Source organism: Rhinolophus sinicus, chromosome 4 (assembly GCF_057876585.1).
Source record: "Rhinolophus sinicus isolate RSI-liver-muscle chromosome 4, RSI-T2T, whole genome shotgun sequence".
Classification (NCBI taxonomy): Eukaryota; Metazoa; Chordata; class Mammalia; order Chiroptera; family Rhinolophidae; genus Rhinolophus; species Rhinolophus sinicus.
The window spans coordinates 62747560-62819648 of NC_142504.1; the positions used below are offsets into that span (position 1 = coordinate 62747560).

The window sequence follows — 72089 nt, forward strand, 5'->3', positions numbered from 1 at the left end:
GTGTTTCTGAGAGAAAATAAACAATTAGGCTGCAGGCCCTTATCTTCCCAACACCAGGCCATCAGTTCCCATATGCCATCTTGTCATTCTGGCTGATGTGTTCCTACTCCTGTCCAGGGTCCCCTCCTGCCATCTCAGAAGGCTGTGTCTTGCAGTCTCTCTGGCATTGTCATCTGTCTCATCAGGTCCCACATCCCCACTGGATGTTTCCATCAATACATGAACATGCCCAGGAGATCCTTTCCTGAAAATAATGCTTCCCTGACCCATGCCAGCTCTTGCTCTGCACCTTCTCACATCAAAACTTCTGAGAGGACTTGTCCATACTTGCTGTTCCTACTTCCTCACTTTCAATTCCCTCATTAGACAACTCCAACTAGGCGCCCACCTATATAGCTGCTCCCATCTCCTCTTGCCCCTGAAATTTGTTCTCCACAGAGCAGACAGAAGGATCCTTTTAAAACCTGAGTCAGATCATGCCACTCCTATGCCTAAAATCCCAGTGACTTCTCGTCATTCTCAGAATAAAATCTTAAGTGCATATCATGCCTTTACCTAGTGACTGCCCTTGTCTGAACCTCATCTCTAAATGGAGTCAATAATGCTATCTCCCTTGTTTGTTGTGAAGATCGAATGTCAACATATGTAAGACACTTAGAACAACAATAGTGGCTGGCACAAAGGAAACACTATGTAAATTATTATTGCTTCGATAGCATATTTCGGCAAAAAAAAAAAAAAAGAATATATATGTATATATATATCTGTCCTCAGTTGCTGGCACAGAGCTATTAAAACCCTTGTAATTTCCTAAGTGATAAGAGCACTAGGAGTATCTTTTGTTCTAATATTTTGTCCATGACCCCGGTTCCTGACAATAAGCTCCTAAATCTCTTAGAATTTCCTGGGTGATAGGAGTGCCAGTTGTTCTAAAGAGGCAACTCTGCAATCATGCCTATGTAATTAAGCCTCCATAAAATCCTGAAAGTACAGGGTTTGGAGAGCGTCTGGATTAGTGAATACATCTACTTGCTGGTAAGGTAGTATATCCCAACTTCCATGAGGACAGAAGTTTCTGCACTTGGGACCGTCCCAGACCTCGCCCTGTGTACCTCTTCATCTGGCTGTTCATCTGTATCCTTTATAATAAACCAGCACACATAAGTGTTTCTTTAAGTTCTGTGAGCCACTCTAGCAAATTATACAACCCAAGGAGGAACCTAGATTTATAGCGCATCATTCAGAAGGGCAGGTGACAACTTGAGACAATTAATGTCTGAAGTGGAGCCAATCCTGTGGGACTGAGCCCTTATCCTGTGGGACCTGACGCTATCTCCAGGTAGCTTGTGTCAGAACTGAATTGAATTGTAGACCACCCAGCTGGTGTCGGATAATTGCTTGATCTGTGGACAACCACCCACACATCTGGTATTAGAAGTATTGTGAGTATGTGAGTAAAGGAGAAACCCAGGAGGAGTGTGTTTTTCCTCAGAGTTACTTTTCAAACCCCAGCATTTGATGTGTTGTTCCAATGACATTGGTCCTACATATCTGAAAGACAGATCCCTGCCCCTGTCTCTTCTTCTTGTTCCCCCATTCCATCTCCCTTCCCCAGCTCTGTCTCCTGACTCAGTCTCCCCCACCTTTCTCTCTCTCTCTCCCCTCCCCCTCACTTTTCCATAATGGAGGCATAATGCTGAATAGGGTGGTGGAGTTGCGAAGAACAGAATAAAAGGGGCTGAGCTGCTGTATAAGAAAATAAAAAAGAGTGCACACAGGAGCTCCTTGTATGCTCTCTAGATTCCTTTTTCCATCCACTCTCTTGAAGGAAAAGAGATGGGCTCAGAATGGAATGCATGGCAATTACAGCATCCATCACTGCATTTGCTCTACCAGATCTCAGCTCACAAGTTTTTTTTTAAATGTTCACAAGCTGAATGAAGTCTCCTCTGACTAAGATATCTTTAAAAAACTGGCCACTATTTCAATAACATTTTGGACCAGGCTATAAGAACTACAAGTACTGGTGTATGAATTTACAGTTCTCTAAGCATTTTTACAAACCCAATCTCATGTATCCTTGTAACAACTCACTTTACATGAAGAAATTAGAGACCCAGAGACCTGGCAGAGTTAGAACTTTTAACATGTGTCTTTGGTTCTAAATCTCATGTCCTTTCTACTCTGCTCCTTCCAAGAGATTTTTGCCCACATTCCTTGCATAATTGGAAGAAGAGGAGCACCCTTTGGCCTCAAGTAAAAAGGAAGAACTAAAACAGCAAATCCCACTCTCTTTTCTAGGGCTTAGCTTAGCCAAACCCTTAGGCCATCTTGTCCCTCCTTGAAATCTCTTTTATCTCCCCTAAATTGAGCTACTCAGGTCTTCACACAGAGGGAGTCTGCTGAAACTTGCCTTCTCCTAATAGCATCCCATCCATGCTCCAACACCCCCTCCATCTGTTAACCTGCTTGAGCCCTGCTCTCTGGGTCCTGGCACCTGTTTTCCCAACCAGCTAATCAGACCCACAGATCTTTGACAAAGTTTCTGTGACGCTACAAATCTGAGGGTTGAGGACAAGGTGTCTTCTGTTTCAGGTAACAATGTGGCTTTCTGGAGGCACTGTCCAGCTTTTATACACTGTCTCAACTGTGTGGCTCTGGTGGGGAAAATAGGCCTGTGGAATACCCTCGTTTGAACCTCAGGACATGTTGCCAGGCACACAGCTATTCACAAACAATCCTCAAACCTGGAATGACCCTGAGTCCAACAGTGCCCAGGGAGAACATGCTTTGCCTCAGGGACAGGCCAGAGGAAAGGCACTTTATAAAAAAAATGTGTTTCCCTGCCTGGGAAATCAAACTCAAACCTTTGTCCTCAGTTTTTTCCAGACCACCCACAGGGAAACATCTTTCTGTTAGGGCTGGAGGTGATATTTTCAGAATTGGCCACTGGTTTGGAATCAGCCACATATCCCCAATCCATCGCAAAACTTGGCCCCATACTGCATTTAAACATTCAGATTGATGACCCCAAGAGCTATTCTTCATATTTTTATTTCCCTAAGCTACCTTGAGGTAAGTTTAACACCCATCCTCCTCCCAAACACATGCTGTACACACATACACACATACATGTACACACACACATACACAAACGTACACATGCATATACATATACATACACACACCATAGACCTTCACTGCAAGCATTGGCAAACAGAAAACCAAAAATATTGTACCCTAAAACTAAACAATTTTGTTTTGAATTATGAAACTATTGATGGTGGTTTCTGTGAAATTTTATAACAGAGAAGAATTGGCAAAACATGAGGGTTTTCTTCTTGTCTTGGCCCATGTTCGGTTAGGTGCCCTTGAGCACACAAGTCTACTGTGTAGTCTTGTGAAATACGGATAATATGGTTATCCCCTTCTTCTTAATGAGATTAATGACCCAAATGTTTGCAAGATGTCTTGAGAAGTTTGCTGGAAATTTAAAACAAATTCTTTCAAAACCATTTCCTCAAAACCCCAATTTATTGAATTCCTTAGTTTGAAACTAAATGCAACTCTAAAATTATATTAAAAAGAAGCAGGGTCACAATTCTGTAATGTGCCATAAACCTTGTCATAAACTTTGGAAGTATCCTTGTCTAGCTGAGCCCATGGAAATTATGTCTTAATCTGTTCTTTCCATTTCTCTAACTTCACATTACCAGAAATATGTAGTTCATTTCATACGACATTTATCCAAGGTTATGATAACAAACTGTCTCTCAGTGATGCATATGTTCCGGCACTTCCTGGCCAAGGTCCTTGTGCTAGCTTTTCTTTCAAACCTCATTCGTTTTCAGTCATCTTGGTCAGAAAGTTCCTGCTTCAGAACTGAAGGTAAGTACATTTTCTACTAATTTCTCAGGTTCGTTAGTGCTCGTAGAACAGTTAGGAACAAATCTGAGAAAAAATAGTATTCAGAATTCTTTCCAATAGCTCATCCTTTCAGTTATGGTACTTCATCCTTCCTGAGGGAATATATCATTTTTCTAATTGAACTGTAACTACAACTCTATTACTTGTTTATTTAACTAAAGCAGTCTTCCTCACTAATGAATTTATTAGCTTCTCTATATTCTTAGTCTTTAAAGTATTATCAAGCTCTACTCAAGGACTATGGCCAGGTTTTTCCTAATGGAAATAGGGGAGAAAAAAACATGCTTCTTTTACCCTTTCATGAGAGTCACTCTTTTACCTGATTAACTTTTGTTTTAATGAGCGTGATAGTTTTGCTGTCGTGGTAATTAGGGAAGCTGTCATGTGGTTGGCTTCCCGCAACCCTGCCATCAATATATGCATGTGGATTATTTATGGTTCTGAGGAAATGTACATGCTCTCTGCCTTTCTTTTCCATTAGTTCTACAGTCCTCTGACTTCATTGGCAACAACTCGGGGTAGTATAAACAAGAATTAAAAATACAAACTCCTCCAAAATGGTTATCACTTGGAAAATCATGCAATCACTAAAGAATTGAGACACTCTGCTTGGTTGGCTTTGTCATGAGGGACAAAGAAGAGAGGTCCCAGTCTTTTTTTGAATACAGTTATTCTTCATATTTTTATTTCCCTAGTCTGCCTTGAGATAATTCTACCATCCTCCTCCCAAACACATGTATGTACACATGTACACACATATACACACATACACATGCATATACATGTACAGATATACACATATATGCACACATGCAAAGTCCTAATGGGATAGAAGTGGTAAAGGGATAGAGGGGGATGCTGAGAGTAAGGCATTGAGCAAGACTGTGAAGAGGATAGCTTCCTTCAGTGCACCCTGAGCAGAAGGCAGAAGAGATGGTGACAAGCTGTGCTCACTCATTCGTGTGTTTATCCAAAACATCCACTGGATAAGCCCCATCAGATTGCTTGCCACAAGTCCCTGGGAGAACTAGGGATGGAGTAGACAGCTACGGAACAATCTTAACCTTTCAGTACATCCTGTATCTCTTGTGGCAGAGGAAAAGTTTTTGCTCCAGCGGCAATGGCCCTCTCACTGCCTCAGAGCAATTTAAGGCAGTTTAGTTGCCTTTAAAAATTTTAAAGCCACTTTATTATTTACCTTGTTAATTTTTCCAGGTATGTTTCCCATTTGAAAACTTAATGGCTAACTAACATTTAATGATATCTTTCTGCTCGGTATAAGCAGCATTCATCTTCCATTGATTTTACAAATATTGCTACGGCCAGGTTCTCTGCTGGGCACTGGGCATACTGAGATGGCAAGGACAATTCTAATCATAGAGAACTCCGAGTCCATTTACAAGGGAAGACCATGTGTTTTAATGTGAGCAATGCCATCAGAGAAATAAAGACAAATAGTAAGAGGAACATAGATGGGAAGCTCTCTCATGCTCCTTTGGCACAAAATAACAGGATGAGCCTGGAACATCTTATTGTGCCAGAAAGTAGATAATTGTTACCAAAAATTGCAATGATGAGACTGTGTCTAAGTGACACAGGTGCCAACTAAAACAGCTCCCAATGGCCAAAGTTGGAACAATTTAGACAACAAAGTAAATAAAATTATGTTGAATTATAACCTAAAATATAAAATAAATATCCATGTATCCATACTGATAGAAACAAATGACTGAATAAATAAATGAAAGAGAATAGACAAATTCCCCTGCAGAATTCCAAAAAGTTTATGAAGTTAGATACTCCACTGTCAAGGAAGTGGGGCACAGCTCTTTAATCCTTAAGAGTGGGCTGTGCATAGTGACTTCCTTTCAAAGAATGCATTATGGAAGGTGGGTGGGGACGACTTAACAGTGGAGAAACTTGACAGACATTACTTCAGCCAGGTGATGGTGGTCAACACCAACAGCGGTAAGTAGTGTTGATAGTATGACCCTTGATATGATGTGTGTGATGAGAACGTTACTTTGCTTCTTGTGGTCTTCCTCCCCCAAAATCCATAACCCAGTCTGATCACGAGAAAAACACCAGACAAATACCAGTTGTACGACATTCTACAAAATACCTGACCAGTACTCCTTAAAGCTGTCAAGGTCATCCAAAACCAGAAAAGTCTGATAAACTGTCACAGCCAAGAGGACCATAAGGAGGCCTGCTAAATGTAATAATGACTAAATGTCACCCTAGGATTCTGGAACAGAAAATGTACATAAGGTAAAAACTAAAGAAATATGAATAAAGTATGACATTTAGCTAATAATAGTGTATCAATACTGGTCCATTAATTGTGGTTAATGTGAGATAATAATATGGGAAATTGGGTGTGCTTTGTATGGGAACTCTCTGTACTAGCTTTGTAACTTTCCAATGAATCTAAAACTGTTCTAAAACAAAGAAATATGTATTTTACAAATTAGTTCATAGTTCCACCACCCAACTAAAATTTGAGGTATATCTTTCAGTGATTTTTTCCATGCCTTTTCATGAATATATATATATATATATATATATATATATATATATATATATATATATATATACTTCTGCACCACTGAACCGTGATTTTAATCATAGAATAGTGTTCTATCTTATGGGCCTACCAGAATTTATTTACCCAAGACTCAATCACCAGTTATTTATGTTGCTTTCAGTTTTATTATAATAATTACTTTCATTATAATAATACTTTCATTATAATAATTAACAATTCAGTGAGCATCACTGTATATACATCTTTGTACATATCACTGATTATTTGTTTAGGGCCATCACTGATTATTTGTTTAGGGCCACTGAGTCACAGATCAGTCAGGTTTTTAGCTCCTAAAGGCAGACAATAGGATAGTAGAACTATATGTGTCACCTTCTGTTGGGTTAGAATGTGTGACTAGGATTTTCACTCTAGATTTCTGGTGATGATACACTTTCTAATTAGCAAGTTTGATACCTATGTTTAACAAAAATTGTACCTGGATTTTAAACAATCTATATTTATTGAAATTTAAATAAATAAGCTATAATTACACTCTTTCACAGCACCTTAGTTTATTTATAACTTTTTTTTTATCTTCTTTTCTTCACTTTTGATTTCTCTGAACTGTCATTAGTCAGATTAGGTTCCAATGTTAATAGGAAACTGCTTGCTTTAACCATTGTATTTCTCTTTCCCTCCTCCAACTTTCACCCAAAGCAGAGATTGATTACTTCTTACATATTTCAGCTAATTATTAGTATTTTACTCCCGGATGAAAAGAGTTGGTACAGAGTCAAGGAGGGGAACAATCAGCTTCTAGGAGACCCATTACCTTTTTCACTCACTACGAAGAGATCTGAAATTAGTGAACACTTTAACCCCTTTACATTGATAATATTAGGCTTATACTTTTTGACCATGGTATATACATATACATATATATATATATATATATATATATATATATATATATAACTTTTTGACCATGGTGTATATATATATATATATATATATATATATATATATATATATATAATGATACAGTGCTCTTTATCTTCAATATCTCATAGACTTCATATTTTAATATAGCCCTCATATAACCAGTATGGGTTACTCCACAAAGCAGTGGTAAAAATAGTCACATATCTTAATATTTGAATTAAATGTTCAAGCACCAATATGCTATGTTAGAAAAGAAAAAGAAAAGCCAGTATTTTCCCCTAAGCTGCCTCTGTACCCTGAATTTTCTAAAACCCTCGGGCTTTTGGACTCCAAAGCTGAGCAAGGACAGTCTGGCATTTTGTCAATCTACTACTGTCTTTACTTCACACTGCCACATGGTGTCGCTGTTGGGAGCTGCTCCAACTTCTGTTTGCTAGTCCAGGTGGCCACAGTTCCTTGGGACACCAAAGTGCAAGCCCTGCAAAGCATGCCTTATTGGGACTCTCAGACCAGAGTTCCTAATTCTCAGCACTTTCAATCCCATCAGCAGCTATGCCACCTCCACCCCCCAAGCTAACCATCCCTGGAGTTTTGGGCCAAAACTAGGTTTGACATTTACGTTTTCAGTCTTCCGAGAGGAGGACTGTATCCACTGTCTCCTTCTCTTCCAGACAATAAACATTCCCAGAGGTTGGACATTTTTTTTTCTTTTCAACATTCAAAAAATAAGACATCTAATTTCAACTCCTTGCTATTAACAGAAGGTACTCACTTGCCCCTTTCCTTCTAAGTAAGACCCTCTTTCTTTCTCTCTTGCTCAAAAGGTCTCATTATTCTGCTTTTACCACCCAGGAGACCTTTGGCCTTTTACATGCACCTGTAAATAAAGCTGTTTTCTGGAACTCTAGACAACTTGATGTTTTACCCTTTCTAAGACCATTTTACTGAGTGTTTTACTGACACTACTTCTAAAGAAGAGGAAAGCAAATGTAGCAAAAGCATACATTTTCCCACAAAATTTTACCTAAAACATTATCTACTAAAAGTTTTAAGCTCTGACATGTGAAAAATAAAATCACTAACTGCTTCTTATATATTTTATGTATTTCCCCTAAATCTATCTTTTTAGAAACACAAACTGTTGATTATTCAATTCAATATGGTCATATCAACAAATAGTTATTGGGCACATCAATAAGTTACTGAAATGGATTTAAAGAAAAGAGATGTAAAAAAAAAAAAAAAAAAAAAGAGATGTAGAATTTGTCAGCCCTCCAGGGTGTTATAGAAGATAAAACATCAAAGTTGAGCTTTCACATGAGCAAAGTGTGCCATATGTCAAATGCAAGAACAAACGATTCTCTCTGCAGGACATGAGAGCAGAGAAAGGTCACATAGGTTGAGATGGTGAGTGGTGACACTCAAGATATTCGATCTTGACTTTGAGCTTAAACAAAAGTAGAATTTAGATAGACAGAGGAGAAATTGGAGAATTCCAGAGGGAGGACAGTAGTAAAAATGTGGAAAGCAAAAATGTGCTAGGCTTCCTGGAGACACTAATAAACTTGGTCTCTCTCTCTCTCTCTCTCTCTCACACACACACACACACACACACACACACACACACACACTACTATTTCTCAGATTTCCCTTCCAAGAATATTAGAAAAATTTCAAGTATGTTACAAATTGTTTTAAAGAGGAAGAAATATGAGTAAGCAGAGATATAAAGATGTATCATCACTAAAAACATGAATTCCTCTAGAGGACAAATACCTCATCATTGTCAGGTGTTTGGGGAATAGATTTAATACCTTTTAGGTAATTCCTCGGGTTAGCATCCTCAACTGTATTCTTATGACCATATCTGGCTCCTATCTCAGAAAAGAGCATCATTTCTCAGGGATATAGTTTTAACTATATTTCTTAACTAAGACAGCAGACCTAATTGTTCTATAGACTCAGCCTTTCTACTTTAATGGCTGAATCTTTTATCTTCATTTGTATAATGCAATTTGAGAAAAAGAATATCCATTTAGTTGTGTGTATAAAACTCAAAATCTCCTATTTTGTTAATAATTTCAATTGAGTTTTCCCTTGCCTATAAGACTACCCATTGATACCAAACCCCAAAGTAAGTAAAAATGGCACAAATGACAGCTGAGAGTGGTGGAAATTATTATTACCTTGAGGGGGGATGTGAAAGTTATGATAATTGATATAAAGCCTTCCCCCACCACCCCAACTTGGTGGGAAAGACAGGTCAAAAAAAATCCCTTAGTGAAAAAATTTTCAGCAGCATTCTGATGAGCTTAGGTGCCCCCAAGGATCATCTACTATAGCAACTTGATTCTGCTGCTCATGTAAATATTAATAGGCCTATAAAGTTAACAAATCAATAGCTTCACATTAGAAGTTCTCTGGGCTTCAGTTGATTCTAAGGGAACAAAGGGCCCAGTGGTAGAAAATTACTTCTCTGATTTTTAATATCAATATTAGCATTTTTCCAAATTAGATTCTTCACTACCCCATAAACCACAATGGATTACAATCTATAAAGTTGACTTTAGGCTACCTGTCAATCATGCAAAAATCTTAATTTTAGAAGGTCAACAGAATTAAACCAAGTAAGAAATCAGGTGGGAGTCTTCACAAATCATCCCCCAGCAATCAATAGTATTCATGTCTAAAAAGCATCAGTTCAATGCCAGTAGTAGACTTGGGCATCCAATGGGAGTTACTGATGGTGGTGGTAGTGATGGGGTGGGGGGCATATTTCACTAGATGGATTGAAGAGTAACATCACTTATAAAGTTCTTCACAACAAGCACAGAATCTTTTCAATTTGTTCACTTATTCTATCACATTTATGAGAAGCCCTTCAAGAATATCTGAGAATGAAGGTCTGAACTGGAAAAAGCTCAGGTCCTCCTGCAGGGGGATCACCATGTGAAAGCTATGGCAAGGTGGGCCAGTTGGTTGCACACACTGTGCCCACTACACAGACTCCTTGCAGGAACTGCCAGTGCTGAATGGTGTTGGGTGCTGGGCAGGAAAGAAGATTGGGGAGCTATCCACGGGAAGCTAGCAAACTTATTGACCAACTTACATCCTGCACTCTGCTTATATTCTTCACCCTCTATTGTTTTTCTTAACAAAATACTTTTTTTATAGGTAATATTACAGCTTCAATCTTTATTTGATTAATATGCTTTTACATTTCTTTTTGAGAAGTTAGGATGTATGTGTTCTTTTTTAAAAAACTTATTGGGTGACATTCATTAATAAGATTATATGTTACAAGTGTATAATTCTATAATACATCATCTGTATATTGCATTGTGTGATTACCACCTGAAATGTAGTCTCCTCTGTCACCACATATTTGATCCTCTTTACCATCTTCAACCTCTGCCCACTCCCCTTCCCCTCTGGTAACCACCATATTGTTGTCTGTTTCAATTAGTTTTTTTGTTTGTTCGTGTTTTGCTTTCTGTTTTATATCCCACATGAGTGAAGTCATGTGGTTCTTGTCCTTTTCTGTCTGACTTAGTCCTCTTAGCATGATACTCTCAAGATCCATTCATGTTATTGCAAATGGCAGTACTTTATTTTTTCTTATGGCTGAATAGTATTCTATTATATATACGAGGACAGACAATTAAGTTCACAAACTCATCCTAGAAAAAGTGCTACATACCTCATTGCTGAAATTCACGATGGTCATCTTCAAAGTGCTCCCCTTGGGAAGCTATACATTGACGCCAGCGCCTAGTCTACTCTTCAAACCAATTTGGGAACTCTTTCGGGAAGGGCCTTCAGAGCTGTTATCGTATTATCCTTGATGTCCTGAATGTCATCAAAATGTCTTTCTTTCAATATTTCCTTTATCTTCAAGTAAAGAAAGAAGTCATTGGAGACCAGATCAGGTGAGTAGGGAGGGTGTTACAATACAGTTATTTGTTTATTGACTAAAAACTTCCTCACAGACAGTGCCGTGTCAGCTGGTACATTGTCATGAATTGTTGGTGAAACATTCAGGTCGTTTAACTTTTTCATGCAGCCTTTTCAGCACTTCCAAATAGTAAACTTGGTTAACTGTTTGTCCAGTTGGCACAATTTGATAATGAATAATCATTCTGATATCAAAAAGATTAGCGTCATTGCAACACGTTTACGAACTTAATTGTCAGACCTCGTATGTACCACCTCTTCTGTAGCCAATCATCCATCAAAGGACACTTGGGTTATTTCCATGTCTTGGCTATTATAAATAATGCTGCAATGAACATAGGTGTACATATATCTTTACGAATAAGTGTTTTCAAAATTTTCTTCATCTTCCATTTTTCAAGTTTCATTCAGAGCCATTAAACTCTGGTAAAAGTCTAAGTAACTTTTTTGCTTCCAAACAGTGGCTTCCAATATTTTGGTGACCTTCATCTTGACTTACAATCAGAATAATATTCAAAATACTTAGAAGATGCCAGAGGGACACTGACCTATCAGAACAGGAGATACCCTTTTACAGCTCTACACTAAGGTAAAGAGCCCCTGAACTGAACTAACACTGGTCCATTCAGATAAAAGTCTACAATTTGGCTACTTTTAATTTATGTAAAACCTAACCTGTCCCTGCATGTTGATTTCTAAGATTTTACTGTTGTTTTTTTCCTTTTTTCCCTATTTTTCATCTCTTCTTTTTTTACTAGATCATTTTAGCTTATTTTACTACTCAGTTTTTCCACTCTTTTTCTTCTCTCTTTGAATTCAAGACTAAGAAACAGAAGCAAAGATCAGTTATAAGGACAGTTTGTACCCAAACAGGAAATGCTGGGTGTCTTTCTCAGACAAATATTGAGGCATGATAGATCTGGTGTGTTTGTAGCACCGAGATAGAAGTAGGAAGCTAAAACTGGAAAGGTCAAAATGCCATCAGACTGTAGGAATGGTGGAGAGAGTGTTCTAATTGTGATATCAAAATAACACAAAGGGAGATAACAAAATTCATGTCAAGTATGTAGACAAAAATCTACCAGGTATTTCATTGGCAATAATCACAAGTTTGATAACTCTGTATTGAGCAGGCAATGGGGCGGGGGAATGGTTGGGGTGGGGAATGCACTCTTATGTATTGCTGGTGAGGATATAAATTGGAACAACCCCTCTGGAAGACAATTTGACAATATATATGAAAACCACTGATGCATATACACTTTCATCAACAATTCCATTTCTGTGAACTTATCCTACTCATGGGAAATTGTATACTTACATGATTATTCATTACAGAACGTTGTGTACAACAAAATATTTGAAACAACCCAAGTGACTTTCACTACAGACAGATTAAATAATTTAGGACGTATCCACACAATTGAATACCATGCAGTGGCCAAAGAAATTAATTTAATTAAAAAAAGAAGAAGAAAAAAAGAATAAGAATGTGATCCATTTACTCTGTGAAAAGTCTCCTAGATAAAACAAGGTACAGAACACTACGTATAATATGCTGTTTTTTAAATACAAAGGGCATGGGGTATAGTGGCCATTGAAATGTGCCATTCAGACTCCCACTATAGAGTTGACTGAAAGCCCAGAGCTCCACTGTCCAGATCCAGACCCCCCCATCACCGGAGAGGGGGGACCCTTCTTGGAGCAGTGCTTAGGCTTGGTTCCCACACTAGGGGTCTAACCCAGGCCTCCTGGGTGAGAGGCAGGAATCCTAACTGCTACATTCCTGGAGGATGGGCTCTCCTTGGTGTGGTGTCCAGGTTCTTGGCATCTCGAGCAAACAATTGAATGAGACACAGAGATAAAGTGGAGAAAGAGCAGTTTATTAGAAGAGAAAGTACACTCCAAAGAGTTAGGAGAGGGCCCAACCACAAAGAAAAGCTACTCGCCTCCAACCCCCCTAACCCGCAGGAGTTTGGTGGTTTTATTCTTTCTTCTCTAGGACGGGCTGTTCCCCTCCAGGTGTGGGACCACCTGATTTATATCTGTGATTGACAGGGAGCTATTACTTCATCTTTTTATTTTGACTGGATGAGTTGTTGTTTTTTTACTAGTTCCAGGTAAACAAAACAATGTAATAGTTAGATATTTATACTCCTCACAGAATGATAACCCCCTCCCCCAATCTACTACTCCTCTGACATTGCACACAGTTGTTACATTTCCACTGTCTCTATTCCTTACGCTATGCTCCACTTCCTGTGACCATATATATATATATATATATATATATATATATATATATATATATATATAATTATACTTGACATTCATTATTATTCAGCTTCAGGTGTACACTGCAGAGGACAGGCACCTACACTGTCCATGAAGTGGTCTCCCTAATAGGACAAGTATCCATCGGATACCCTACAAAATCTTTATATTATTGATTATACTCCCCAAACTGTCTTTCGTATCCCTGTGGCAATCTTGTGGTTACCGATTGTGCTTTTAAATCCCTTCATCTTCTCCCTCATCAGCATCCCCCCTCCTATCTAGCAACCCTCAGTTTTTCCTCTATATCTCTGAGACTGTTTCTGATTAGTTTGTTTGTTTATTCTATTCTTTAGATTCCACACATAAGTGAGATCATATGGTATTTGTCTTTCTCCATCTGACTTATTTCACTTACTGTAATGTTCTCTAGGTTCATCCATATCGTTGCATAGGGTAAGATTTCATTCTTCTTTACGGCCAAGTAATACTCCCTTGTATAAATGTACCACACTTTCTTAACCTAGTTATCTACCAATGCGCATTTTGGTTGTTTCCAGGTCTTGGCTATTGTGAATAGTGCTGCAATAGACATAGGGGTGCATACATTTTTTCAAATTAGTGTTTTGGATTTCTCTGGATAGATACCTAAGAATGGAATTGCAGGGTCATAAGGTAGTTCCATTTCCAGTTTTCTGAGATATCTCCATACTGATTTCCATAGTGGCTGCACCAATCTGCAATACCACCAGGAGTACAGAGGGATCCCTTTTCTCCACATCCTTGCTAGCACTTGTTGGTTGATTTATTGATGATAGCCATTTTGTCTGGGGTGAGGAGGCATCACATTTTGCATTTCTCTAATTATTAGTGAGGTTGAGCATTTTTTCATCTGTCTGTTTCCATCTGTATGTCCTGTTTAAAAAAATGTCTCTTCGTGTCCTCTGCCCATTTTTTAATTGGGTTGTTTTTTTGGTGTTGAGTTGAATGAGTTTTTTTTGCATTTTGGATATTAACCCCTTATCTGATGTACCATTGACAATGTCTTCTCCCATTCAGTAGGATGCCTTTTTGTTTTATTGATGGTTTCCTTTGCTGTTAAAAAGCTTTTTAGTTTGACGTACTCCCATATGTTTATTTTTCTCTTACTTCCCTTGCCCGAGGGCATATATCAGTAAAAATATTATTAAGGGTACCGTGTGAAAACTTTCTTCCTATATTTTCTTCTATGGTGTTTCCCGAAAATAAGACTTAGCTGGACCATCAGCTCTAATGCATCTTTTGGTGCAAAAATTAATATAAGACCTGGTATTATATTATATTAATTATATTATATTTATTATATTTATTATATTATATTATATTAATTAAAGACCCGATCTTATATTAAAATAAGACTGGGTCTTATATTAATTTTTGCTCCAAAAGACACACTAGAGCTGATGGTCCGGCCAGCTCTTATTTTTAGGGAAACACAGTAGGAGTTTGATGGTTTCAGATCTTAAATTTAAGCCTTTAATCCATTTTGAATTTATCCTTCTATATGGTATAAGGAGGTAGTCCAGCTTCAATTATTTGCATGTGTCTGTCCAGGTTTCCCAGCACCATTTATTGAATAGACTGTCTTTACCCCAACGTACATTCTTGCTTCCATTGTCATAGATTAAATGGTCACATAGGCATGGATTTTTTCTGGTCTCTCTATTCTATTCCATTGATCTACGTGTCTGTTTTTATGCCAGTACCATGCTGTTTTGATTACTGTCGCCTTGTAGTATAATTTGATGTCAGGTATCATTATACCTCCTACTTTGTTCTTATTTCTCAAGATTGCCGAGGCTATCCGGGGTCTTTTATGGTTCCGTATAAATTTTAGGATTATATGTTCTATTTCTGTGAAAAACGTCCTTGGTAGTTTGATAGGAATTGCATTGAATATGTATATTGCCTTAGGCAGTATGGACATTTTAACTATAATAATTCTTCCTATCCATGAGCATGGTATGTGTTTCCATCTATATGTATCTACTTTAATTTCTCTCTTCAGTGCCTTACAATTTTCTGAGTACAGATCTTTTACTTCTTTTATTTATTCCTAAGAATTTTATAGTCTTTGAAGCAACTGTAAATGGAACTGTTTCTTAATTTCTCTTTCTGATAGTTTATTATTGGTATATATGAATGCAACTGATTTCTGAATATAATTTTGTATCCTGCTTGTGGGGGCAGAGCCCCAGAAAGTAGTTTACAGGCTCTCGGCCTCACGTGGAGGAGTGCTGGCTCGGGTAGTAGATGGCCGTCAGCTGTGGCTGATTGGCCGTCAGCTGTAGCCAGTTAGCCAATTAGCTGCCAATATAACTGCTGCGGCTACGGAGGAAAGAGGAGAGAAGAATGGGGGCTAGCAAGAAGATGGCGGCTGGGCTGGCGAGCGTGGATGGTGGTTTACGGACAGTGTGGATCCAGCCTCCAGTGAGAGTATAGTGCCGCCAGAAAGAATATAGTGGTATGACTCCCCTACCTATGGCTCCGTGGGTGTTCTTTTTTGGCCTCACCATGTCCTGCGTTCTTGTATGGGGAGCGGGAGCAGAGACCCCGCAGGCCGCCCCGCACGACAAATGGCGCAGCGAGCAGGGTCTCCTGCACGACACTGCTACTTTACTAAATTCATTTATCAGTTTCAATAGATTTTTGGAGGAGTCTTCAGGGTTCTCTAGATATAGTATCATGTCATCTGAATATGATGACAATTTTACTCCCTTCTTATTAATTTGGATGTCTTTCATTTCTTTTTCTGTCTGGTTGCTATGGCTAGAACTTCCAGAACTATGTTGAATAAAAATGGAGAAAGTGGGCACCCTTGCCTTGTTCCTGATAAGGGGAATGGTTTTAGCTTTTCCCCATTGAGTATGATGTTACCTGTGGGTTTCTCATATATGGCCTTTATTATGTTGAGATATGGTCTCTCTATTCCCATTTTCTTAAGACTTTTTATCATAAATGGCTGCTGGATTTTGTCAAATGCTCTTTCTGCATCTATTGATATGATCATGTGATTTTTATTTTTCATTTTGTTAATGTGGTGTATCACATTAATTGATTTGCAGATGTTGAACCAACCTCGCATACTGGGAATGAATCCCACTTGATCGTGGTGTATGATTTTTTTAATGCATTGTTGAATTCTGCTTGCTAATATTTTGTTGAGGATTTTTGATTTATGTTCATTAGGGATATAGGCTTGTAGTTTTCTTTTTTTGTAATGTCTCTCTTTTATTTGGGGATCAGGGTGATAGTGGCCTTGTATTTCTGTTGCATCCGTTGTAGTTTCCTCTTTTTCACTTCTGATTTTGTTTATTAGTGTCTTCTCTCTTTATATCTTAGTGAGTCTAGCTTAGGGTTTGTCAATTTTGTTAATCTTTTCAAAGAACCAGCTCTTTGTCACATTACTTTTTCTATTGTCCTTTTGTTCTCTATTTTATTTAGTTCTGCTCTGATTTTTATTATTTCGTATCTTCTGCTGAACTTGGGTTTCATTTGTTCTTCTTTTTCTAGTTCTTTAAGGTGTAACATGAGGTTATTTATTTGTGATTTTTCTTGTTTCTTGAGATAAGCCTGTTATGATATAAATTTCCCTCTTAAAACTTCTTTCGCTGCATCCCCAAAATTTTGGTAAGATATATTTTCATTCTCATTTGTTTCTATGAATCTTTTGATCTCTCCTCTAATTTCTTCTTTGACCCGGTCGTTCTTTAAGAGTATGTTGTTTATCATAGACACAAACAATAGTTTAGTGGTTACCAGAGGGTAAAGGGGAGGGGTGGTAGATGAGAGTAAAGGGGTTCAAATATATAGTGACGGAAGGAGAACTGACTCTGGGTGGTGAACACACAATCGGATTTATAGAAGATGTAATACAAAATTGTGCACCTGAAATCTACGTAAATTTATTAATTGTCACCCCAATAAACTTCAATTAAAAAAAAAGAGTATGTTGTTTAATCTCCAAGTACCTGTGGTGTTTCCTGCTTTCTTTTTGTAGTTGATATCCAATTTCAAAACCTTGTGATCAGAGAATATGCTTGGTATGATTTCAATCTTCTTAAATTTGCTGAGGCTAGTTTTATATCCAATACATGGTGTATCCTTGAGAATGTTCCATGTACACTAGTAAAAAATGTATAGTCTGATGTTTTAGGATGAAGTGTTCTATAAATGTCAGTTATGTCCATTTCATCTAATGTGTCATTTAGGGCTGCTATTTCGTTATTTATTTTCTGTTTGGATGATCTCTCCATAGCTGTCAATAATGTATTTGAGTCCCCAAGTATAATTGTGTTTTGGTCAATTTCTCCCTTTAGTTCTGTTAGTAGTTGCATGGTATATTTCCGTGCTCCCCGATTGTGGGCATAAACATTGATGACTGTTATGTCTTCTTGTTGTATAGTCCCCTTTACCATTAAGAAATGTCCATCTTTTTCTTTTGTTATGTTTTTCACCCTGAAGTCTGTTTCATCTGATATCATTATGGCTACACCTGATTTTCTCTAGTTACCATTTGCTTGCAGTGTCAATTTCCACCCTTTCACTTTCAGTCTACACTTGTCCTTGTAGCTGAGATGTGTCTCTTGGAGACAGCATATGGTTGGGTTTAGTTGTTTGATCCAATGTGCTACTCTGTGCCTTTTTATTGGTGAGTTCAGTCCATTTACATTGAGGGTGATTATTGATATGTGAGGATTTCCTATCATTCTATCTTTAGTTTTCTGTTAAGATTGTGTCTCCATTGTTTCTTTGCCTTTTTGTTGTTGCCTATTATTTCTGTGTGGTGGCATTCTATGATTTTTCCCTCTGTTTCTTTTTTTATTGCAGTATATATTTCAGTTCTGGATTTTTTTTCAGTAGTTACCCTTAAGTTTATGTAAAAGAAAATTTGATATTTAGAGTATTCCATTTTCTTCAGCATGCTTACTTTCTCCATTCCCGTATTCTGGTTTAGGCCTTTACTCTCCTTCTTTTTATGTTTTGATTGTCACAAATTGTCCCTGTTGATGGTGGTCGAATAGCCTCCTTTAGTATTTCTTGTAGTGCAGGTCGTGTATTAGAAAATTCCCTCAGCTTCTGTATGTCTGGAAAGGTCTTTATTCCTCCTTTATATCTAAAGGGTATCTTTCCTGGATATATTATTCTTGGCTCATAATTTCTCTCTTTCAATAGTTCGAATATTTGGTTCCACTTCCTCCTGGCTTGTAGAGTTTCTGCTCAAAAATCAAATGATAATATAATGGGCTTTCCTTTGTAGGTTACCATCTTCTTTTCCCTGGCTGTCTTGAGGATTCTTTCTTTGTCACTGATTTTTCACAGCTTCAATACAATGTGCCTTGGAGAAGGCCTGTTGGGGTTGAGGTAATTAGGTGTTCTATTTGCTTGTTGGATTGGAGGATCCAGTTCTTTCCACAGGTTTGGTAAGTTCTCATCAACAATTTGTTTGAAAATACTCTCTGTTCCCTTCTCCCTTTCATCCTCTTCTGGTACACCCATTATTCTTATATTGCTTTTTCTGATGGCGTCAGAAAGTTCTTGTAGAATTCTTTCATTTCTTTTAAGTCTCAAGTCTCTTTCTTCTTCCATCCCTGTCATTTCCAGGTTTCTATCTTCGATGTCACTGAGTCTTTCCTCCCTCTGATCAACTCTACTACCTAAGCTGGCTATTTCATTCTTAATTTCTTCTATTGAGTTCTTAATCTCCAGAAATTCTATTTGGTTCTTTTTTAAAATTTCAATCTCTTTGTAAATGTTCCTGTTGTTCTTTGATTGTGTTTCTGAGTTCATTAAAGTGCCTTTCTGTGTTTTCTTGCATCTTGTTGAGTTTTTTCAGAACTGCAATCTTCAGTTCTCTGTCATTTAAGTCACATATTTCCATATTTTTAAGTTCATTTCCTTGAGACTTTTCATTTTCTTTCTGAGCTGTCTTTTTGCCTTGGTTATTCATGGAAATTAATGATTTATTGTTGCTCTTCCTAGACATCTACACGAGTGAGTTCTGCAACAGGTTGATAGGGATAGGTCTTTCTTTTGTTTTCCAGTACTTGTTGGTAGAATGTTTTATTTTCTCTCCAACTACAGCCTTTTATTTTCTCTCACACTGTAGTGTTATGTTTTCTCTGCACTATTCCAGCTTCTCACACAATGGGTTTATTTCCTGGAAGGCGGGCTTCTCCTCTGTTAACAGTTCATCTGGGTCATAGGGCCCCATGTCCATGTGGGTATGCGGAGAGCTTTTGAAGTTCCAAACCTCTTCCTGCACCAGATTCAGAGCCCGTGTGTTTTAGCAGTTCTGTTTACTCCTGCCAGGATCCGCCCAGATAGGTGGGAACAGGGGTGGGGTGGGTTGTGAGAGGTGGCCCATTGCAATGGCAGTGACCACCACCACATCTGGTCCTATTTCCACAGCTCCCTCCCCTTTGCTGGAATTAGTTGAGCTGCGAATGTTTATCTGTGGACCACAGTTCTCAGAATAGCAAATATTCTGTTATTTTGATCTGACACTGCTACTCTTCTGCTTCTAGCACTGGACAGGTGAGTGTGCGGTGAGCTCTGGGAGGGTAGAGCGGGGGCTGCTAGCCTCAGTGCCTAAGGCTCTGTTCTCTGTGGCAGTGAGGGTTTAAATCATTGTTTTTGGCCTTCTTCCCTTAGTCTTTGCTCTGAGGTCTCTGCTCTGAGCGTTGGGTTCAACCATGTTATATGCTGTCTCCTCAGCCCTGTGGGCCATAAACGGAGCCTTAGCAGTCCAAGTTCTTCCCTCTCCCACAGCTGCAGTAGTTCTGGGATGCCGCAACCTCAGAGCACTGAGCTAGGTCTGTGTCCTGCGCCTGTGCAGCCCAGTCTCCACAGTTCTCCCCACCTCCCCTGCTCTCGCAATTTGCCCACCTTTAGGTGAATTCAGTAGTTAGCCTTTTCGTCTTGCCTGTCTGCTGTGCAGGGAGTCCTTTGTGGAGTTATAGTTGTTCAATTTGTTGTAAATTCCAGGGGAGATTTGCAGAGGCTCACATCATGCCACCATTTTGATGACATCACTCGAGATTTGTGTTGTTTCTTTAGGTAGGCCTGCATTGCTATTAATTTCCCTCTTAGGAGTGCTTTTGCCACATCCCATAGATTTTTGGTTGTTGTGTTTTCATTTCTGTTTGTCTCGAGATATCTTTTGATTTCTTCCTTGATCTCATTGTTGACCCATTCATTATTTAGTACCATGCTATTCAACCTCCATATGTTTGTATATCTTCCAGTTTTTTCTTGTAATTGATTTCTAATTTCATAGCACTGTCGTCAGAGAAGACACTTGATATGATTTCCATTTTCTTAAATTTATTGAGACTTGATTTGTGTCCTAACATGTGTTCTACCTTGGAAAATGTTCCATGTGCATTAGAGAAGAATGTGTATTCTGCAGCTTTGGGGGGAAATGCTCTAAAAATATTGGTTAAATCCAACTGATCCAATGTATCATTTAAGGCTGCTGTTTCCATATTGATTTTTCTGTCTGGAAGACCTGTCCCTTGTCAGAGGTGCGTTGAAGTCCCCTACTATGATAGTGCTATTGTTGATCTCTGTCTTTACGTCAGTTAATATCTGTTTCATGTATTTAGGTGCTCCTATGTTGGGTGCATAGATGTTTATTAGGGTTATGTCCTCTTGTCGAATCGATACTTTTATTATTACATAGTGCCCATCTTTGTCTTTTAATATATTCTTCATTTTAAAGTCTATTTTGTCAGATATAAGTATTGCTACTCCAACTTTATTCTCATTTCCATTTGCATGAAATATCTTATTGCAATCCCTCACTTTCAGCCTGTGTGTGTCTTTTGATCTGAGGTGAAGTCTCTTTTATACAGCAAATGCAAAGGTCTTGTTTTCTTATCCACTCAGCCATCCTATGTCTTTTGATTGGAGCATTTCATCCATTTACATTTAAAGTGATTACTGATAAGTACATAGTTATTTCCATTTTGTTATTTGTACTTCTGGTCTTCATTAGTTAGATTGTTTTCATCTTTCTTCTGCTTAAAGGAGCCATTTTAACATTTTTTGCAATACTGGCTTGGTGGTAATGAATTCCTTTAGTTTATTCTTTTCTGGGAAGCTCTTTATCCCCTTCAATTTTAAATGATAGCCTTGCTGGATAAAGCAATCTAGGTTGTAGGCCTTTGTTTTTCATCACTTTGAATACTCTCTGCCACTTCCTTCTGGCCGGAAAAGTTTCTGTGGAAAAGTCAGTTGATGTCTTATAGGATTTCCCTTGTATGTACTCCATTGTCTTTCTCTTGCTGCTTTTAGGATTCTCTCTTTGACTTTAACCTTTGTCATTTTAACTATAATGTGTCTTGGTGTGGACCTGTTTGGGTTCATCTTGGTTGAAACTCTCTGCACTTCCTGGGCTTGTATGTCGATTTCCTTCTACAGGTTAGGGAAGTTTTCGGTCATTATTACTTCAAATATGTTTTCGATCCCTTGTTCCCTCTCTTCACCTTGTGGTATTCCTATGATGTGTATGATATTGCACTTGATGTTATCCCACAGGTCTCTTAAACTATTTTCATGTTTTTATTATTTTTTCTTTTTGTTGTTCCACTTCAGTGATCTCTGCTAACTTGTCTTCTAAGTCACTGATTCAATTCTGTGCCTCATCTAACCTGCTGGTCATTCCTTCAATTGTGTTCTTTATTTCAGTTATTGTATTCTTTAGTTCTAACTGCTTGTTCTTTATGATTTCTCTATCTTTATTTCGTCACTAAGCTCCTTAAACATTTTTGTTATCAGTATTCTAAACTTTGTCTCTGATAAGTTGGTTACCTCTATTTCATTTAGTTCCAATTCTGGAGATTTCTTCTGTTGTTTTATTTGGGAGATGTTTCTTTGTTTCCCCATTCTGGCTGACTCTCTGTATTTGCTTCAATGTATTAGGCAGTTCCCCTAGTGTTCTCAGTCTTTGCTGGTGGTCTTATGTAGTATGTGTCCTTTATATTTGAATTGCACTGCTTCCCTATTCTCCTGTGTGTGTGCTCCAGAGGTGACCCTTGTGTCGTGTCTATTATTTTGTTAAAGTTGAGCTTTAATTGCTTTTGGCTTGTCAGTAGGTGGGACTGACTCCTAGGCTGACTAGTGAGAATTCACTATGCCCACAATGGATTAGCTGCTGTGTGAGCATTAGCCCTTCAGATGAGGCTTGGCCCCTATGTGCTCTTGTGCCTATAGAGAATTCCCTGTGGGTGTGTCACTTGTAGGTCAAACCCAGTAATACTCTGGTTTGGTCTGGAGTTGGACTCTGGGTGTGTTGAATCTGGTGCCTCTTGGTCTGGGCCCTGGTCTAGGGCAATTTCAGAACAAAACAAATCAACAAACACAACAACAACAACAACAAAGAAAAAACCAAATACACTCACATGTAAGAACAACTGATAACCAACATTCAACATGGGCAAAAATATCAAAAATACAAAAAAAAAAATCAAGAGAGAAAAATGAAAAGAGAGTAGGAAAAGTAGGGCAAGGAAAAGAAAAGAAAAAAGAGAGAGAGAAAAGGGAAAAGGTGTTGATTATATATATATATATATATATATATATATATATATATATATATATATATATGCTAAAAATGATAATACTAAAAAGAAACAAACAAAAAAAGCATCGCCGGTCTTGGCTTAAGCCCACCAAGATATCTCCATGTTGTCCTCTGCTGTACAAAGATTCCTCTGCATCTTGTGGATGCAGAGCTAGCCACCTGGTGTCCAGAGTGACTCTGGCACTGCAGTTCTAGATGAGTGGGGCTATGGGGTGTGGTTGGTAGTTTATACAAAGTCAGTGCAATGTCTGCTCTTGCCTGCACAACCACACGCTTACAGCACCACAGCCAGCCACTGGGAAGTGGGCTTATTCCCTGTGCCCAGGTCTCCTGAGTTTTAGGGCACTTCTTCCATCAGGGGTGTGGGGGCGTGAGATTTCTGTGCTGCTGAAAGCCCAGAGCTGCCTCTGCCACACTCTGCTGACCCCTGCATGTGTCTCCACAGCTGTAATTACCCTGTAAGCAACCCAGAAAATGTTGGGGCTGAAAAGACCTGTTTTTTCCGTGTCCCTGCCCAGTTTCTTCCCTAGGTCACAGCTCCAAAACTGGCTTTTTCCAGATCCTGAGTGCTATAGCAGCTCTGTAATCTGACACTACTCCTCAGTTCAGGGACCAGCTTAAGACTCTGGAAGGGCTGGGTAGGATTTCTGTGGGAGAGTGGGGGGAAGGGCGCAGGTATGGCATTTGTTTTTTGTCTGACCTAGGGCCCAGCTGGAGATCTCAGCTGAGGTTACTGCCTCAAATGCTGGATAGCTACTCTCTAGGCAGGTGAGATCAGCTATGGGTCACTGGGAGAGAGCCCAGAGCCAGGGTGCTGCAGTATCTAGTCTGTGTCCTGAGGCTCCATGTCCCTGCAGCCGCGGATGTGGGCTGGGTCTCCACACCACTCCCTTCCCTCTTCCCCTGCTTGCCTGGTTTGCCCAGTGTGGGGACAGAGTCCCAGAGAGCAGTTTGCAGGCTCTCAGCCTCATGTCGAAAGGTGCTGGCTCAGTTATTAGATGGCCATCAGCTGTAATCAGATGGCCATCTGCTGTGTCTGGGTGGCCATCAGCTGTTACTGGTTAGCCATTAGACACTAATATAACTGTCGTGGCTATGCTAGGGTTGGTTGGCAGAGAAGCGGATGGTGGATTTGCGGATCATGTGGATCTCGCTTCCTATATCTCCAACCCAGCTGCCAACGAGAATATAGTGGTATAAACCCCCCAGCTATGGCTCCATTGGTGTTCCTTTTTGGCCTCACCATATCCTGCATTCTTGTGTGGGGAGCGAGAGCTGAGACCCTGCATGACACCCACCTTCAAGTAATCCTTATGCATGTCACTTAGCTGTTCTGTGTGATGAGCAGAGAGTCCTTTGATGTGTTATAGATGTTCAATTTGTGGTAAGTTCCGGAGGAAAACTCATGAAGCCCATCTCACTGCCACCATTCCTATGACGTCCTCTTTTTACCTCATCTTTTTAGATTGCGTATGTTCCTTCCCAGAATTCAGTCTGTTATAGTGATATTAATGAACTTCTGGGCATGTATGATATTATAATGATGGTATAATGAGGCTAAGGTGAGATGGAGGTCGTTGTAGCCTCTACTAAGCAGGTGTGAGTGAATGGTCTAATCTAGTTAGGTAGTGTAGGGATGGAGTCCCAGAGAGCAGTTTCCAGGCTCTGGACCACATGTGGAAAGCTGCTGGCTCGGGTAGTAGATGGCCGTTAGCTGTGATCAGATGGCCATCAGCTGTTACTAGCTGGCCATCAGCTGTAACCAGTTAGCCATTAGCCACTAATATAACTGTTGTGGCTACACTGGCAAGGCAGTTGGCAGAGAAGCGGACAGCGGATTGCTGCTAGCAAGTGAGGTTCGCAAGCGGATTGTGGGTTGTGGATCGTGTTGATCCTACTTCCTGTGTCCCACCAGTGAGACTGGGGTGTAGGAAGACCCTCGTTGTGGTACTGGCGGATGTTTGCTTTTGTGTCTCGACCAGCCACCATAGAGACTCCCCCATCTATGGCTCTATTGTTCCTTTTTGGCCTCATCATATCCTGCGTTCTTGTGCGGGGAGTGGGAGCTGAGACCCTGCATTACAGGTAGTTGTTGTCTTTTAGTGTCCTCACAGTGATTAATGGTTAGGGCAGACAAGGGAAGAATTTGAGAGGTCTCTAGGCGATGCGCCCCATAGATTGTGTTGGACATTGTGGGGACAGAGCCCCAGAGAGTAGTTTACAGGCTCTTGGCCTCACGTGGAAGGGTGCTGGCTCGGGTGGTGAATGGCCGTCGGCTGTGGCTGATTGCCTGTCGGCTGTGGCCGGTTAGCCGATTGGCCACTGGTATAACTGCTGCGGCTACGAAGGATTGCCAAGGATTGCCGAGGAGCCGAGCAGAGCCTAGCAGAGCCGAAGAGAGCGGAAGAGGAGGGCCGAGGAGAGCGGAAGAGGAGAGCCGAGAGAGAGGAACAGAGTCGAGAGAGTGGAGAAGAGTTGTCGGTCGGTCGGTTGGCGGAAAAGCGGTCGGCAGGTCGGCGTCCGGTGGGCCCAGCCTCCAGTGAGACCGTGGTGGTATGGCTCCCCTACCTACGGCTCCGTGGGTGTTCCTTTTCGGCCTCACCATATCCTGCGTTCTTGTGTGGGGAGCGGGAGCAGAGACCCCGCAGGCCGCCCCGCCTGAAAGATGGCGCGGCGAGAAGGCCTCCGCGCATGACAAATGGCGCAGCGAGCAGGGTATGGTGTTGGCTGAAACTCTCCGGAATATACTGGAGAAGTTTACACGTATAAAAGCTCACCTTCCTAAGCAGAATATGGTGCCGGCCAACACCTACCGAAGCATGGTGGAGCGGTTTGTGTGTGTGAGAGTCCAGCTTTGGAACGCCCATGGGGAGCGAGACCAGGAACGGGAGGCACGGTCTGCCTGGGAGACTCAAGCCTCCAGCTGGCATATCACCCTCTTGGCCATGGACGGCATTGCCTGCATTTTGGTGATCTGCTGCGGACTTAAGCTCCGAGAGTTGTGGACATCTGCCGCGGAGGACTCCACCCACTCAGACACCTGGCACGGTGAGCAAGATTCCAACCAGATAGGAATGGAGTCTGACTCTGGGCAGGAGGATGTGTGGCCCCCACACAGTGCATGGTGTTCGGTGGCCACTGTTCTCAGGAGTTGGACCCCCAAGGAGGGGTGAGAGGACATGGACAGCTCTCCGGCCAGTGTGGAGAGGGCCCTGCAGGCTCTGGCTGAGCGGTTGCTGGAGGAGGAGAAGGCTACAGCCGGCTGCGTGGGCTGGATGTTCCTCACGGCCTTGAGTCTCAACACGGAAAATGCACTTAATGAAATGGTCCAGGTGCCTGACCAGGTGTCCTGGTTGGAAGCGCTGGAAGCCCGGGTCCGCCTGTTAGAACAGGGGCCCCACAGTGGAGACTCTGAGGCAGAGGCAGAGGAAGCAAGTGGAGACAATGTAGCTCCCAACCCCCAAGCCCGACCAATCTTAAAGCAAAGGGTAAAACGTGAGCAACCTTTGGGCCCTGAGGGCATTGCTGCCGGCAACCCAGCTGTGACTGAGTTCACAATCTACACCCCTTACACTCCCACTGAGTTGCAGGAGCTGGGGAGGCGGTACAGACAGCGCCCTGGAGAGCCAGTCTCGGCTTGGCTATTACGTTTATGGGATGAGGGAGCAGACAGCATTCTCTGCTCCCCAGGCGAGATGGAAAAGCTAGCCTTCGTGACAGTGCATCCGTCCCTGCGACAAAGGTTACAAAACTGCCATAGATTGGCCAACAACCAGGGCAACCATTCTCTAATGGCATGGCTCACTGCTGCGGTACGCACAGTATGGGAACAGGCTGGCGAGCTGCCAGACACTGTGAGTCAATGGCAGTCATATACAGAACTTACACAAATAATCTGTGAAATGGGTATGAGACATGCTATTTTTAACCTAAACATGCAGGGCCCAGATGACGAGCTTTTTACTGCCAGCATGAGAGATCTGGTTTTGGACACTGCACCTGCGAGTGCTTTTGGATCCTTGGTTGCTATTCTTACACCGTATGTAGGGCGACGGATCCATGAAGTTACAACTGCCATGGCCACTCTAGGGGATGTTGAAAGCCGGAGGCAAAGGAAGTTAAGACAGGAGGTCTGCGCAGTTGAGACCTGGAAGCCCAAACCAAAGGTAAAGGGGCGAGGTCGCGGGCCTTAGAGAGTAACACGCGCACAGATGTGGCGTGATCTCGTGGCAGCAGGGGTCGATAGGAAGAAAATAGACTGACAACCCAATGCACTCCTGCTGGAACTTTGGAAACAGTTGCGTCCGGAACAACAATTCCGGAGAAGCATAAAAGAGGAGTCTGGGAAAGCGTGACCTGTGTCCCTCCAGGACTTCATGCAGCCGCTTGAGGCCAACCCCTTTCAGCTTGATTAGTGGTGGGGCCACGGTACCCGGTCAGAGGGGATGAGCAGGGACGGGAGGCCCCACGTGGAACTGTCCATACATTGGTCCCCTTCAAATGTACAGAGGGTTTTGGCTTTAATTGACACTGGTGCAGACTGCAGTCTTGTTTATGGGAACCCAGAACTGTTCCCCGGACAAGCAATCTGTATTGATGGCTACGGGAGAAAGACTGTGACTGTGAAAGCCGTTTCCTTACCACTGGGTATAGGAAGGCTTCCTCCTCGTACCTACAAGGTTTATGTCTCCCCCGTTCCGGAATATATTCTAGGGGTGGACGTGCTACATGGCCTCAGCTTACAGACATCGGTAGGAGAGTTCCGTCTCCGGATCCGGGTGGTGAAAGCGGTGACACGTGGGCATGCTCACCTCCCTCCTCAAGTGTTGCCACAGCCCTGGCGTGTGGTTACAGTGCGACAGTACCGCCTGCCAGGAGGACAGGAGGAGATTGGTCGTACAATATTGGAATTGGAAAAGGCACATATAGTGAGGCCAACGCACAGTCCCTTTAACTCCCCAGTATGGCCTGTCAAGAAGCCAGATGGGACCTGGCGAATGACTGTGGACTATAGGGAGTTAAATAAGGTGACGCCACCCTTACACGCTGCAGTGCCTTCAATTCATGATTTAATGGATCGTCTGTCCGCCTGGGGACATATCACTATGTAGTGGACTTGGCCAATGCTTTTTTCTCCATTGACATTGCACCCGAGTGTCAAGAGCAGTTTGCTTTTACGTGGGATGGGCGTCAGTGGACTTTTCAAGTCCTTCTGCAAGGATACTTGCACAGCCCCACTATCTGCCATGGGCTTGTGGCCCAGGATTTGGCACAGTGGGATCACCCATCCTCTGTGGCCTTGTTTCATTATGTTGATGACATTCTGTTAACTTCAGATTCTCTTTCTGATTTAGAGCAAGCAGCTCCCTCTCTTCTCCGCCACCTGAAGTCAAGTGGCTGGGCGGTGAACGAGGAAAAGGTCCAAGGCCCTGGCTTATCCGTCAAGTTTTTGGGTGTTGTGTGGTCGGGTAAGACAAAGGTTATACCTGAGGCAATCATTGATAAGATACAAGCTTTTCCCCGGCCGACCAAGGTCTCTCAACTGCAGATGTATTTAGGTCTGCTAGGATATTGGCAGGCGTTTGTACCCCATTTAGCACAAATGGCAAGGCCCTTGTACAATATGATAAAAAAGGGGGCCTCATGGGATTGGACTGAGGCTATAGAGCAAGACTTCATTGCCACGAAATGGGCAGTGCAGCAGGCACAGGCTCTGCAAGTAGTGGACCCCGGCCGCCCATTTCACTTGATGTTCACGTAACCCAAGAGGGGTACGGATGGGGCCTCTGGCAATGGCAGGAGCGTCTCCGGTTGCCAGTGGGATTTTGGTCCCAATTATGGAAAGGAGCGGAGGTTCGCTACTCTCTAATAGAGAAACAGCTGGCTGCTGTGTATGCAGCCCTAGTGGCCACAGAAGCCATCACAGGAACAGCACGCGTGTTGGTTCGAACAACGTATCCTGTCCAGGGGTAGGTCCGTACATGGACCCAGGGACCCAAAACGGGGGTGGCACAGACCACCACCCTCGCCAAGTGGGGTGCCTACTTGGAGCAACGTAGCACCCTTAGTTCAAGCCCTTTGAGCACAGAGCTACAACAGGTCCTGGGGCCTGTGGAGCTTGTAGCCCAGGCTGAGCCAAGTACTCTGCCTAGAGGGGAGGACTTGGAGCCCTCGCCCTACAAAGAAGGACAGTCCCCAGTACCTGAGCATGCCTGGTTTACCGATGGTTCTAGCCGAGGGGCTGCAGCTGTTTGGACGGCTATTGGTGTGCAGCCCAAAACAGACACCATTTGGTTTGATACTGGGACGGGCCAGAGTAGCCAGTGGGCTGAATTACGGGCTGTGTGGATGGTGATCAGCCACGAGCCTGGGCCCCTAGTTATTTGCACTGACAGCTGGGCGGTGTTCCGGGGCCTAACGTTGTGGCTCCCTACATGGAAACACCAAAACTGGTTGGTGGGACACCGTCCACTGTGGGGTCAAGCCATGTGGTAGGACCTCTGGGACCTAGGGCAGAGAAAGGAGGTGACCTTAATGCATATCACAGGTCACTCCCCCTTAGTGTCCCCAGGTAATGATGAAGCAGACACCCTAGCACGGGTACGATGGTTAGAGCGGGCTCCTGCCACTGATGTGGCCCACTGGCTGCATAGGAAATTGCAGCACGCTGGAAGCCGAACCATGTGGCAGGTGAGCAGACGCTGGGGCCTGCCTTTGAAATGGCAGGAGATAGCAGATGCCTGCTATGACTGTGCCGTCTGTGCCCAGGACAGCCCCCAAAGGCGGAGGCTCCCCTGGGAGACACAGCAGATTACACGAGGGAGAGTGCCCCTCACTCGCTGGCAAGTGGATTACATTGGACCCCTGCCTAAGGCCCGCAATGCGATATATGCATTTACAGCAGTGGACACTGCTACAGGGTTGATGTTTGCTTGGCCCTGTCCGGCTGTGGATCAGCGGCATACAGTGGTCGCCCTTACACAGCTGTGCACCCTCTATGGGCGCCCCCAAGTCATTGAAAGTGACAGGGGTACCCATTTTACGGGGCAAGAAGTGCAGCGCTGGGCTGCCAGGATGGACGTGCAATGGTTGTTTCACACCCCGTATAACCCACAAGCAGCTGGCATGATTGAACGCTATAATGGCCTTTTGAAGCAAGGTCTCCGGGTGTCAAAACACCTCCCACGATGCGTGACTGGGCCTCTTGTCTATGGGACGTCCTGAGAGTCCTGAATGAGAGACCACGGAAGGGAGGGCCTGCACCAGTAGAAGCTCTGCTACATCGAACGGCCACTCCCATTCAATTACAAGTTACCACCAGGGAGACTCTGTTAAAGCCAGGCTACGGCAGAAATGGGAACATTTTGCTGCCAGCACCCACATGCTTGAAAGCAGGGGAACGGCAGCAATGGACTTGGCCCTGGCAGGTCAAAAGCCCCCACTGTCGGTGATTAGGTCTGATAGCCCCATGGGGGGCCGGTTTGACTCATGATTTGCAAGTGACGCCAGGGGTGGTGGCTGAGTGGCCACCGCAAGTGACTGTAGTATACAGAAGTCCCGATACTGGGATGATTTTGCGAGGAAACTATGTGCTCTCACTATGGCCTATTATGGGGTCCCCTGTTCTGTTACATGTTGAAACTATGCAAGGGACCCCAAGTACTGCCATAAAGATCTGGTACCACAAACCGGGAAAGGCCAGTGGCAGCGACCCTCCTTTCCCAGGACAAAAAGCTAGCATGTATCCTCCGAGATGGAAGGGATTTGCCGTTGTTGGTTCCTAAGACTACTGTTTCTTTTCATCCGTAGGTGTCAGTAGGCTAATACGGCACAGGGACCCTCGTCGAAGACGCTTGTCGCGTAGATTGTGAGGCGAGAACCTGTAGGGGTGGAGTGTGGGGACAGAGCCCCAGAGAGTAGTTTACAGGCTCTCAGCCTCACGTGGAAAGGTGCTGGCTCGGGTGGTGAATGGCCATCGGCTGTGGCTGATTGGCCGTCGGCTGTGGCCGGTTAGCCGATTGGCCGCTGGTATAACTGCTGCGGCTACGAAAAATTGCCGAGGATTGCCGAGGAGCCGAGCAGAGCCGAGCAGAGCTGAAGAGAGCGGAAGAGGAGGGCCGAGGAGAGCGAAAGAGGAGAGCCGAGAGTAGAGGAGCAGAGTCGAGGAGAGTGGAGGAGAGTCGTCGGTCGGTTGGCAGAAAAATGGACAACAGGTTGCATGTCTGGTGAACCCAGCCTCCAGTGAGACCATAGTGGTATGACTCCCCTACCTATGGCTCCGTGGGTGTTCCGTTTTGGCCTCACCATATCCTGCGTTCTTGTGTGGGGAGCGGGAGCAGAGGCCCTGCAGCTGCCCCGTACGACAGACATGCAGGAATGCAGAGACCCAATTACCTGTTTCTAACTGCCTGCCTTATTTCCCCTGAGAGACGTGATCCCCATAAATCTCTGTGGGCAGTTGAGGGACGGGATGTCTCTCTTCTGTATTTGCTTCCTGCTAGACAGAGGTGATCTGTTCCTACCTATTGGGGATTCAGAGAACTCTCATGCTATCTGATCTTAAATAAAAAAGAGTAGTCTCATATCTGCTCTGATCAGGGTGCACTGGAAGTCTTGCTGGGACATTATTCATATCCCAAGGCCCCTAGACAAGGAGAGACAGATTTTAGTTAATCAATTAAAAGCGATGGCCCCAGAAACAGGACTCAAGTCCATTTATCTTAATTTCAAGTGGCAATTATTCACCCAGGGGTTAGGTCTGGAATGGCCTGGAAGAGTGTTAAAGTCCATTTAGCTTTATTTCAGATGGCGTTTATTTATCCAAGAGTTAGGTCTGTGATGGCCTTGGGAGAATGTTGGGCTACAATCATTACAGTTAAAAAGCTTAAGTCACAGGCTTTTAAGTAGTTATTTGAAGCAGGGGTGAGAGACATCTGTGATTTAGGGTAGGAGCAATCTTTAGGGTTAAGAAACTGATTTGCAAAGTGATTAAGACCAGGGCTAGGGAGCTAAGAAATTCGGGAAAAGGAGACTTAAAATTCTTATAGTGGAGGGGCTTACAATTTCTATAGCGAGGGGGCTCTCCCATATCACCTCCACCTTGTTCATGCTAAGGTCATATTTTCCCAGACTGCCTCCAGCCTAAGATTGAGCACAGTGGCAGTACTGGCGCTGACCTATTTCTAGAGGACCCAGGATTCCTCTAACTGACAACTTTGGCTTCAGGACTCCCCATTGGCCAGGTCAAAATCTTCTTAGAGCTGTGCCACAGTCTGAGGTTCTTCCTACTCCATCCTCCTTTCTTCCCACTCTCCATCCCCAGGAGTCAAAACTGCCTCACAATTTGAAGCCTCCCCTGCCTGCTTCTGCTGCCTCTCCCCTTCATCCTTCATAGGTATTTCTAATCCCATCTTGTTATCTGCTTCTCAGAGACCCTAAGTCACAATGGGGAGAAGATATACACACTCATATTTGCTTGTACATGCATACAGAAACTCCAGAAGAAGAATAGTAATGGGGCATATGAAATAAATAGTTGGGAGGGAGACTTTTTACTACTCAAACATATCTACACATATACATATATAAATACATATGACTGTATATAAATATATATTGATATAGGATTCTGATGTCTGGTGCCCAGGGTTCGTGGCCTCACGTACTCGAAGAATGAGAACGCGGACCCAGAGAGGTAAATTGAAGCAGTAAACAGTTTTACTGCAAAAGCAAAAAGTGCAAGGGTACAGCTCTCTGAAGAGAGGGGGGATCCGGACGGAATACCCCACAGACTAAACTAAGCTGGAGACTGTATGTCCTTGGGACCCCTGATCTTTAAGTTGTTTACCAGGAGCCAGTTGGGCTCCCCCACCCACTTCCCCTTCCAGCTCCTGGGCTGGTATCTTGGCTGACTCTGCAGTCTGACGCAGTAGACCCTCCCATCTAGCTTCCTTTTTTACATTTTTTTTTTTGTGTTAGCTGCTGTTCTCTTTGGCCTTGATGCCCTCCTCTTCATGTCCCAGACTGCCCATGATTTTCCCATCTCACTCTGAGACTGTTTGTCTGGGCTTTGATGTCCTCTACTGCAGTCCTGTCCCTAACTGCCTATGACTTTTCGATCTCAAAATGACTGATTCAAAGAATGAAATAAAAATGTTGAATGCACCTCATGAAAACAAACCAGCACAGAAGCTGGGATGCTAAAAGCAGCTCTGTGATACTGTGATTTATAATAAGAAAATTGTAGTTGGTCTTCCTCCTCTTTTCTGGCACGGAGCTCCTAAAACCATTGGAATTTTGTAAGTGATGAGAGCAATTAAGGCGTCTTTTGTTATGTTAATGAGGTAACTTTCGGAAAGCCCCTCGGTAACCTAAGGAGGGGGGCTTGTTGCCAGGGGGCCCAATCATGTGCCCATCCAGTTGGAACTTTTAGTCCCACCCCACTGACCTCCAGGGCAGGGAGAGGGGCTGGAGGTTGAATCAACCACCAAGGGCTAATTATTCAATCAACCATACCTGTGTACTGAAGCCTCAATAAAAACCGAAAAAGATAAAGTTTGAAAAGCTTCCGGGTTGGTGAAGATGTGGAGATTAAGGGTAGAGTGGTGTACTCAGAGAGCACGGAAGCTTTGTGCCCTTTCCCTATACCTTGCCCTCTGCATCTCTTCCATATCACAGTTACTGAGTTACATCCTTTTATAATAAACTGGTAATCTAGTAAGTAAATTGTTTTCCTGAGTTCTGTGAGCCACTCTATCAAATTAATCAAACCCAGTGAGGGGGGTTTTGGAATCTTCAATCTATAGCTGGTCAGTCAGAAGCATGGTGACAATTTAGACTTGCAGACTAATCTGAAGTGGTGTAGGACTTAAGCCCTTAACCTGTGGGATCTGATGCTATCTCCAGGTAGATTGTCAGAAATGAGTTGAATTGCAGGACAGCTAGCTGGTGTCTGAGAATTGCTTGGTGTGGAGGAAAAACCACACATTGGAATCAAAAGCTTTTAATTCATTCAGAAGTAACCCAGAACTCCACACCATGCATACACCTCCACCCAGGCCAGTCCCAGCCACACCCAACAGCTCACATAGACCACCTCAGAACCCAGAGTTCAGTTCCTATGCTAGCTCTCTATAAAGCATAGGTTGCAATAATCTATCACCTGGAAAAGCCTGATAACCCTATAATAAAACTCACTCACCCATTCAGTAAGAAAATAAGCCATGGTATACTCCTTCCCAGCTGCTCTCCAGAAAAGCATTACAAGAAACCCCCAATAGCATAGAGAACATGCTGCTAACATTTTCAGAAAGATTCAGGGGAGCCCCCAAAATACAGCCCTCTGTCTCCAGGATGCCTGCAGCCTTTCTACTCAAGGCCTCCAATGGCCTTTTTCAACCAAAAGTAGGGATTGTAGGGCCTTTCTCTTCTCTGAATTTCTTTAATAATCTTTGAGAGACAGAAAGTGATTTAGTTTTCATTTTCTACTAAAGGCAATAAAATTTCCTTATCAGAATAATATTTACAGAGGTGCTTAGATTAACTGATTTCTTATAACAGATATTCATTTGTGTCATCAAACAGACCTTGATTTAAATCCCAACTCCGCAATTTAAAGCCTACAGAACTTCAGATTAGTATCTTGGCCTCCACCTCAATTTCTCAGATGCAAACTGGGGAGAATACAACAATCTCATACTGTTAACAAGAGGATTAAAATGAGATGTTGCATGCACAGCATGTGGCATAGTAGCAGTTGGCACATAGAAAGAATTTAATAAATACTAGAGCCTTGTCCTTTCTCTTAGATCCCTTCAAAACATAAAAATTGTATTTCTACATTTTCTGCTCAAAGACAATAATGAATATAAAAATCTCATTTTACAGTTGTCATGCTCCCTTTCCTCTTTCAAAGAGTACCTACCAAGTTGAGCTGCCTTACAGTTGTTGGGGCCACATTCATTTGTCCCATGATGCCATTATCTCTGATGATTCATGATCCCCTCAACCTAGCCAAAAAACAAAAGTTGGTTTTGTTTTTCTGTGGAGTTTTATGTGATTATAATTGCCCCAGTTCTCTGCTTTATACCCAAACATACCCCTTCAGGACAAATAAATCTGCAAAGGTGGTTTCTGGATACAGACGCTTCAGTTATGAAAGACTTCCCTCATTTTCTTCATCATTCACTCTCCCATCTCTGGCAACACCACAGAGTTGGTGTCTTCTAAGTTCTTGGTTACTGAAGCTCAAAATGGAGGGGCTTGGTCTTTAGGCAAGAAATTAATCCCAGAGATAAAACAATATCAGAAGGGCTGAAATTTAAAAATCACTCTGTAAACCAAGATTTAGCCATAGTCTAGCTTGATTACTCGGGCTGAATGTGACCTCCATTAGGGGGTGTACGCAAAAGCTGGTCAAGCAATAACCTTACGCTCATAGTGAGAAGCAAATGCCTGACTCAGGTGGATAAGGCCAGAATCCACAGGAAGCAAAAAAACAAAACACCTGCCAGTTTAAGTATAAATTCACTCTTTATTATTGGATAATTCTTGGTGTCATTTGTTAAAATGCTTTGTTTGGCCATCATTTTAGCAACTATTTCAGCTGACAGAAAGCATTCTGAAGAGCACTGATGGTTATTTAACAACCCTCCCTGGAGGAGTGATATAGGAAGTCACTATTTAGTGCACATTTATGTCCAGATCTCCAATGGTCTAAAAGGCACTTTCAAATACAAGTGTAAAAAACAGAGTGTTTGCAAAGAAAACTGTTGTCTCAAAGAATTTGAGAGTTCAATATAAACTTGGAAAAGAATCTCACATTTGGTACTTTTCTCCATAGAGGCTGGAAAATGAACTAATAACATTTGTCAGGTGATAATGAGCACAAATTGGCTCATTTTAATTTTCTACTAAATATCCTATGAATTAGTTAATGTTGTTTTAATCTTTACCAAACACATTTTTAAAAAAGAAACAGCTAAAATGTTTTAAACACCCATTAGATTCTCCTACAATGATGAGTAATTTAACTTTACCTCTTATTTTGAAAGACTATCAAACTGGGGTAGTTTCTTATCAGTATTTGAACATCCATAGTAGTTTATGGCTCTGCCAAATTAAAAGAAAACAAATTTATAAACCTAGTTCTCCCAAATAAAAAATAATTTCTTTACCCTAAAATATAGATATGATGTTAATTTATGAATGCTAGCTAGTTGTGCTAATGCAATGTTCTGTACCAAAAGAGATCATAGTGGAAGAGATGAGGAGATTATCTGAGGCTGGGATCCTGACACATGCATGTAGTTTGGCCAGAAGCAGGTTTCAGTAGAATATTGGATTGAGAGAAGCAGCATGTATTTGAAGGATGGGCATTTATTGCCCAGCACACTGCAAGCCCAGAAAAAAGTGAAAGTACTCTAGAACTGTGTTGCTTGGAGTAAAGAAATCAAGACACAAAAAAGCAGACAGGAGAGAAGCAGGGCTTTGAATTAGTGAGACCAGACACACAGTAAGTAGGGATCATTATCCCGGCTCCTTAAGCCAAAGAACACTTTTGCCTGAAATATTTGGATCATTGAAGTCAGTGAACAGAGGGTCATTGTGAGGTGTTAATGAAGTGTTTTGTTTCTTCTGATTGTCACTTAATGTGTTTTACAACCAATTCCTGAAAAAAAGGGGCCTAGTAATATAATATAACTTATGATATAACCCCAACTGGGCTCTGAGAAGAGAGCTGAGTCAAGAAAATAATAGATGTCACTTTTTGTTGCAATTTGGGTTGGGGTATGGGATGATTTATCTGGTTACTTGCATATATTGTTACCTTTGCTACTTTGAGAAAGGGATGCAGTGTGGCAGTTCAGTGATGGCTCCAGTCCACACCTGCCCAGGATGTAGTACTCATCAGTTACCTAACCTTTCTGGATGGTTTCCCCAATTGTCAAATGGGGAAATAACGTAATCTACCTCATGGGTTTGTTGTGAAAATTAAATGAGTTAGTGCATGTGGAGTATTTAGAATGGTGTCCAGTACACAGTAAGCATTCATAAATACTTATTAGTGTCATCACCCTCTTCAACCAAGAAAGGGGTTACACAGCCCCTGTAGTCCCCACCCACCAGATTGGTGGCAACTCATGAATCCACACTAACAATGGCTGATTGATAGCCTGTTGAAGGTTGCCCCATAGACTACACTACATTTTTCTTCAAATTCAGGACCTTCCTGTCGATTTACAGGATTGGCAGCAGCAGATCAGTAATGCACATTGACTGAAGATGGGTTTCAGAACCACCTCTTTCCAAGAAGTGCCAGAATCTCTGTCAGCACTTTCTTTTTTTATCAATTCTCCTATCAAATGCAGCCAAGATTGACAATACCGGGGGTGCCAAAGAAATGTACACAAGTGGACACTTTGGTCAACGTTGCTCAAGCAGTAGTTTGCCGTAATCAGAAGTATCTGGACACTGATGGTAACCACTTTGAGTACTTCTTGTAGTAGCAGAAGTCAAATGTGACTTGTATTCATCTTTTGTTATCAGTATTTATTGAATATTACAATTTTAATATATTTTTCCTTTCTTAAAATGTGTATACATTTTTTTTGGCATCCTCTGTATATACCAAATATGAGGACATTTCATAGACTCAGGTATAAGAGTCTATAGGTGGTTCATGCTGGGCACAGACGTTGGGATATAGGAGATTAGATACAGATATAGGTATAGGTATAGATATAGATATAGATGTAGATATAGATATAGATACAGATATATATAGATATGTTATAAGGAATTGGTTCACATGATTATGGAGGCTGAGAAGTACTCTCCTGGGTCTCCTGGGTCTTCAGTCTGTAGGCTGGAGACTCAGGAGAGCCAATGGTGTAGCTCTAGTCAGGAAGCCAGCAGGCTCAAGACCCAAGAAGAGCTGATGTTTCTATTCAAGTCCAGAGGCAGCAAAAAACCAATGCCCAGGTCAACAGTCAGACAGTACGTGTTCCCCCTTACTCATTGGTGCCTTCTTGTTCTTTTTAGGCGTCCAACAGATTGGATGAGGCCGTCTACATTGGGAAGGGCAATCTACTTTACTCAGCCAACTGATTCAAATTTAATCTCCTCCATAAACACCCTCACGGCACATCCAGACTGTTTGAACAAATATGGGGCACCCCAGGGACCAGTCAAGTTGACACATAAAATTAACCATCACAGGCTCCATACTTTTCAGTATGTGTGGACACATGAGTGGATGCTGCTAGCATACAGACTTCCCAGGGCTTAAACAGTTAGAACTAGAGTAACAAATTATCCTTGTTTGCCTGGAACTAAGGGGGTGCCTAGGATGCAGAACTCTCAGTCCTAGGCAAACAGGGACAAATTGGTCAGCCTAGGTAGAACCCTATCAGCAGCTACCACCTACCACTCCACTCTTTTCTTAATCATCTACCTACCTAACTCACAAATTTCTACTTTAACACTTAACCTCTGACCCCAGTCTTTGTAAGAAAATTATTAGGTTGGTGCAAAAGTAATTGCAGTTTAAAAAGTTAAAAACAATTGCAAAAACCACAATTACTTTTGCATCAACCTAATAATTCCTTTCCAGGAAAAACCTTAGTTTAAGACAGTAATGAGGACCCTGTGGACTTTGGATCAAAAGCTACACTCCTAGATTCACTCTCCCAAGGGCTGCCTTACAACATGGCAGCTGGCTTCCTGCAATTGGATGCTTGAAAGGAGGGGAATTAAGCTCCATTTCTTGAGGGGTAGAGTATAAAGAATTTGTGGTCAAGTCTTTAAAACCACCATAACGGCAAAGGCAAATTTGATACATTTCATAAAACTACCTGTGTCCAGCCATCTGTAAACTGAATCAGTAAAAATCCCACATGCTCTCACCAGAAACAGACTCCTCAAAGTCACTCAGCTATGATCTAGTCAGTCTTCTGTTTAAGGGAAACCAGGCCCTTTTGCTGCCATAATTCAACTCCAATCTAGAGATACCTTGAAAACATTGGAAATCTCCATAAATACCAGAACTGTGAGTTCTACCTTTGAAACAGAAGTAATAACATGTATTGCATAGCCAACTTTGGGAATGGTACAGCAATACCTTTGCGTTTATCCTATATGCTATGGGGTCAAGCAGTGACCCAGAAAGAAAAGCAGTGAAAGAGAAGGGACCCAAAAATCTCATTAATCCACTAAACCCAGCTACCCCCTCCAAGTCAAAAAAGGGTAGCTGTGTGCTTTCTTGTTTCTACACGTGCCTTTAATTTCTTTTACTTCTTTTCTCATTCTAATCTATCCCACATACAATTGGATTTATGAGAAGAACGGGGGAGGAAAAGGAGAGAGGACAAAAGATAATCTTTATTTTTATCTCTGGACTCAAAATTGTACTAAAGATATTTGTCACCGAGCAGTTAAGATGAGGGTCCAGTAAATTGTTTGATTTAAATGATTATACCATTATATTATATTTCATTGAGGCAATAGAGCTTTCTTAAAGCTAACATGGCTTGTTTTTATTTTGTAGTCTATTTTGCAACTGATGTTCATATATATTCTTTCTTAGGTGACAGTGTGGTTTTTACCTCAGATTTCCCATAAGTACTACAAAGAAGAAAAGATTCTGAAGAATTAGTCAAGTTTACTATCAAGTCCGAGTAACATTTCTGACTTCACCACAAGGAGGAAAAATGAAGCACATAATCAATCTGTATGAAAACATCAACAACACAGCAAGAAATAATTCAGACTGTCCTCATGTGGTTTTGCCAGAAGAGATATTTTTCATAATATCCATCGTCGGTGTTTTGGAGAATCTGATTGTCCTCCTGGCTGTGATTAAAAATAAGAATCTCCAGGCACCCATGTACTTTTTCATTTGCAGCTTGGCCATTTCTGATATGTTGGGCAGCCTGTATAAGATTTTGGAAAATATTCTGATCATGTTCAGAAACATGGGTTATCTCAAGCCTCGTGGCAATTTTGAAACCACAGCTGATGATATTATCGACTCCCTATTCATCCTTTCCCTACTTGGCTCCATTTTCAGTCTGTCTGTGATCGCTGCTGACCGCTACATCACAATCTTCCATGCTTTGCAGTACCACAGCATTGTGACCATGCGCCGCGCCATTGTGGTCCTGATGGTCATCTGGATATGCTGCACATGCAGTGGCATCACCATGGTGATCTTCTCCCATCACATCCCCACAGTGATCACCTTCACATCGCTGTTCCCTCTGATGTTGGTCTTCATCCTGTGCCTCTATGTGCACATGTTCTTGCTGGCACGTTCCCATGCCAGAAAGATATCGACACTTCCCAGAGCCAACATGAAAGGGGCCATCACATTGACGATCCTGCTCGGGGTCTTCATCATCTGTTGGGCCCCCTTTGTCCTTCATGTCCTCTTAATGACATTCTGCCCAAGTAACCCTTACTGTGCCTGCTACATGTCCCTCTTCCAAGTGAATGGCATGTTAATCATGTGCAATGCAGTCATTGACCCCTTTATATATGCCTTCCGGAGCCCAGAGCTCAGGGAAGCATTCAAAAAGATGATCTCCTGCAACAGCTACCACTAGAATTATTGGTCCTTGATTTTAGGAGCCATAGTGATAATATTGTCAAGTGACAGAATAACATGACATACCAACAAATACCAATGTTCCCAACTACTCTTTTCTTTCCCTAGTATGCATGAGGATTATCCCATTTACTAGTATTTGCAATAGTTTAGTTCTATGTAAACAGTCATGCTGTAGTATAACTTTTATAACTAGAGAGACAAAATAATGTATTGAAAGAAAGACAGAATACAAAGCACATACAGCAATATAAATTTGAAAGCTTTAGTCTAAAGCAATAACTTGTTCTTCTATAGATATCTAGCAAGCCTATAGATCTCTACTGGCCTTTCCAGGCTGGACATCACTATAACTGCTTTCTAGAAGTTAATGTACTAGCATAAGTACTCAAGCCAGAAACTTTGTAAGTCAAAGATGCCAATAAATTACTGCAGCTGAATTTGCCTGTCCCACACTTCCATACAGAATCCCTGCGCTCCCTCCTTCTCACCTGCCTGGCTCATTGTATGCCATCCCAAATCTTTTTGGAGGCAAGCAGGGTATAAATTATAAATGTCAAACAACTCTTTGAGATTTCAAGAATAAAGAAACCTTCTCATTTAGTCTTCTTCGCTCACTCAGTATCCCACTGGCTTTAAACTCCTTTCCTGGTTAAAACTCCTCATGCTTTAGAAGCATAATTTCAAAGGAGGAAAAAAAATGTAATCCATTTGATTCTTATGTGGGAATAAAGACCAGAGGAAAATTGTGACTACCTGAAGAAGGTATAACCAATCTTTGTGAATTTGTCCAAATATAGAAGTAAAGGAAAAGAGACCCCAAATTCCAATATGTACTTTGTGGAATAATGTGAGAGAGGAGAAAGGAGAGAGGGAGAGAGAAATAGAGAGAGATTTAGCTCATTCACCATGCTTTTGGACTGTGGGGAAAACTAAGACCAAAATAACACGTCAGGAACAGTGCTATTTTTGGGACCCAAGCCATAGACTGCTGAGAAACATTTTACCTCCTTCCACAGATGAATCTGAGAGGCAGATCCAATCACTAGAAAATTTCATCCTACCATCAGCCACAGGACAGATGCCAGCTATTGAAAAGTGGCATTGCCAATGGGAATAAATGACACATAATTTATAAATTCATCCATTTTCAATAGCTGAAAATAAAGCTTAAAGAAAAAGCAACTTCTTTCCATCCATAGTGTCTGCACCAATCTGCAATCCCACCATCAGTGCACGAGGGATCCCTTTTCTCCATATCCTCGCCAACACTTCTTGTTTGTTGATTTATTGATGATGGCCATTCTGACAGGAGTGAGGTGGTATCTCATTGTGGTTTTTATTTGCCTTTCTCTAATGATTAGTGAGATTATTACCCAGCAATTCCACTCTTAGGTATCTATCCAGAGAAATCCAAAACACTAATTCAAAAAAGTTTATGTACCCCTATGTTTATTGCAGCACTATTCACAATAGCCAGGATATGGAAACAACCAAAATGCCCATCGGTAGACGACTGGATTAAGAAACTGTGGTACATTTATACAATGGAGTATTACTCGGCGATAAGGAAGAATTAAATATTACCATTTGCAATGATACGGATGGACCTAGAGAACATTATGCTAAATGAAATAAGTCAGACGGAGAAAGACAAATATCATATGATCTCACTTTTATGTGGAATCTGAAGAATAGAATAAATGAACAAACTAATCAGAAACAGTCTCAGAGATATAGAGGAAAAACTGAGGGTTGCTAGATGGGCGGGGGTGGGGATGAGGGAGAAAGTGAGGGGATTAGAAAGCACAATCGGTAAGGACAAGACAGCCACAGGGATACAAAAGACAGTTTGGGGAATATAATAAATAATGCTGTAAAGATTTTATAAGGTATCTAATGGGCACTTGTCTTATTAGGGGGACCACTTCATGGACAGTGTAGGGGCCTGACCACTGCAGTGTACACCTGAAGGTGAATAACAATGAATGTCAACTATAATTTAATACACATCTAATCACAGGATGTGGAGTACAGCTTAAGGAATAGTGTCAGTGGAACTGTAACATATATACGATGTCAGAGGGCTAGTAGATTGGGGGAAGAGGGTTATCACTTTGTGAGGGGTATTAATGTCAAACTATTACAATGTTTTGTACACCTGAAACTAATAAGAAAAAAAAAAAAAACAAAAGAAAAGAAATAGGAAGTTCTGATCATAAGGCCTTATTAAGTTGGAGAATAACTTAAAGGGGTGAGTAGTGAAGGAGACCGGAAAGAAGTCGGGTCTTCAGATGGATGGAGCATGGTTGCTCAGGACCCACTGAGAATGACTGTCTTCTGGAAGAGGCAACACCTTACCCTCAGAAGAGTTTTCCCTGAGCTGCTGAGAGCAAAAGCCAGCCACAAACAGGACTGCTGGTCTGGTGATGAGTTTGATATTAGTTGTGGGGAGGGACAGGATCTTAAGAAGCAGAGCAAAAGACATGGATTTAAAAAGAAGGGCTTTTTTCCAGATGGCCTCCATCACAGATAGAGATGAAATCTAAGGTGTGTCTTCTTATCCTCTGTTCTGTAGAAATCCTTTGGTCCTTCTCCCTTACAATCTGGGCTCTATTACTCTAATGCACAGTAACCTGGATTTTTAATATATAAAATACTATGTAAGTTTATTTTTCATAAAATCTAAAGCAAAGGCCTATAAATTATTTTTAAAATGTTATTTTTGTAATGGTGAAATTCAGGAATCAATAACGTAATTAGACTTAGCTAGTTTGCAGTTTGATGCATCATGTAACTCGCTATCTAGCCACCTGTAATCAGACTTAGTTAGTTTGCGGTTAGATCCATCCTGATAGTCCGTTGTTTTCTCTTTATTTCTCCCCTCACTGATTAACTTAAGAACTCTGTTTTCTTCCCTTTCTCAAGGCTACCCATACCTCATTAATCCATTTACTTAGCAGAATCCTAACCTAGAAAGGACAATTTTTTAATCCTAGGGCACCCAGACACTGGAATCTGTTTTGCAACTCCCTTGCAGTTTTTACTGGTAACAGATAAAGCCCCATACCATGGTGGCTAAGTCCAAGCCCACAGTCTGGGGATAACATTATCTTAAAACAGACCAGACCCTAGGAAGCGATGTCAGCTCTCAGAGCTGCCTGACAGACTTCCCTCCTATATAAGAAAAAGCTAATGTAAAGATCAGGGCAATTGTCTACTCGAGACTCTGCCTTGTTAACTAAACTTTCTAACTTCTATTCCTTTTGAGTCTTGTGAATTCACATTCTGTGAATGACCAGGGGTATCCCAAGGCTAAACAATTTCTACTATTAAAATAATAATATATAGCACATTTTTCTGTGATGAAATTGAATATTCTCAATAAAATGTAATATTTCTTTGATGTTGTGCTATTCTATGATACTACAGAGGTGGGTAGTGCAATTTAACCCCTGCCACAAATGATCCCAAACTGCTGTGCTTATTGAATTCTGCCTTTGTTAATACCTTTGCTACCACTTTCAAGCTCTCAGCTGTCACATCTGACTATTGTCAGAGGAAATCTCCTACCTTTGCCTTCAATTTGTTGTGTTTAATCTAAGAAACAAAATCAATAGGGCTACTCTAATAGTATAAAAGCAAAAGCATAGGCTGTGTGCTAACTCAGAGACATTTTCAATTCTACTTCCTCAGCTATATTCAAATCAGATCAGGGTCTTTATTACTCAGAATTACTGAAAAATTTATGGTTTCCTACCTCTACCTTCATATTCAATTCAAACAAAAACAGTATTGAACTGCGTTCATTTGAGTAAGGAAGATCAACAAGGCTCAGATTTTTCCCTTGATGACTATTTCAAGTCTATTAACAAAATATTAAATCTTAGCTCTCTAATAGCACAGCCTGCCTTCAAGATGGTGCCACAGAAAGTCAAGAAGCCTAAGAGGTCAGTCTGGAAGTTTGGTTTGGACCTTACTCATCCAGTAGAAGATGTATTTTTGATTCTTGAAATTTTGAATAGTTTCTATGGGAGAAGGTTAAAGTCAATGGAAAAACTAGAAATCTTAGGACTGCTGTTCACATTGAACGTTGCAAGAATAAAATGACAGTTGCTTCTGAGACTGTCATTTTTGAAATATCTTACCAAGAAATACCTTAAAAAGAACAGTCTTCATGATTGGCTTCATGTGGTTGCATCTGACAGGGAGACTTACGAACTTCGTTACTTCCAGACTAGTCAAGATGAAGATGGATCTGAGTCTGAGGACTAAGAGAAGCCACCCATTACAGGGCTTTGCTTACTACTCAAACAAATGAGGCATACAGAGAAAGAAACATCCAGAAATGGACTTTAATTTATCAGTGAATAAAAAATGTACTCTGTAAAAAAATTAAATTTTAGAACTGTTTCGCTAATGACATAAGCATATGTTCAGTTTTGTCAATGACCTAGCCTTGGATCAGACAGCTGAGAATCTTAGAAAAAAGATGAAGTACTACAGCTGACTTGATGTCCTCTTTAATGCAGAAGCACACCACTTCTGTGTCCTTTCTAATAAAAAGGGAGAGAAGTTTCCTCTTCCTCTCCCTCTCACTTCCTTATTGCCAAGGCCTGAGTGTTTGTGTTTCCCCCAAATCCACACATGTTGAAATTTTATTCCCCATAGTAGTATTAGGAGGTGGGAACATTGGGAGGTACTTAGATCATGAGGGTGGGACCCTCATGAATGAGATTAATGCCCTTATAAAACAGGCTCCAAAGAGATTCCTCATGCCTTTTGTCAAGTGAGAAAACGAGAGAAGGCATTAGCTATAAACCAGAAGGACTCACCCCACCATGCTGGCACCTGGCCTTCCAGCCTTTAGAACTGGGAAAAATAAATTTCTAGTATTCATACATCACCCAGTCTGTGGTGTTTTATTATAGCGGCCTGAACACACTAAGACCCATCTATTCATGAACAGATATGAGTAATTCAATAAACACCCCATTTCTTCAACCATACATTCAGTGGGCTGAGGTAGGAAAGGGACTGAGAGAGCAGTCAAGGAGTACCCCCAGACCATCTAGTTAAGATCTAGTTAAGACTTACTGAGAAGCATGAGCAAATCAATAACAAATCCTGAAAAGTCAGAGTCAATGTTTCCTGGAGTGTGGGGACATCTAGCAATAACAACAATAACAATAGTGCCTATCTATTACTGAACAGTCAGTACAAGTTAGTACAATTCTGAGCTTTGTGTGCATTAATCCAATCGACAACATTAAGAGTAGTTACTATTACTATCCTAATTTTTTTTAGACGAATAAGCTGAGGTTCCGAGATATTAAGTAACTTCTGTGGCAGCAGAGTCTAAAGTAATCCTTGTGATCCCTGCCTCCTGGTGTTTCACATCTTTGTGTAACCCCGGCCCATTGAGTGTGGGTAGGACTGTGACTTGTTTCTAACCCATAGAATATGGCAAATGTGATGGGTTATCAGTCTCATGACCCTATTACATTATATAAAATACCATCTTGCTAGCAGACTTGCTAGAGAGACTTTGCTTGCTGGCTTGACAAAGTAAGAAGACATTCTGGGAAACCCATGTGACAAGGGGCTATAGGCAGCCTCTAGTTCCTGTGCAAACAGTGGAGCTCTCAGCCCTTAGTGCTGCTGACAGCTATATGAGTCTGGGAGCAGACACTGAGCATCAGATGAGACTGCAATCCAGCCCATGCCTTGATTGCAGCCTTGTGAGACCTGAGCAGAAGATCCAGCTAAGCTGTACCCAATTATGAGCCACGGAAACTGAGATAACAAATGTGTATTGTTTTAAGCCTCTCCGTTCATTGAAATTTGTTAAGCAGGCATGGAAAACTAATATACTTACCCAACTCAAGTTAGTGAGTGCCAGAGTCAGGAGTCAACTCCAGGCTTCAGCGTGGTTCCAGAGTCTACTCTCTGTGTGCTATGATGTTCAACATGAAAAAAAAGAAAAAAAGAAAAAGAAAAAGGCTGTATCATGGCAGAGTGACTATTTACTTTGTCTTATTCCATGGCAGGAGAGGCAAGGCAAGAATACCTGGGGCAAATACTCCTCCCCAAACTGAGCACTTAGTTCCTAAAGTAGGGATGCCACTCAGAGAGAAGGGCACCATTGTCCCCGACCCACGTCCAGAGCCCTGCCTCAGTGATTTTGCCTGAAGGGGGAAGCAGGCCATAAAATAAATAGCTCCAATCTCTTCCCAAAGTAAGTGACTTCATTTTCAACAGAGGATGGAGAATTCTCAGCACTCTCAAGAACAGTGGAGATTGTGGCAAAAGGCAAGTGGGAGAGGAACAACAGATTCATTTGAGATATAGACAAATCTCAGGCCAGGAGGTTGGCTGAGGAAAGCAGGGGAACAGTGGGGATTCTCCTGGGGTCAGAACAAATTTCAATCACTGACCTCTGATACTATCCCTTCAAAGGAGCCCCAAATTTGATTAGTCCTTGGAGCAATTTATGCTGCAGGACATTGTTGAAAACAATAAAGCAATCAGTCAGCAATAATCAGTAGGGTTTAACATCTGGGTATGATCAAGGAAAAGCAGTCAAAACAGCCCTGTCAAACCACTGTCATCCCAAGATGACCTTAAGCAAGCCTAAGTCTGCACCCCCTGAGGGGAAAAACAGAGGCATAATACTGCAGGGTGGGGTGCGGTGGTAGAATTCACTAAAATTATCCAGCAAGTCACTAAACAAATAAACAAGCAACTAATAATAACCAGCCCCAGAACAGGGAGAGGGCCCAGTACCCAGAGTTGCTACTTTGTATTATCTAAACTGTCAGTTTTCCGCAAAAACTTACATGCAAAAGACATGCAAAAAAATGGGAAACCCATACACCTGGAGGGAAAAATCCTGACAATAGGAACTGCCTATGAGAGCCAACCAGATCTCAAACTTAACAAAGACGTCAAAGCAGCTGTTATAAACATGTTCAAAAATTAAAGGAAACCATGATTAAAGAAGTAAAGGAAGGTATAATGATAATGTCACATCAAATAAAGATTATCAATAAAGAGATAGAAATTGTAAAATAGAAGCAAATGTAAATTATACAGATTAAAGTACAATAACTGGACAAATAAAATAGAATGTAGAAGTGATACCACAGAGATCGTGGAGTAGCTAGCTCCAAGAATTTTCCCTCCACTGACTGAATAAAAATCAACAGAATAAAATTACCTGAACTCTAGATTCTAATCAAACGCAGCAAACAGAGGAGTGCTTAATGAAGAGAGGTGGCTAAATTTCAGTAAAAAAGCATAGTAGCATTTTTGATTATTTACCTAGTATCCTCCACTCCTCAGCATGCCAGTGGTCATGAAAACAGTGGCCCACATTCTTGGTGCTGCTTGCTGGTGCCAGGACCTTGTTTTCAAAAAATTGGGGTTGTGCTTTTTGACCAGAGTCTGACCTTTGTTTCACTTGCCTCAATATGGTATGAGGTCCCAGGGAGTATCTAATAAAACATTTAAAGACATATGCTGTCCATAGCCACAGGGGCAAGGTATGGAGGATGGGCCAAGCGGCAGACAGACCTAAAAGCCTGGGAATGAGGATGCTGAGGAGGAAGATTCTTGAGCAAATAAGGGCTTTGAAGGGCAATCTTGTACACCAAGTAATCTGGAGTGCAACACATATATCTGATAGGGTAGGTAGATAGATAGAAATGAGCAGAAGAAGGAAAAATTTATCCCCAGTTAGAAAGCCCCTTGCTGCAGCTCCTATTTGGGTCAAGACCCCTGGCAGCTGTCCAGCAGGACTCCAGGCTTACACATACCTCTAAATCAAAGAGATATGTTGTTAAAAGTCAGAGAAGAGGGGAACCCATCCTGTTTGTCACCAATACCACACTAGCCCAAGGGACTCTAGGTTGTTGTAAACATGCAAAGGGATGTGTAAACAAATCCCCCAAAACCAAGGGGATGTGTTTACACATGCCCTTAAATCAAAGAACTGCATTGTTAAATTCCACAGGACTAGGCACCTCAGGGGGAGAAAGTGAGATAATAGAGGAGAGAGGGGGAGGCAATTCTACCCATAAAAATAAAAGCCTTCATGCAGTGTTAGGTGAGGCTGCTTTCTTCTCTTGGGTCTGCCCACTCCACATCTTGAAGTGTTCTTTCTTTTACTAGTAAACTTCTGCTGTTTGTGCTGCACAAATTTCTCTCTCTTGATTGAAGTCTTTCCTTCAAGAAGACAAGAGCTGAGGTTTCAATGTTATTTTCCCAGAAACACACCCATGCTTCAGAAATAACCTGAAAGGGTCTTAAGCTTGCACCTCTGGCTGACCCTTAGGCACTGCACAAACAGGAAGTGAAAGCTAAGGCAGAGTTTAAGCAATCTGGCTTAGTATTGAAGGAGTGCCCTAGTTCAGAGCCAATCTGTAAAGAGGAGGAGTGTTTTTCATTTTTCTTTTTGCCTCCTGGAAATCTCTGTCAGGTCACTGAATGAACAGAGGTAATGGAGCAGAGAACTCAGTGACCACACACAAAAGGAATACAGTCTTTGCAAAAATAGTTTGGAAAAAACGCTGAACAAATGGATAGCTGTAATCTTCAGCAACCAACAGTACCAATGTCTGGGGAGGGGAGAGAATCTGATTTTCAGAATTACTACATTGCAGCATTTAATGTGTCCAATTTTCAACAGCAGCAACAACAACAACAACAAGAGAAATTATAAGGCATACGGAAAAAATACACACAGAAAAGTATGGCTTATTTACGGGGGGAAAAAAGAAATTGGCAGAAATCCTCCCTGAGGAAGTCTAGACATTACACTTATATCCCAAGCTGGCATCAGAATCTCCAACGACACCTTCCTCTTCATCTTCTGCATCTTCACACTCCTGGATCACAGGCCTAATCTGACCTTTGTTTCATTGCCTCAATCTGGCATGAGGTCCCAGGGGGTATCTAACAAAAACATTTAAGGACATATGGGGCAAGGGATGGAGGGTGGGACAAGAAGCGACCTGATCACCTGTCTCTTGGCCCTCATTCACGTAAGTGATGCTCATTGTAGTGATCTCTGATGCTCATGTTCATAGTGATGCTGCTCATTACAGTGTTTTGGTGGCTTCAGACCTATTTGAGTTACTGAATTTCAGAATGACTTCAAATGTAAGGTATTTTTCTGTACAAGCAGGATCATGAGGGGACTCACCATCATCACCTTCCTGAGCGTGCTCTAGGCCGTCACCCTCAGCCCCAGTACCCCCTAGTCCAGGGGTGTCCAAACTGCAGCCCGTGGGCCAACTGCAGCTCGCAATCCATTTTTAATTGGCCCACAGCAAATTCCAAAAATATATTTAGTTTACTTAAATAAACCAGGTGAGGCAATACGTACTTCACCTCGAGTGAGTGGCCTGGCTGTTTGTGTATTTTACCGTATATGGCCCTCGGTGAAAACCGTTGAAAAAAGTTTGGACACCCCTGCCTAGTTGGTCAGATTTAAACAAAAATACACAGTGTCATCTCCCATTCCTTCTTCTTTTTATGGACCTTCAGTTTGTCTTTCAGTAGTTATCGGATTGCTATGATTTCTTGAGTTCCACTCTTGAACTCTCAATCCTGAACCTTTTCCCTTAACTGCCTTGCCCTGGTCTAACCATCCTATCTACCCCTTCCTTGGGCTGCTACTGGAAAACTCAAAATAGTTAACTTTATTGTGCATATCATATTAGTTCTCATTTAATCAACCTTCTTTTTCGTGACGAACCTGAGTTACGCTTTAAAAAAATAAAATAAAATATCAACGAAATACCACCACCACCCCCACCACCATTATAATGATCTTCTAAATAAATTTGCTATCTATCCTGGATGAGAAAACTACTAACCACACAAAGAACCAGCAGAGGCTTTGAAAACACAGTTTTTCTTTAATTTGTCCAGTTAAAGTTTTTAGGGGAAGGGCTTGTCTTCTAGAACAGGGATCTTAGTATGTAGAAGGGTAAACAAAAATGGGTTTTTTTCCCCCTTTCCAAAGAAAACCTCAGGATATTTTATTTTATTTTTTCTTCTTCTCTATAACTTCTTTTAAAATGAAACATGATAAAAATAAACATGTGCAATCAGATTCTCATATCTCTTTAGCAATCGATTCTATTCTCCTTTGTGATTGAATTAAGCCCTTTTAAAAACGCCTTTTTGTGTCAAATTCTTCATTATATTGGCATAATAGGGAAAGACCTGTTTTCCTTTATTTTACTTTGAAAAAACCCAATATACAACAATAATGCTGAGAAAAATCACAGCTATGTTAGTAAAACGAAGCCTAAATATTTTAAGAAAAAATATTTCTTCTGTAATTGACAATGCTCAGAAATTATAGTTAAGAATGTTATACTCAGATTTTTGACTGCATGGGTGGTCAGTGCCCCTAACCCCCACATTGTTCAAGAGTCAACTGTATTTATATTTACTGTAAATATTTGTATGGTTGTTGAATTTATAATGTTGTTTGTTATTTTCTATTCCATGTGTTCTTTATTGAAAACTACAAATACCACAGAGATGGTATGGTATTCAGAAATACCTGTGACTAAATTATTTTATCTAGTTTGTGTACTGGCTTAATTTCCTGAGGAAAATATAGGTTTTTTCCATTGAACTCTGAGATTTCACAGAAGTCTTCATATTTAATCCTATCAATTACTAGAGAGGAATATTACTGTCTCAAACTATAATTTTTCATTTGTCTGTTTTTCTTTTCAGTTATTTCAGTTTTTGCTTCTGGGTTTTGAAACTCTATCTTAGGTATATGTATAATACATTTACAATTGCTGTCTGCCTGATGACTTGAACTTTTTATCATTGTGTAATGTCCTTCTTTATCCTTAGTAATATTTATTGTTTTGGTTTCAATTTTCTAACACTAATATACACACTCCATTATTTTTTTTTTGATTAGTGTTTTGTGGAATACGTTTTCCCATCATTTTACTTTCAACCCATCTATGCCTTTATAGTTAAACCATATAGTTGGATTTTGCTTTTCTACCCAATTTAACAGCCTCAGCTATTTAATTGGATTGTTTAGTTTACAGTTCACCCTTGAATGACATGGGTTTGAATTGTGCAATTCCACTTATCGGCAATTTTTTTCAATAAATACCTACAATACTGTAAATGTATTTTCTTCCTTATGATTTTCTTAATAATATTTTCTTTTCTCTAGCTTACTATATTGTAAGAATACAGCATATAATACATATAACATACACAATATGTGTTAATTGACTGTTTACATTATTGGTAAGGCTCTGGTCAACAGTAGACGATTAGTAGCTAAGTTTTTGGGGAATCAAAAGTTATACTCAGATTTTTGGCAGCATGGGTGGTCAGTGCCCCTAACACCCACATTGTTCAAGGGTCAACTGTATTTACATTTACTGTAAATATTTATATGGTTGTTGAATTTATAATGTTGCTGGTTATTTTTTATTCCATGTGTTCTTCTTTCTTCTTTTTGCTTTCTTTTCAATTAAGTGTTTTTTATGATTAAGTATTTTTATTTCCATTTTTCTGTAATATTTTATTTATTATATTATTTAATTTTTTCTCATGGCTGCTCTAAAGTTCATGGCATACATCCTTAACTTTTCACAGTATATCTTCAAATAATATTTATCACTTAACTTAGAGTGTATAAGCTTTAGCCCTGTAGATTTCCATTTCTTTCCTCTCATCATTTGTGCTATGTACTATTGTCAAATATTTCACTTCTATGTGTTATAAACCCCACAATATTATTGCCATTAATTATTAGTAATTAATTATTAATATGATTTTTATTTGAAGCAGTTACGTTTTTAATTGAATTTTTTCTATAACTTCTTATCTTGAAAGGTCATGAAACACAAAACATTGCAAAAGAAGTACAGAGAGTTTCCATGTAGCCTTCACTCAGCTTATTTCACTTATAAGATTTTCCATGACCAAAGTATATCATTAAACCCAGGAAATTGACATTGGCATGATACTATTAGTTCAGGTATAGACCTTATTCAGATTTCACCAGTTTTTACCCAAACCTTTACATGAAATTTTATCAACTATGTAGATTCGTGTAACTATAAACACGATCAGTATACAAAGCTGTTCCATCTCCACAAAGACTCTTTGTTTTACCCCTTAATAGATATACCCTCTCCCAAACCTTAACCTCTGACAATTAGTAATCTATTAATCATCAACATAATTTTGTCATTTTGAGAATGATGTATAAAAGAAAAAAAAACAAAAACCCTGGGATTTCCTTTTTAACTCAGCACAATGCCCTTGAGATCCATCCAAAATGTTGCATGTACCAATAGTTAGCTCTTTTAATTGCTGAGTTGTATTTCAGCGTATAGATGTATCACATTTATAAAAATTCAGTTATCTGTTGAATGACATTTAGGTTGTTTTCAACTTTTTGGCTATTACAAATATAGAAGCTATGAACATTCATGTCCAGTTTTTGAATGAACATATATATTTTTTAAAAAGATAAATAAAAAGCAGTTCAGTTTCTGGATCACATGGTAAGTGTGTACTTAATTTTATAAGAAACTGTCAAAGTATTTTTCAGAGTGGTTATATCATATTACATTACCACCAGCAATGTATGAGTGATCTAGTTGCTCTATATTCTTGTCAGTACTTGGCATTATCATATTTTGGTTTTTCTAATAGGTATGTAGTGGGTCTCATCATAGCTTTAGCTTGTATTTCACCAGTGGCTAATGTTGTCGAACATCTTTTCATATCTCAATTTTTTATTTGTTTATTCTTTTTGGTGAAGTGTCTGTTTAATCTATCATCAATTTTCTAATTGGAAAATGTCTTTTGAAACAATTAAAGTCAAGAAAAAAATCTTTTTTATTTATTCCCAGTTTTACTATTTACAGTCCTCGTCATTTTCTTTGTATTTTATTTTATTTTTTTAAAGATTTTTTATTGGGGAAGGGGAACAGGACTTTATTGGGGAACAGTGTGTACTTCCAGGACTTTTTTTCAAGTCCAGTTGTTGTCCTTTCAGTCTTAGTTGTGGAGGGCGCAGCTCAGCTCCAGGTCCAGTTGCCATTGCTAGTTGCAGGGGGCGCAGCCCACCATCCCTTGCAGGACTCGAGGAATTGAACCGGTAACCTTGTGGTTGAGAGCTCACTGGCCCATGTGGGAATCGAACTGGCAGCCTTCAGAGTTAGGAGCACGGAGCTCCAACCACCCACGCCACTGGGTTGGCCTTCATTTTCTTTTTTGTATATACAACTTTCTATCTGGTATCTTACTACTTCCTGAAGAACTTTTTTTTTCTTTAACATTTTGGTAGTGCATGTAAGCTGTCATGAATTCTTGAATCGTATCATGCCAATGATAAAATTAAAATGTTTTAATTTTACCTTCACTTTGGGACAGTATTTTTCACCTGTTATGGAACTCTTGGTTGACAGTGTTTTGCTTTCAAGAATTTAAAGTTGTCATTCAATTGTCTTCTGGTGTGCATAATATCTGACAAGAAATCTACTGTCACCCATTTTCTTGTTCATTTGTATATAATGTTAATATTTCTTTGTGTTCTATATTTTCATTTTATCTTTGGTTTTCTTTGATGTGTCACACGATGTTTTTAGGGATTTTCTTGGGTTTTTTATTGTTGCCTTTTAGTAATTTTGGATAATTCTTAACATATTTATTCTCCCTCCTTTCCCTTCTGGGTTTTTTAATTATTTTGATTATTCTTTTCCTTCTGGGACTCCAATTACACACACATTAGACTTTTTGTTACTGTCCCACAGTTTTTGGATTCTCTGTTCTAGTGTTTCATTCATTTTCTTCTATTAGTATTTCAGTTTAATTTCTATTTGATCTATATTCAAGTTCATTGGTTCTTTCTTCAGCCGTTTTCAGTATTCTGATAAGCTTGCTGAAAGAAACCTTCATTTCTGATTGTACATATTTTATTTCTAACACTTCCTTCCATCTGACCTATAGTTTTTCTCTCTATACTGAATTTCCTCATCTGTTTATATATGTTGTCCCCATGACCCCCAGTTAATATGTTTTGACATGTTTACCATAGCTATTTTAAACTGTCTGTTCTATTGTTACAGTTTCTTGGTTATCTTTGAGTCTGGTTTTATTGTTTGCCTTACCCCTTTGACAATGGGTTGTTTTATTTGTCTACTTTTTGGTGTGTTTCATAATTTTTGATAGAATTATGTGTATCAGGTACAGACGAATAATAAAGACTGAGGTAAATATTATTTATTTTCAGAAATGAGTATATATTTCTTCACTCATGAAATTAGCAATTTCAATTTTTCCACAGTTCTTTTATTTCTCAAATGATGTAGATTCTTGGGACTTGTCAACTTCTGCCCTTGAGAGTAATGTCATCAGGAAATAATAGTGTAGCTGCTGTTGTAAGTAAAGCTTAGATACAGAAAACAGATGCCACCAATTCTGAAGAACTTTAAAGATATTTCCTTGGCTGCTACTTCTATAACCTATAAATTTTTCTGTTTTCAGGGTTTGATATTTAGCTCATGCTTAGGAGTTGCTCATCACTGTTTAATTAAACTGCATTTTTGAAGCATAGAAAATAGGCTTTAAAGGAAAAAAATTAAACTTATTTATATCATGCTGATATGAAAGATGCTGAAGAACTGAAATTTTCCATTGACCTAAGCAAGATCTTAGTTCCAACTACTTTTCTGTAGTTCTTCACCCCTCTTTTTAAACTTCAGTTGACCAACCAGAGGCTGCTAAACCATAGCCCCAGTTTAGCTAAACTTGTATGCTGTCCCTTGATTAACCCAACCTCAATTTTACCATACCTTACAAGAATTGTTTACTGTTCAGGTCAATTCTTGGAACATAGCTGAACTTTGACTAGCCTTCCTCAATTTGTTCCGTAAAAATTTTCAAACTTCTTGGTCCCCCACAGAACACTCATCTTGAGCTGTTGTCATGTTGGAATGCTTGCAATAAAGGCTTAAACTAATAGATTTCGATCCTGTTGTTGGTTTTTCTCCTTCATCACTGCTGATGTGTACTTGATTCTGCTCTACTGCTGGACATGAGAAATAGAGCATTAGCCTTTCTGGAAATCTTGTCCTGATGTACCCAGAAGAGACTGTAAAAAGAAAGCAGGATTGCTCAGTGTCTTTTGAGTCACTGGTCACTTTTAGAATCTGAAGATACCTATTTAATCTTCCCCAGAAAAATGTATGTGTACGCGCGCGCGCGCGCGCGCGCGCATACACACACACACTTACTTTGCATGAATCCTTGAATATGAACCTCCCTCATGTTTTCTCCAGGTCAATAACCCTGATTTAGAGATATAATTAACATGCAATGGAAATAAAGATTTGCAAAGGCCTGTGAATGTATCACATTAAGAGGCTAAAATTATTAATTTTAAGAAAGTAGATCTTGACTGGCCTTTCAGTTTTGTTCTTTTGTTGTTTTTGGTTTATATACCACATATCAGTGAAATCACATGGTTCTCTGCTTTTTCTGTCTGACTTGTTTCGCTCAGCATTACTATAGAATGGTTACTGAAAATACTGCATGTTCCCAATATTTCTGAAACTGATCAAATGTCTTCTTAAATGACCATATTTGCTCTTTTTTGGGTTTTGGCATTCAAAGTTGTTTTACAAAGGCATACATATATATTATCCAGGAAGGGTTATCCACTCAGCTGTTCCTCCATTATCATTGTGGCATGGATTAGATGGACAGATTAGGTGATGGGTCACCTGACATGGTCATAAAGGTCATGAGGTAAGGCAAGGTTTTTTCTCAAGGAGACTGATGGTTTGGGAAAGGAAATCAGCAAGTAGGAAACGCAGAAAAAAACAGAAATGGCAAGAAAGACCCAGAGACTTGTCATTACATTAAAGGCTGTGGGCATCCAGGGAGTGTCACAAAGGCACTAACTGTTTAGAAAGTGCTAACAGCCAGGGGGGAAATGCCTATATTTCTCCTGTTTGTAATTGTTTATAATTTTGACTGCATGGTCTCTACTTGACATTCAGAATATGGAATGAAACAAGAGGTGTAAACTTTCCTTGCAGAGAAGAATTCTCTTTGGCTTTACAAGTCTTTCCTTTCAAATAACAGAATATTAAAATAGTTCTAGCTTTCCTTGAAAACTTAGTAAGACAGTGGTGTGTTATCTCACTGTCCTAAATATACCACATACTGGAACAGAATGCTTATTGTCAGGGTTGAGCTAAATCATTAGTATCAAGAAGTCTTGGAGAAATGTCTTCTGTAGAATGAATGCCTCTCTCAACCTCATATTTCAGTTTATGAGTAGAGATTCCAATTTCATATGACCGCAGGCAAAGGCGAGAGTAAAAGCACATGAGTAATTTGGAAACATGTTGATAGAAAAAAAAGACAGAAATTGGGATTCTGAGAAATTTTTACAAAGGTGTGTATGGGATGGAGGTGTCTTCTATGGGCCTGCCCGGTGGCTCAGGAGGTTGGAGCTCTGTGCTCCTAATGCCAAGGTCACTGGTTGGATTCCCACATGGGCCAGTGAGCTGCGCCCTCTACAGCTAAGACTGTGAACAACAGCTCTCCCTGGAGCTGTGCTGCCATGAGCAGCTGGAGGTTGGCATAGGCTACTGTGGGCTGTTGTGGGCTGCAACGGGTTACAATGTGCCATGAGTCGCTGGCGGCCAGCGTGAGTGGCCAGCAACCAGCGAGAGCTGCCATAAGCTGCATGAGCTGCTGTGAGCGGCAACCAATGACAGTGACCGGCAACTCCAACTGCCTCAGCCCTGGGGGAGTGCAATACACAACAACGGCTTGAACCGGAGTGGGGGGGGGGGCGGAGGGGGCGGTAGGAAGAGAAAAAAAGAGTATTAAGCAAGGTATTTTGTAGATAGATAGATGGGGCGGGGGAGTGCTCAGGGATCTTTCCACAGCACTAAGTTTTAGCACTAAGTTTTACTGACACAAACAATACACATAGGAAAATTTTATCAGGTGATTAAAACATTTATTTTATTATTATGTTGTGGAGTAATACCAGACTCTGTTATTCTCAACCACACTTCTAAGACCTGGGTTAAACACCTCTGTATGTCAGACTACAATGTGATTTTTATGAGACCTGTTACTTCATTATCCTTCCAGAATGCCAGAAGTCTGTTCAGACACAAAAGGTTCATATCACAAAGGCATCCTTCACCTTCCATCTTTTTACATTTTAGGTTAATGAATGGTTGAAGTTTAATGATTAAAGTATGTACGCATTTGGGGCTTTGTGAACCTGGGGACATCAGATTTTAAGTTTTATAGATTTTTGAGATATCCATCCAACAGAGAATGAAAACTATCATATTAAGCCCTGTAGCCCAGTGATATTAGTTCTGGTCATTTTGAGATATGTCTGTAATATTTGGTTACTTTGTTATTTATAACATTTTAGTGAAATTTTATATTTAAATGAAAATTTATATAAAATTTTAATGAAAATTTATATGAAACATACAGAAAAATGGAAGTAATTCAATTGTAAACACGTATATACTCACCCTCAAGATTCTACAGTTAACATCTTTCTTTACTTTCTTTATCACATATCTATATAGTTACTATCAGTCTACCTTATTTTTGTGTGTGATACATTTCAAAGTAAGGTGAACACACAATGTGATATATAGATGATGTATTACAGAATTGTACACTTGAAACCTATGTAATTTTGCTAACCGTTGTCTACCCAATAATTTTAATTAAAAAAAAAGTAAGGTGAAGATACCAGTATACCTCTCCCTAAATCATTAAGCAATCATATCATGAATTAGAGTTCAATATTTGTTTGAATTTCCTTTATTTTCTCTTGTTGTAAAATTTGTATACAATGCTTAGACCTGTGCAACTCAAACATTTGTTAAGATATAGAACATTATCATCCCCCCAGGAAGTTCTGTCTGATTCCTTCTAAGAAAAACTTTTGCAAGGGACAACTAACAGCCTGGTTTTCTTTTCACCAGTTGCCTGTTTTAGAATTTCTTATAAATGGTGCTGTAGAATAGGTACTCCTTTTCTGTTTGGTTTCATTCAGCTCAATATTTTGGAGATTCACCCATTGTTAGGCATATCAGTAGTTTGTTCCAATTTATTATTTCATTTATCACTTACTACTTCATAGAGTCCCATTCCATGACTATACTGTGGTTTGTTTCTGTATTCATCTGTTCATGGGTACCTGGTCTGTTTCCAGTGTGGACGACTACAAATAAAACTACTATGATCATTCTTGCACAATGCTTTTTTCATTTCTCTTGGGTAAACAACTAGGAGTGGAAATACTAAGTCATAGTGTAGATGTATGTTTAATTTTGTAAGAAATTGCCAGAAGTTTTCTGAAAGTGGTTGTACCACTTTACACTTCCAACAGAAATGTATGAGAATCCTGGTTGCTCCAAATTTTTGCCAACACTTGGTGTTGTCAGTATCTCTCATTTTAGCCAAACTTGTGGTTGGTGTCAAGCCACTGCAAGTTTCATTTACACTTTTTTGATAATTAATTATCTTGAACACTTTTCCTATGCTTGTCCGCTATTTATATTCTTTGTGAACTGTTTTTCAGGTCTTTTGCCTAATTTTGTGTTATTTGCCTTATTATTATTTTATCATATAAATTACTTTATATATTTTGGTAATAGTTCTTTGTTAGATAGAAGTTTTGCAAATATTTTTTCCCCAGGCCATGTCTTGCCTACATTTTCCTAATGAGAACTTTTTTTTTTTTAACATTATGCGAGGATTCATTTAATCTGTTAGTATGCTTAAAGGATCAAATCATGATTAAAAATATGCAACCCAGATTTTCTTAGTCTTGCTGTCGAGCTTAGTTTACTGAAAAATGCTATGGAGGTGCACAACTGCACATACTGACAATATCATCAGAAACTCTAGGTGAGGTTACAGGCCCAAGGAGCTGTCAGGACCAGGCCTCCAGGGAGCCACAGCTCTGCTCAGTCTCCCTCATCCCAGCCATGCTGAAAATGCCTCCCACATCACCACCTTGTATACAGAATACATGAGGTCTGACAATTAAGTTCGCGAACTTGTTACACCGATGTTGCTAAACTTTTCTTGACATCAGAGGGATTATTCATTATGAATTTGTACCAACTGGACAAAAAGTTAACCAAATTTACTATTTGGAAGTGCTGAAAAGGTTAGACGACCTGAACTTTTCACCAATTCATGGCTCTTGCATCATGACAATGCACCAGCTCATATAGCACTGAGAAGGAGTTTTTAGCCAGTAAACACCCTCCCTACTCACCTGATCTGGCCCCCAATGACTTCTTTCTTTACCTGAAGATAAAGGAAATATTGAAAGGAAAGCATTTTGATGACATTCAGGACATCCAGGGTAATACAACAACAGGTCTGATGGCCATTCCAGAAAAAGAGTTCTAAAATTGCTTTGAAGGGTGGACTAGGTGCTGGTGTTGGTGCATAGCTTCCCAAGGGGAGTACTTCAAGTGTGATTATATTCAGCAATGAGGTATGTAGCACTTTTTCTAGGACGAGTTCATGAACTTAATTGTAGGACCTCATATGTAAATGATTGCTCATAAAGCATAGATTGTAATAGCAAAAGACTGGAAACAATTCAAATATTTATCATGTGGTTTTTGACCCCTATTGAAATGTCAGTTTATTTAATCCTTATAAATGTTGAGTAAGTGTTGGGAAAAAAGTGTCCTTCTACTTCATTTAGCCTTGAGTTAACAAGTAGCAAATGAGCAAATGTATTGATTGATTTCTCACGCTACTATACTTCTATGTAAACACAAGTTCAGAGATTAGGACTGAAGTCACAGTTAGGTATTTGTAACTGTATATTTCAGCACTCAGTACTAGCAGAATCGAACACCTGTTTGAAGATCATGAATATAACCCTTTATTACTAAGCCTAATTTGGCTTGTCTCTTCTAAGCAGTAGTGGCTTTTTAGTGTCTATTGACTTAATGAATATCCAAATTTATCTGTGAATAAGAGTAACCCAGGTAAAGTTTGGGAGAGAGTGCCCCAGGCAGAAAAGACAGCAAGTGTAGAGGTCTAAAGGGAACCCCACATGACCAAAGCAGAAATCTTCACGGAGGGGAGCTCCTGCCTCAGGGGATATGCAAGGCAATCCACTGAAGGACAGAAGTATGAGCGCGTTTACTGAGGTTTCTATAATATCTAAAGAGCTATGCTTTACTGGTTTAATAATAGGATTGACAATAATATGTGAATATAATTGTTAAACACATACTCAAAATATGACTGGCAAAAACATACAGAAAATTATTTTCCTGAAAAAAAGTTTGTAATCAAAAGAACTTCGACACCAGGGAAAAGAGTACAGAGGTGGAGGAAAAGTGTAGAAGGCAAAAGACAGAGTGATAATAGATGGCTTTCAATCATTTTAAAGTTGTATTTCTTCTAAGGGTGATGGGATGGGATTGAAGGGTTTTTAGCCAGGGGTTGAGTAGCATGACAAGTTTCATTTTAGGAACATCTGTGGTGTTGTGTGAATCATGAATGAAACTACCCAAGGCAGGGGACATCCAGATGATATTTTGGTGGTTTGGATTACTCTGATGGCAAGTGGGGAATGGAGCTGTCCAGTCTGCAGGCAGAATGGACAGATATGCCCAAAGCTTAGATGAGGAAGGAAAAGGTATGGAAAGGCACCTAAGATGCCCCCAGATCTGACTTGAGCTACAGGGAGGGCATTTACAGAAATGGGGAACAGAAAAGGAGAAGTGTGTTGAGTGGGAGGTGCCCAGCAAACATCATACATATCAAATAGGCGTTGTCATTTTGAGTGGGATGCACAGGAGAGGCCTGAATAGGATTGATCTGAGAGTCAGTAATAGAATGAAGCCATGGGGAATGAGTGAAGTTGCACATGGAGGGGGAGTGTGTAGAGAGTGGTGCATGGGAACTGAGCTTGGAAAACTGCTAGATCCATTGAAAAGCTCCCAAAGCTGCCTGTGTTTGGGGCTGCTGAGGAGAGCTTCTGTCTGTGCAGAATCAGCAGATTCCCTCTCCTGAGCCCTGTCTTGCACTTCTTATGCCCAGAGTCTCACAAGTTCTGCCATGGAAAGAGTGCCCTCAACATTTGCCTCTCTGGTCTTAGTTTCCACGAGAACCCTGTACCAGGGCTGGAGAGATGATGGGTGCCATTCCATTTCTTATGCTTACCTCAGTTTCCTCTTTTCTCTTAGCTTCTTAAGAACAAAAAATTTTCTCCTCCTGTAACTAAAAAGAGAAGCCCTCACGAATATTAAGTAATGAAAATATCATATTCCCAGAAATTCCCTGGCCCATCTACTCCACAGGGAGCCTAATTCTGGGTTCAACTCTGATGTGCTGCTGTCTAAGTATTAAATATTTCTTGGTTGGAAATATAGCAGTCTACACTGCTTCATCGCTGCCATCCCATAATATCTGAGGGACATGGAGTACTGAGCATCATTTTTATTCATGAGAACAACACAACAAATTAAACCTTTCCTCATTTTACAGGAAGAAATATGTTACAGTGGAAAATGTAAGCAGGAGACCTGGATTCTTGTCCTAGGTTAGTTAGTTGGTTATTTATTTATTTATTTATTTATTTATTTATTTATTTATTTAATTTATTGAGGTGACATTTGTTAGTAAAATTACATAGATTTCAGGTGTACAATTCTGTATTACATCATCTATAAATCCCGTAGTGTGTTCATCACCCAGAGTCAGTTCTCCTTCCATCACCATATATTTGAACCCCCTTAACCTCATCTCCCACCCCCCACCCCCCTTACCCTCTGGCAACCACGAAACTTTTGTCTGTGTCTATGAGTTTCTGTTTCTCATTTGTTTGTCTTGTTCTTTTGTTGTTTTTCGTTTATATACCACATATCAGTGAAATCACATGGTTCTCTGCTTTTTCTGTCTGACTTATTTCGCTCAGCATTACACTCTCAAGATCCATCCATGTTGTCACAAATGTTCCTATATCATCTTTTCTTACTGCCAAATAGTATTCCATTGTGTATATATACCACAACTTCTTTATCCATTCATCTATCAAAGGAATTTTGGTTGTTCCCATGTCTTGGCAACCATAAACAAAGCTGCAGTGAACATTGGAACACATGCGTCTTTACGGATAAAAGTTTTCAGATTTTTTGGGTAGATACCCAGGAGAGGGATTGCTGGGTCATATGGTAATTCTATTCGTAATTTTTTGAGGAACCTCCACACTGCTTTCCATAACGGCTTCACCAGTCTGCATTCCCACCAACAGTGTATGAGGGTCCCTTTTTCTCCACAGCCTCTCCAACACTTGTTACTATTTGTCTTGTTGATGATAGCCATTTTGACTGGGGTGAGGTGATATCTCATTGTGGTTTTTATTTGCATTTTTCTGATGATTAGTGATGTTGAGCATTTTTTTCATATGTCTATTTGCCATTTGTATGTCCTCTTTGGAGAAATGTCTCTTCAAGTCCTCTGCCCATTTTTCAATTGGGTTGTTTGTTTTTTTGCTGTTGAGTTGCATGAGTTCCTTGTATATTCTGGATATTAGCCCCTTATCAGAGGCACTGTTTCCAAAAATCTTCTCCCATTCAGTTGGTAGCCTCTTTATTTAGTCAATGGTTTCTTTTGCTGTGCAGAAGCTTTTAAGTTTCACATAGTCCCATTCATTTATTTTAGCTTTTACTTCCATTGCCTTTGGAGTCAAATTCATGAAACGTTCTTTGAACCCAAGGTCCATAAGTTTAGTACCTATGTTTTCTTCTATGCAGTTTATTGTGTCAGGTCTTATGCTTAAGTCTTTGATCCATTTTGAATTAATTTTGGTACATGGTGACAAATAGAAGTCCAGTTTCATTCTTTTGCACGTGGTTATCCAATTCCCCCAGCACCATTTATGGAAGAGGCTGTCTTTCCTCCATTGTATGTTTTTAGCTTCTTTGTCAAAAATTACCTGTCCATATTTATGTGGTTTTATTTCTGGGTTCTCAATTCTATTCCATTTGTCTATGTGCTGTTTTTCTGCCAATACCATGCTGTTTTGATTATTGTAGCCTTGTAGTACAAGCTAAAGTCAGGGAGTGTAATACCTCCAGCATTGTTCTTTTTTCTTAATATTGCTTTGGCTATTCGGGGTCTTTTGTGGTTCCAAATAAATCTGATGATTTTTTGTTCTATTTCTTTAAAAAATGCCATTGGGATTTTGAGGGGGATTGCATTAAATCTGTATATTGCTTTGGGTAATCTGGCCATTTTAGCTATGTTGATTCTTCCAATCCATGAGCACGGAATGTCTTTCCATTTCTTTGTGTCATCTTCAATTTCTTTTAAAAAATGTCTTATAGTTTTCAGCATATAGGTCTTTCACATCATTGGTTAAGTTTATTCCTAGGTATTTTATTCTTTTTGCTGCAATTGCAAAAGGAATTTCTTTTTTCTTTTTCTCAGATTTGATTGGTAGTATATAGAAATGCAATGTACTTTTGTACGTTGATTTTGTTGCTGGCAACTTTACTGTATAGTTGATTGTTTCTAAGAGCTTTTTGGTGGAGTCTTTAGGGTTTTCTATATACAGCATCATGTCATCTGCAAAGAGTGACAATTTGACTTCTTCATTGCCAACTTGGATGCGTTTTATCTCTTTCTCTTGCCTGACTGCTCTGGTGAGGACTGCCAACACTACGTTGAAAAGAAGAGGTGATAGGGGACAACCCTGTCATAGAGCAAAGCGCTTCAGTTTTTCACCGTTAATTATGAGATTAGCTGAGGGTTTGTCATGTATGGCCTTTATTATGTTAAGGTATTGTCCTTCTATACCTATTCTATTGAGTGTTTTAATCATAAATGGATGTTGTATCTTTTCAAATGCTTTTTCTGCATCAATTGATATAATCATATGATTTTTGTCCTTTATTTTGTTTTTGTGATGTATCACATTGATGGATTTGCATATATTGAACCATCTTTGTGCCCCTGGGATGGAACCCCACTTAGTCATGATGAATAATCTCATGGTATTTTCTAAATTTTCTTTTCTTTTTTTTTTTTTTTTTTGTATTTTTGTAGTGTCTGTTGTCATTTCTCGTCTTTCATATCTGATTTTATTAACTTGGGTCTCCTCTCTTTTTTTCTTGATGACTCTGGCTAAAAGTTTGTGAATTTTGATTATCTTTTCAAACCACCAGATCTTGGTTTCATTGATCTTTTTTATTTCATTTCATTTTATTATTATTATTTAGTCTTTATTTCATTTATTTCCACTCTGATCTTTATTATTTCCTTCCTTGTACTCCTTTTGGGTTTATTTTGCTGTTCTTTTCCCAGTTCCCTTACGTACAAACAGTTTATTTGAGATTTTTTGTGTTTCTTTAGGTAGGCCTGTATTGCTATGAATTTCCCTCTTAGGACTGCCTTTGCTGCAAGCCATATGTTTTGGGTCATTATGTTTTCGTTTTCGTTTGTCTCAAGGTATCTTTGATTTCTTCCTTGATTTCATTGTGGAGCTATTCATTATTTGGTAACATGTTATTCAGCCTCCACGTATTTGTGTATTCCCTGGTTTTCTTCTTGTAATTGATTTCCAGTTTCATAGCACTGTGGTCAGAGAAGAGGCTTCAAATAATTTCAATCTTCTTAAATTTATTAAGACTTGTTTTGTGTCCTAGCATATGGTCTATCTTGAAAAATATTCCATATGCACTTGAGAGGAATGTATATTCTGCTATTTTGGGGTGAAATGCTCTAAAAATATTGATTAAATCCAACTGGTCTAATGTGTCATTTAAGACCACTGTTTCCATATTAAGTTTCTGTCTGGAGAATGTGTCCATTGGTGTCAGTGAGGTGTTGAAGTCCCCACTATGATAGTACTACTGTTGATCTCTCTCTTTATGTCAGTCTATATCTGTTTTATATATTTAGGTGCTCCTATGTTGGGTGCATAGACATTTACTAGGGTTATGTCTTCTTGTTGGATCAATCCCTTTATTATTATATAGTACCCTTCTTTGTCTTTTATTATAGTCTTCATTTTAAATTCTAATTTGTCCAATATAAGTATTGCTACTCTAGTTTTTATCTCATTTCCATTTGTGTAAAATATCTTATTCCATCCCTTCATTTTCAGTCTGTGTGTGTCTTTTGATCTGAGGTATGTCTCTTGTAAAAAGCATATGCATGGGTCTTGTTTTCTTATCCACTCAGCTACCCTATGTCTTTTGATTGGAGCATTCAATCCATTTACATTTAAAGTGATTACTGATAGATAAATTTTTATTGCCATTTTATTATTATTTGCATTTATTGTCTTCATTATTTAGTTTGTTTTCACCTTTCTTCTGTTTAAGGAAGTCTTTTTAACATTTCCTGCAATACTGGCTTGGTGGTAATGAATTCCTTTAGTTTATTCTTTTCTGGGAAGCTCTTTATCTCCCCTTCAATTTTGAATGATAGTCTTGCTGAGTGGGGAATCTTGGTTGTAGGCCTTTGATTTTTTATCACTTTGAATATTTCCTGCCACTCCCTTCTGGCCTGCAAAGTTTCTGTAGAAAAGTCAGCTGACAGTCTTATGGGAGTACCCTTGTAAGTAACTAGCTGTCTTTTTCTTGCTGCTTTCAGGGTCCTCTCTTTGTCTTTAACCTTTGCAATTTTAACTATAGTGTGTCTTTCTGTGGGCCTTGTTGGGTTCATCTTGTTTGGAACTCTCTGCACTTCCTAGTCTTATATGTCATTTTTCTTCACCATGTTAGGGAAGTTTTCAGTCATTATTTCTTCAAATATGTTATCGATCTCTTGTGCCTTCTCTTCTCCTTCTGGTATTCCTATGATGTGAATGTTGTTGCACTTAATATTGTCCCACAGGTCTCTTAAACTATTTTCACTAGTTTTTATTCTTTTTTCTTTTTCTTGTTTTCATTGGGTGAATTCTACTACTTTGTCTTCTAAATCGATGATTTGATCCTCTGCTTCATGTAATCTGCTGGTGATTCCTTCTAATGTAGTCTTTGCTTCAGTTATTGCATTATTTATTTCTGACTGGTTATTTTTCACGGTTTCTGTATCCTTCTTTATGCTTGCTATCTCTTTGTTGAAATTCTCACTAAGTTCCTTCATCATTCTTGTCATCATTATTTTTTTTTAATAATTCATCATATATATGATGATGGAAAGAGATCTGACTCTGGGTGGTGAACACAAAATGTGATATATAAGATGATGCATTACAGAATTCTACACCTGAAATCTACGTAAATTTACTAACAATTGTCACCCCAATAAACTTTAATTAAGAAAAAAATTCAAACCACTGATGATAATATATACGCAAAGTATGAAATCAAACCCCAAACAAAACTTTTCAATATTGAACACAAAAAAATAAACCTGGAGACATCATCAAAATGGCAGCGTGAGGTGAGCCTCTGTAAAGCTCCCCTGGAATTTACAACTAATCGAGCAGCAATGACTCCACGGGGGACTCCCTGCGCAGCAGACGGGCAAGATGAAAAGGCCCACTACTGAATGTACATACGGGTGGAAGAATCGCGCAAGCGGGGAAGGTGGGAAGGGAGAAGTGCGGAGACGTTGCCAGCGGGCGCAGGACACAGACCTAGCTCAGTGCTCTGAGCTCTCTGCATCCCGGAACTTCGGCAGCTGCAGGAGAGGGAAGAGCTCGGACTGCTCGGGCTCCACTTGTAGCCCAAAGGGCTGCGGGGGCAGCACATAACACGGCTGAACCCAACGTTCACAGCAGAGACCACGGAAAAAAGACTGAGGGAAGAAGGCTGAAAATGGTGGTTTGGGCTCTCACTGCCGAGCAGAGAATGGAAGCCTTGGGCACTGAGACAGGCCGCCCCCTCGCTACCCTCCCAGAGCTTGCCCCACCACCACCTGCCTGGTGCTAGAAGCAAAACAGTAGCAGTGTCAGATCAAAGGAACAGAGTATTTGCTGTAAGAGAACCCTGGACCGCAGACACAGATTCGCAGCCCAACTGGTTCCGGCAAAGGGGAGGGAGCTGTGGAAGCAGAAAGGCTGTGGTGTTGGCCGCCGCCATTGCTCTGGGCCACCTCTCACAATTCACCCTGACACCGGCCCCACCTATCTGGGCAGATCCCTGCAGGAGTAAACAGAACTGCTGAAACATACGGGTTCTGAATCTGGTGCAGGAAGAGCTTTGGAACTTGAAAAGCTCTCCACATACCCACACGGACACTGTGCCCTGTGACCCAGGCGAACTATTAACAGAGGAGAAGCCCATCTCCCAGGGAATCCCGCCATTGTGTTAGAAGCTGGAATAGTGCAGAGAAAACATAGCACTACCATGTGAGAGAGAGAAAAAAGGCCGCAGTAGAAGAGAAAATAAAACAGTCTACCAACAAGTACTGGAAACAAAAGAAAGACTTCTTCCTATCAACCTGTTGCAGAAGCCACTCCTGTAGATGTCTAGGAAGAGAAATAATAAATCAGTAATTTCCATGAATAACCAAGGCAAAAAGACAGCTCGGAAAGAAACTGAGAAGTCTCCAGAAAAGAAACTTAAACATATGGAAAGATGTGATTAAATGACAGAGAATTCAAGATTACAGTTCTGAAAAAACTCAACGAGATGCAAGAAAACACAGAAAGGCAGTTTAATGAACTCAGAAACACAATCAAAGAACAACATGAGCATTTAACGAAAGAGATTGACATTTTAAAAAAGAACCAAATAGAATTTCTGGAGATTAAGAACTCAATAGAAGAAATTAAGAATGAAATAACCAGGTTAGGTAGTAAAGTTGACCAGATGGAGGAAAGAATCAGTGACATCGAAGATAGAAACATGGAAATGACACAGATGGAAGAAAAAAGATACCTGAGACTTAAAAGAAATGAAAGAACTCTACAAGAACTTTCTGACTCCATCAGAAAGAGCAATATAAGAATAATGGGCATACCAGAAGGAGAAGAAAGAGAGAAGGGAACAGAGAATATATTCAAACAAATTGTCGATGAGAACTTCCCAAACTTGTGGAAAGAACTGGATCCTCGAATCCAAGAAGCAAATAGAACACCTAATTACCTCAATCCCAACAGGCCTTCTCCAAGGCACATTGTATTGAAGCTGTCAAAACCAATGACAAAGAAAGAATCCTCAAGGCAGTCAGGGAAGGAGCCAGGAAAAGAAGACAGTAAACTACAAAGGAAAGCCCATTAGATTATCATCAGATTTTTCAGCAGAAACTCTACAAGCCAGGAGGGAGTGGAACCAAATATTCAAACTATTGAAAGAGAGAAATTATGAGCCAAGAATAATATACCCAGCAAAGATATCCTTTAGATATGAAAGAGGAATAAAGACCTTTCCAGACATACAGAGGCTGAGGGAATTTTCTAATACATGACCTGTACTACAAGACATAAAAAAGGACGCTATTCGACCACCATCAACAGGTACAATTTGTGGCAACCAAAACATAAAAAGGGGGAGAGTAAAAGCTGAACCGGAATATGGGAATGGAGAAAGTAAGCATGCTGAAGAAAATGGAATACTCTAAATATCAACTTTCTTTTACATACACTTAAGGGTAACCACTGAAAAAAAATCCGGAACTGAAATACATAATGTAATAGAAGAAGAAACAGAGGGAAACATCATAGAATACCACCACACAGAAATAATAGGCAACAACAAAAAGGCAAAGAAACAATGAAGACACAATCTTAACAGAAAACTAAAGATAGAATGATAGGAAATCCTCACATATCAATAATCACCCTAAATGTAAATGGACTGAACTCACCAATAAAAAGGCACAGAGTAGCACATTGGATCAAACAACTAAACCCAACCATATGCTGTCTCCAAGAGACACATCTCAGCTACAAGGAAAAGCATAGACTCAAAGTGAAAGGGTGGAAATTGACACTCCAAGCAAATGGTACCCAGAGAAAATCAGGTGTAGCCATAATGACATCAGATGAAACAGACTTCAGGGTGAAAAACACAACAAAAGACAAAGATGGACATTTCATAATGGTAAAGGGGACTATACAACAAGAAGACATAACAGTCATCAATATTTATGCCCCCAATCAGGGAGCACCGAAATATACCAAGGAGCTACTAACAGAACTAAAGGGAGAAATTGACCAAAACACAATTATACTAGGGGACTTAAATACATCATTGACAGCTATGGATAGATCATCCAAACAGAAAATAAATAAGGAAATAGCAGCCTTAAATGACACATTAGATAAAATGGACATAATTGACATATATAGAGCACTTCGTCCTAAAACATCATCAATACATTCTTTTCTAGTCTATGTGGAACATTCTCAAGGACACACCATATATTGGAATATGAAATCAGCCTCAGCAAATTTAAGAATATTGAAATGATAGCAAGCATATTCTCTGATCATAAGACTTTGAAATTGGATATCAACTGCAAAAAGAAAGCAGGGGAAAACACAAATACATGGAGATTAAACAACATACTTTTAAAGAAGGACTGGGTCAAAGAAGAAATTAGAGGAGAGATCAAAAGATACATAGAAACAAATGACAATGAAAATACATCCGACCAAAATTTTTGGGATGCAGTGAAAGCAGTTTTAAGAGGGAAATTTATATCATTACATGCCTATCTCAAGAAACAAGAAAAATCCCAAATAAATAACCTCATGTTAAACCTCAAAGAATTAGAAAAAGAAGAACAAGTGAAACCCAAGTTCAGCAGAAGAAAGGAAATAACAAAAATCAGAGCAAAACTAAATGAAAATGAGAACAAAAAGACAATAGAAAAAATTAATGTGACAAAGAGCTGGTTCTTTGAAAAGATTAACAAAATTGACAAACCCTCAGCTAGACTCACTAAGATTAAAGAAAGAAGGCACTAATTAACAAAATCAGAAATAAAAAAGGGGACGTTATCACAGACACCACAGAAATACAAGGGATCATCCAAGAATACTATGAAGGACTATATGCCACCAAATTCAATAACCTAGAAGAAATGGACAAGTTCTTAGAAATATATAGCTTCCAAGGTGAACCATGAAGAACTGGAAAATCTAAACAGACTGATCACCAGTAACGAAATTGAATCAGTCACCCAAAACCTACCCAAAAGCAAAAGTCCGGGACCGGATGGTTGAACTAGTGAATTCTACCAAACCTTCAAAGAGGATCTAATACCAATCCTGCTCAAACTCCTCCAAAAAATTGAAGAAGAGACAGTGCTTCCTAACTCATTTTATGAGGCCAATATTACCCTGATACCAAAACCTGTTAAGGACAACACAAAAAAAGAAAATGAAAGACCAATATCTCTGATGAATACAGATGCAAACATCCTAAACAAAATTCTAGCAAATCGAATACAACAATGCATTAAAAAGATTAGTCATCACGACCAAGTGGGGTTCATCCCAGGGCAAAAGGATGGTTCAACATCTGCAAATCCATCAATGTGATACATCACATAAATAAAATAAAGGACAAAAATGATATGATTATATCAATTGATGCAGAAAAAGCATTTGACAAGATACAACATCCATTTATGATGAAAACACTTAATAAAATAGGTATAGAAGGCAAACACCTTAACACAATAAAGGCCATATATGACTAGCCCTCAGTTAATCTCATAATTAATGGTGAAAAACTGAAGCCCTTTGCTATACATTCAGGAACACGACAGGGTTGTCCCCTATCACCTCTGCTTTTCAACATAGTGTTGGAAGTCCTTGTCAGAGCAATCAGGCAAGAGAAAGAAATATAAGGCATCCAAATTGGGAATGAAGAAGTTAAATTATCACTCTTTGCAGATGACATGATGCTATATATAGAAAACCCTAAAGACGCCATCAAAAAGCTATTAGAAACAATCAATGAATACAGTAAAGTTGCTGGCTACAAAATCAATGTACAAAAGTCCATTGCATTCCTATATGCTAACAATGAAATCTCAGAAAAAGAAATACAAAAAACAATTCCTTTTGCAATTGCAGATAAAGAATAAAATACCTAGGAATAAACTTAACCAAGGATGTGAAGGACCTGTATGCTGAAAATTATAAGACATTTTTGAAACAAATTGAAGAAGACACAAAGAAATGGAAAGGTGTTCCATGCTCATGGATTGGAAGAATC

The 72089-nt window shown here is 40.1% G+C and overlaps 1 protein-coding gene and 1 pseudogene across 1 annotated transcript; both read left to right on the forward strand.

Moving 5' to 3' along the window:
- Positions 1-3843: 3843 nt before the first annotated feature.
- On the forward strand, positions 3844-42666 carry MC2R (melanocortin 2 receptor). Its single transcript, XM_074340430.2, has 3 exons — positions 3844-3888; positions 11815-11942; positions 39838-42666. Exon 3 carries the CDS (start codon positions 39962-39964, stop codon positions 40853-40855), a length of 894 nt encoding a protein of 297 aa, XP_074196531.1. The 5' UTR covers positions 3844-3888; positions 11815-11942; positions 39838-39961; the 3' UTR covers positions 40856-42666.
- Positions 42667-42669: 3 nt separating this feature from the next.
- On the forward strand, positions 42670-45511 carry LOC109438693 (ribosomal protein eL22-like 1 pseudogene; annotated as a pseudogene).
- The last annotated feature ends 26578 nt before the right edge of the window (positions 45512-72089 follow it).

Bases quoted from the DNA above. Each gene is read 5' to 3' on its own strand.
- MC2R (XM_074340430.2), top strand. From the start codon at position 39,962: ATGAAGCACATAATCAATCTGTATGAAAACATCAACAACACAGCAAGA.